Raw genomic sequence first — 72,089 nt, 5'->3', positions numbered from 1 at the left:
GTTGTTGGATGAGTTTAACGTTTAAATCAATAATCTGAATAAAGCAGATTGCCCTCCCTAATGTGGGTGGGCCTCATTCAATCAATAGAAGGCTTGAATTGAGCAAAAAGGCTGACGTTCTCTCGAAAAAGAGGGGTCTCCAGCTTGCCCACTCACCCTGCAGATCTTAGGACTTGTTAGCCTCCAAAATTGTGCACACACACACACACACATACACACACCCTATTGGTTGTGTTTCTCTGAAGAATTCTGACTAGGGCAGCTTAGGAACCACATAGATATTTCTAATTTTGTTTTTCTTTTTTTGTTTTTTTTTTTTTTGTTTGTTTTTTTTGCTTTTTTTTGATATTTCTAATTTTGAATCCTCACTCTGCTACTTATTAGCTTGTATGATCTTGGACAAGGTACTTCATCTCTCCAGGCCGCAGAGTCCTTACCTGTAAAGTGAGGATATTTCACTTAGAGTTGTTAGGTAGGTCAAAACTGAAATGTAAAAAGGGCCAATTGCTAGATATGTAGATATCTAGGGGCTTCTTCCTGCTATGGTTTTGTTCCTCTAGCCCCCAATCCACACAAGAGATAAGATTCTTGGCAGGGCAGGGATAGCCGTGATACCATGCAGTCTCTGCTTTCCCAGTGCTTCTCAGGTGAGGCAGGTGAAGCAGGGAAAGTGGCATTCACTAGCAACTTGAATTCATCTCCGAGCAGGCTCCTCAGGAAATTGTACCCAAGAATACTCTATTAGAGTTCTCCAAAACCAATAGGCTAAATATAGATATACAGAAGGAGATTTATTATGAGAGATTGGCTCACACAATTATGGAGGCTGAGAAGTCCCATGATCTGCCGTCTTCATTGTTACATAGGCTAGAACCACAGCCCAGCAATCTTGTGTTTCTCCCACAGCTATTTCTCCCAGCTATTTCAAGCCTTCAGACTCTTCCAATCCCTTACCCCACCCCCACCTCTGCTGAGCCCCACATCTGCCTCTCCACCTTGTGTTGTCACTTGGCTGTCCCCAGGCACCTCAGACGTGACAATCCCCCAAACCTACTCCACTTCCTATGTTTCCTGTCTCCAGAAATGACATCATCATCTACCCAGTTGCCCTAAAATTCAGGTTTACCTTTGTTTTCTCCTACTCCTTTACCATACTTCCCATATCCATAGTTACTATAATGATATATTTATTGAGCACTTAGGATATTGTAGGCACTGCTCTAAGAGCCCTGTATCCTATTATTTTATTATCTTGTTTAATTCTCGCAACCCTGAATGCTACAGATTCTCACTGTCCCAATTTTACTGATGAGGAAACTGAAGCCAGTAGAGTGTAAATGAGCCACAGATAACCCGCTAGTACATGGTAGAGCCAGGATCGAACCAAGCAGCCTATCTCTGGAATCTGTTCTCTTAGTCATTATACCAAAGCAGTTCCCAGTCTAGAGGGAAAGACAGGCAGTAAACCAAGAATTCTACAAATAATTATTTCATTACCATGGTGATAAATGTTATAGTGAAGTGCAAGGGGCTTTTTTTAAGATGGCTGGGGGACTCAGTTGGGGGAGGGAAGGAAAATATTTCCCTGAAAAACTATCCTTTACACTGAGCCCTATGGGGACCTATTCATGACATCAGCAAGTGGGGGACATGGTGGTGGGGTGACAAATGTCCCTCATAAACCCCAGAGATATCAGGCTGTTGCCATTCCCTCCACACCCCACAAATATTTGTGCCAGCCACCTGTTTCCCTTAATGTGCAGTGTGATCTGGTCTCCTTTAGCTGGATACTTTTCCATAGGTTGGCTGTCAGGAAATTGCTTTGATTGCTCTCCTATGGCTTTGGCTAAGCATTGCCAGATAGTCAATGTTTTAGGTTGTGAGGGCCAGTAGGTCTGCTGCAACTATTTAACTATATGGCAGTGGCACAAAAGCAGCCTTAGATGATAAGTATATGAATGAGTGTGGCTGTAAACTAATTCCAATAAAACTTTATTTATGGACACTGAAATGTGAACTTCATATACTTTTTTTTATTAGTTATCTATTTTATACATATTAGTATATACATGTCAACCCCAGTCTCCCAATTCATCCTACCCCCACCTCCCCACTTCCCCCCCTTGGTGTTCATACATTTGTTCTCTACATCTGTGTCTCTATTTCTGCCTTGCAAACCGGTTCATCTGTACCGTTTTTCTAGATTCCACTTATATGCGTTAATATGCTCTTTGCATGTCACGATATATTAGTCTCCTTTTGATTTTTTCAATCACTTAAAAATGTAAAAACCTTTCTTAGGTCATGGGCTGGCCATATTAAAAACAAGTGAGGAGGGACTTCCCTGGTGGCACAGTGGCTAAGAGTCTGCCTGCCAATGCAGGGAACACAGGTTTAATCTCTGGGCTGGGAAGATCCTACATGCCTCAGAGCAGCTAAGCCTGCACGCCCAAACTACTGAAGCCTGCGCACCTAGAGCACGTGCTCCACAACGAGAGAAGCCACTGCAACGAGAAGCCCACGCACTGCAACAAGGAGTAGCCCCTGCTTGCCGCTAGAGAAAGCCCGCGCACAGTAATGAAGACCCAACACAGCCAAAAATAAATACAATTAAAACAAAACAAAACAAAACACACAAACAAGTGAGGGACTGGATTTGGTGGCTGCAATTTGGCAGTGCTACCCCAGACCATATTTCCAGCTACCCCACAGACATTGCTCTTTGCTGCCTGCTCCATAATCCTCCCAGAATTAACATCTCCAAAACTCAAGCTCATCACCCCAATGAAATCAGTTCTTTCTCCTGATACTCTGATTTCTGTTGATAACCCAGGTGTCTGTTTCTCTTGGGATGTTGGGCCAGAAAAAAAGGCACAGGGACCACTGTTCTAGCCATGCTAGAGTGTTGTAACTTCTCAAACCCACTGGGCACATTCCTGTGTTTTCTCAGCTTCCGCCCCGCCTCTCTCCTTCTCTTCACTGCCAGACTTCTAAGACTTGTGTCTACTCCCTGTCACTGTTTCATCACCTCCCACTCATCACCCCCTCCAATCTGGCTTCCACCCCATCACTCCACAAATACAGCTCCCACAAAGGTCACCAGTGACCTCAGTGGTGCTAAATCCAAAGGACATTCTTTAGTTCTCATCTTACTTGCAATTGACACCACTGACCACTCTTTCCTTCTGGAAATATTCTCTTTGACTCTGACTCCCTTTCTCTCTCTCCTTTGTACACCTTCCCTCTGCTACCTGGCTGTGACCTGTTGGAATTCCTGAAGGCTGAATCCAGGGCCTGTTCATCTTCTCCCTTGAGCTACCTTCTTTGGGTGATCATATGTCTATAGCTCCCGTTCCAAACTCTCTCCTGAGCTGCAGCCCATCCATCCAGCTTTCTACCCATCATCTCCTCTCAGATGTCTTACAGCTCTTCAAAAAATCATCCACTCATCCAACTATCCACTCTTAATAAGTGCCTACTGAGCACTTGCTCTCTGTCAGATACCATACTGATTGCCAAGGATAAAATGTTGGGTAAAAAGAGACAGAGTCCTGCCCTTGAGAGGCTTGCAGTCTACTGGGGGAGGTACATATTGACCACACCTTCACATCTCAGATTCCCCACAGCTAGTCTCTGTACCATGCTGGCCCTTTCCCATTGCCCTTACCTAGGATCAGCACTGCCTTCTGTCCAGTTCTGAAAGCCAGAGGTAACCTGAACCTCTCTCTACTTACCAAAGCCCCACAGCCTACCTTCCAGTCCCGTTGACTTACCACTACATGTCTCCTTACATCATTGCTCCCCATCCCCACTGCTGCTCTCCCAGCTCTGGCCACCCACCATATCTCTTACTGAACCACTGGTTCATCCACTGTGGCCCTAATCCAGTCTCTACATTTCAGCCAAATGATCTGTCCAAAATAAAACTCTTACCATGCCACCTCTTACTTCCCCTCCATATAATGGCGCCAATTAAAATACTTCTAAGACTGCCTAGTTAAAGTACTGTAAGAATATTTCTTAAAGTAAAGGTTGGGAGCTTCTCACCAAGACCCCACATGCCCCTGCTGACCCCCTGGCCTTGTTTCTGCACACTGTTCCTCCCACGCCACACTCCAGCCTTCCTGGACTGTTTCAGCCCCTTCTTCTCATCATGCTTCTTTTCCACCTTGAAATGTGCTGCTCCCTCAGTTGGGAATGCTGCCATCCCCTCTCTCTGCCTGGGTTTCTCCAGCTCCCCCACTCCCTTCAGATCTCAGTTCCTCTGATCACTTTACAGCAAAGCCTTCCCTAATTTCTCTGCCTTGGTCAAATGTTCCTGTTAGAGCCTCAGACAGAACCTTGGACCACCCCTTATGGCATTGTCACACTGCAATTTACATCTGCAGGTTTCATACTTCCATTAATATTTGCCTCCCCAGGAGCTCCCATGGGTAGGGATTCTCTTTTTACTCAAAATTCTATTGTCAACAACTAGCACAGTGCCTGACAGAAAGTAAGTGCCCAATAACTATTTGTTAAGTGGATGGATAGTTGGATGGATGGATGGATGGATGGATGGATGGATGGGTGGATGGAAGGAAGGAAGGAAGGAAGGAAGGAAGGAAGGAAGGAAGGATAGGTGGATGGATGGTTGAATGAATGCCATTACCCTGCCTGAAGCATTTTTCCTATCTACTCTTCAAGGTGAGATCAAAGCCAGCTCCTGCAGAAAGCCTTCCGTGGTATTCTTGGTGGAAATTCACCTCCCTCCTGTTTATATGTATGCACTGTGTGTAACTCTGCTCCACTATCGATTTCCTTTTATCTTGTGTTTCTGTGTTCACAGCTATTGTCCCTGTGGTCTGGGTGTTTCCAGCGATCCAGGACCGGGCTTGCTCATCTTTGCATCTCTCACTTGGCATGGTGCCTCAAACATGAGAGGCGCTCAATAAATACTCGGGGAATTGATTTCTTTATACAATCCAGGTTATTGTAACTCTTACAGTGATCCATCCTTGAAACATGATGTCGTAACCACAGAGGGAGGCCGAGCTAGGGAAACTCTCTGCCACTTCCACCCTTGTCATTTCACAGCTCCTCTTTTTCTGGAAGTTACTAACCACCTGAAAGGCTTCTCTTTCCCAAGCTCACTTCAAGACTTAATGCAAAATTTCTGTCCTCACTCACTATTACTTTTCTGAGTTGTCAGTGGTTCAGCAAGTTTATTAACAAGTTTCTTCACTGCCTAGGGATCCATCTTATTCTGCATGCTGATTTATTACATTTAATTTTTCTAAGAATTCCCTTACCTATGTTTTTTATCAACAGCTGTGTTTCCATGGTCTTAATTACTTCCAAACTATATGTATCCATCCCTCTCCCTTAATTTTTCTTGCTAAAGTCTGATGACAAAAATAGAAAGATAGTAACTCAGCTTCCTTTCTTCCCCACATGATGAAAAAGAGTTTTTAAAAGTTGGAATAGCTCATATGGTATACCTGTCCCTGAAGTTATAACTTCATTTTAAAAATTTAAAACATGATATTTAGCACCTTTGGCGTTTTGTGAACCCAGTTAAATTCATTTATAACCTATCCCTACTTGGTTTCTATTCCCTTCAGCACTTTCATGTGTACCAGGAGCTCCAATCTGTCTGGCATTTTGGGAGAGTAGGGTGTTCTGTTTAATTGAATATTCTGGTGAGTTGAGATACCATAATTGGTATATATGGACCCCCAATTTTTATGAAATTAAAAGCATGGTAAAATTTCCTTCACTGTATCGCTAGGCTAATTATTTAAAACATAAGTGATGCTCTCTACATGCCAGATACTGTCTCAAGGGCTTAACACTTGTTTCCTCTTTTAATCCTCTAAACTGGTTTGGTTGGGGAAACAACGGCCCAGAGATGCTGAATAACCTGCCTAAGGCCACAAGGCTAAGACTGATAGAATCAGGATTCCTGACACCAAAGCTCTCAACCATCATGATGGAGTTCTTGGTTTACTTTTCTCTGATGCTCCGGAGAACTCCTCTCTTACCTCCTCCAGGCTATCATGAGGACACCAGTTATCACTGTGCCATGGCCCAGATGGTGTAAGGGCTTTTACTGGACTGTCCTGCTTTCCTACTTGCCCTCTGGTTCACACAGGGGCTTTGAAACTCATGCATCATAAATAGGTTCTAAGATCCTGGGCCCAAAGGACTGTGGGAATGGAGAGGTTGGTACATTAAGACTTGGTTTTAAATCTTAGTTCAAATCCCTTTAAAAAAATCTTAGAAACTCAGGCTACACCTTATATGGGAGACCCAGATCAATCACTCCATCAACAAATCTTTATTAAATGCCACTAAATGCAAGGCCCCATGCTCAATGCTGTGGGCAGCTATCCGAGCAGCTCTGGTTTTTACAGTAGAATTTTGATTTGCAGCTTCTGATGAAAAGAACTGTTTATGGCATGCCAGAGCTTATGGGGCTTATGGCTGTTAAGTCTGTTTAAGCCTGCAACTGAGATTGAGGCTTTTTCTTGAGGAAAGAAGAAAACAAAACTGAGGACCCATCCCTCTGTTTGGAAGTGTGTAAGTTGAGCTCTTGTGTTATGAAACAGTGGGAACTGAACCGAAATTGGCTTCCCTGGGAGAAACAATGAACAGGAGGCCACTTGAGCTCACTGACTCTGCAGGGAGAGTAAGGACGAGATTTTTTTTTTTTTAAAGCCCAACATTTTCATGATATGTCTCGAGTATGCCTATTTTTCCTTTAAATGACTCTGAACTTATCTTGCCATTTGGAAATGTTAACTTTGGAAAGGGCAATTAGCATAGGGAACATGTGGACTGATTGGACATGTAAGGATTGTGGGATGGGGAGGAGAAAGAGGTAATGGATTGTCAGAACTCGCAAGGCTGCCTGGAAGCACAGTGTCGGATATACAGACCACGTTTCAGAGATGAGTGGATAGGAGTGAGGGTCTGGGGTGGGGCATTGCATATGCAGAGGGAACTGGGGCAGGCCAGAGGGACATTTCACTAGAGAGCCACTTGAAGGTTTGCAGAGGTGCTCGCCTGGCTAGCAGCAGAGTGGCACCATGGGGGGTGGACCCAGTGAGGTACAGGACTTTTTTTCTTTAAAACCCCGTATCTCTAAGAGGGATCTGTGGATAAATGTGAGGAGCTGTGCATTGCTTTGCCTCCAGCTTAGCTGAGCAATGGCTTTTCTTACAGGTTCCTGGTGAGGTTGGAACTCAACCTGAGTGCTCTGGAGCTAGACAGCTTAGGTCTGAATCTTTCCCAGCTGTGTGACCTGGGCCATATGACTTAATCTCTTGTGGTTCAGTTTCTTCTTCTGTAAAGTGGTGATATTGATGATATGATGACATGTACTGCAGAGGGATTTCAGGCAGATTAAATGAGATAGGAGGTGCAATCTATTTAGAACAGTGCTTGGCACATAGCAAGTGCTTAACCAAGTGAGCTGTAGTTGTTATTATTATTATCACTACTACTACAAAGTACCCCACAGTGTGGCTGTGAGGGACAGATTTAGGGGACAAAAGCTAGGCAGGTGTCAGGACTTCTGCTTATCTGAGAGAAGTTATTAGACACCAGATACGACTGGCCAAAATGATGCAGAGGCTCCCTGGGATCATGGTAGATGCTGCTGCTGCTGCTGCTGCTGATTTTCATTTTCACTTGTCTTTTGGGGAAGTATCATCATGATCTTTGATCGTGAAAGGCAATTGTATCTAACACTGTATTTATACACAGAGAAATCAAGAAGGAAAACAAAGAGATTTCAACTTCCAACAGAGTGGTATAAATGTAGGTAATTTCAGCTACTCATTTCAAACTGCTTTTATCTTCATAAAAACAAAGATGGGAGAAAGAAAATGGAATACCACAGGTAGCATTGCTAGAGAGTGATTATGAGTAAGAAGAATAGAAGTTGGAATCTGCAAGACTTTTATTAGAACCTTCAAACTCATGTGTCTTGGTGCCCAAGGCTTTGATAAATAAAAGTGATGTGCTGTCAATGTAAATATATATTTTAATGGCCACCATATCACATCTGCATGAAATATGGCGGGTTTTTGAGTGCTCAGTATCCATAAAACCCTTCAGTGCTTAAGGGAGGGGTTTGAGGAGCAGCTAAAGTGGTCTGTTATTGCATGGAGAATGGGGTGTACTTCTCTGAGGACAAATTTCCTATGACTTTGCTGACAGATTAGGATGAATACCAGGCAGGACAAAGTTAGTCCATGTATTTAATTCATGGAGCCAGAAGTGCTGGCTGACTTCAGCTGATGGGTAGAGAGGAGCTCTGAGGAGACTTCCAGGCTCTTCTTCTAGGGTCCCTAGAGCCCAGGTGTGGTTGACTGTACCCTCGCAGAGATGGTATTAGGGAGGCAGCCAGCTCTGAGAAGCCAGAGAGCTGTGTTGCACTTGGAGCTTAGAACATATCCTAGTCAGATTAGAAAGGAAGCATCCAGATTCTGGCCAGGCTGTCCCCATAGAGGCTAGGGGGAGCTACAGCCTCAGGAAGAAGTGGAGGCTAATATGGAAACAGGCCTGCCAGGAGATGACCCTGCAACATCCACAGCACCCATGTATCTACTTCTGGCCATAGAACCTAGTATACAATGATGGTTATTCGGAGACCCTGAGAGTGGAGCCTCAGATTGTAGTTACTCCTGACAGTAATGGTATGGTCTGGTTGTTCATTGTGTAACTTTTATATGGTGCTTTGTGACCACAGCATCTGGAATGGGAAACATCTTTGATCATGGTTCATTTATAGCCACTACCTGTGATGTTAGGATATCCTGGAGTTGTTCAGTGCACATCCTGCACATCCTTACATGGTGATGGCGCAGGTCCTGTATTTTAGGTGGAAGTTTAATAAATTAAACCTAAATATAGAAAAGAGAAATGTAACACCCATTATTTTCTCTCCTTCACAAAGATTCTGCAATTTACCAAAAGCAACCAGTTCTGCTTTCTATTTACAACGAGTGAAAACTCAGTATTTGTGTAGTTTATGTTTAGAGAGAATCTCTTGGGTGGGGGAATTTTATATTCATCTAGCCTGTAATTGATATCTGAAGGGAGATACTTTACCCTTGTGGAAATTTCCATTTCTGGCCCCTGCTCTGTCCATGGTGCTCACTGACTCTTCCCACAGATTGGCAGCATTCTGGGAGCCTCTCCATTTGGACCAGTCTACTGTGGGGGTCCAGCAGTGTCAGAATGGCCCTGATGTGGCAGCTTATGGTCAAGTAATTCACTGTGGCCTTTCTCTAGGGCAGTGTTGCCAATTCTACTTACTTCTACTTCACTAAAATACGTAGTAGGCCTATGGCTCAGGTGAAATTTTGCCAGCACTGGACTTTCTCATCAGTACAGTAGGAAGCTGTGGCCAGAACATTTTCTTTTTTTAATCTTAGACTTTAAGCTATTAGGCTATTATTTATAAAAATGTCCTCAAACCAAAAACTCACCTCTGATTTTTCATCAGATCCCAGAAAATAGCCCCCATTACTGTGATGCCTATTATAGAAAATCCATCCAGTTAGAGTTCTGGCAAATTCAACATACTCTGTTTTCTTCTAAAATAATGGGAACCACATCTGGGCTCAGTCCCTCTCACCTTTTTTCACTTGTTTCATCTTTCATCTCTTAAACCCCAGCATCAGGTAGAGGCAGAGGAGGAATATGGCAGCACCTGTGGGGCCAGCGTTTCCAAGCTGCTCAGTGATCCATGGTGGAGCCATAACGCTTTGGAAGAAGTCCTTGGTCCCCTCCTAGCCCCAGCTTTTGAAATGAACTCAGCTCCAGTCTGTCCAGGGATCTGCATTTTCATGTCTTTAAATAATAACATGAGTTTGTTGCACAGACACCAAAACATTGATATCTGGTACCTTTGCTTTCTTTTGTATAATTTTACAGAAAGGAGCTTTGATGCTCTCTGAAGAAAAGTGCCATAGAAATATGTCTTTCCTCTTACTTTCAGGAAATGCTTATAATATTCTAGACACATTATTTCTGATGCTTGCTTTCTTTTTTTTTTTAAACAGGGAAGTCTGTCAGATTTCTTTCCTGTCCTTCTCAACTTAATTTGCTCTCCTCATCAAAAAAATCAATATTTTAAATCTGGTGCTGCAGGAGTTTGTGCTTGAATTGAGAAGACTTGGGTAGCCATCAGTAAACACACAAACTGCCCCAAGAGGATACATTGTCAACAGAATAGCAGCCGCAGAACCAATATATAAACAGAAAAGCGAAACCCTTGTTGTCATATTGAAGTACAGGGCAGTACTTTTGGGAAGCAATCACGAGGAGAATATTGTATGGGATGTCAGGTGTGTATAGTGTTTGGGGCAGAGAGGGGGATTTCTACCACTGTTCCCACAGCCTGGGCAGTCTACCTGGAAGAGGTGGACATTCTCAGCACCATCTGAAGATTGCCATTTTGGACATTGGGTTTCTCCCCTTCCTTTATAATCTTGTAGTTCGGTTCCTGTAGTTTCAGGTTAATCATTGTTGGGTTGGGAGCAGACATTCTGGTTCCTGGGTGCCAACCAGCGCTCAAGACAGCTGTTTCTTCACTGTCAGGTCCTGTTGTACCCACACCAAGTTGGCTATAACAGTCCCAACAAGTACCAATACAAGATTGATGGTGTCTTTTTTTTAATATATTCTTTGGGCTAAGTGAGAAACAGGCAGGCAGAAGATGTGGATAAATGTGGCAGATTATGCCCTATAAACTCTGCTCCCTCCCCAAGCCCCACTAAAATGAAGGCAAAGAAAAGGTATAAACTACAAAGGCAAAGAAAAAAAGCAGAGAAAGTGACACCAGACAAGAAAGATCAACAATACGTGAAGAAGGACTTCCATGGTAGTCCAGTGGTTAAGACTCCACACTCCCAATGCAGGGGATTATCCCACATGCCATGTGGTATGGCCAAAAACAAACAAATAAATAAAATAACTTGCAATAATTATTTAAAAAAAAAAGCACATGAAGAGTAGGGGGTTGAGTGCTATCTTGGCAGAGTGGATTATGATGCCCACACAGGGGAAAGAAGAAGCAGGCTAGCTTGTGTCCAAAAAATAATTGGAAGGCTCAGGAGTTGGAGGCACCAATCAACTCTCAAAGCTGGGAGAGGGTGGGAAGGAACATAGGAGGAAAGGCTGAAGATTTATCTCAGGAGATCTCTTTTCCCATTCCAAACAGCCAGACAGCTGTTCCTCTTCTGCTCCAGCAGGAAACAGGAGATTTAATACCTGAGTAATTGAACCAGAGAGAATTCAGATTGAGGGAATAGCAGGAAAGAACAGAGAATAATCCTGAGCTAGATGGAAAATGCGGGATTAGGTCTAAGTGTCCTTACTGGGTGGCTACTAGAATACTGACCTATATATGCCCACTCCCTCCAAGCATGTGATTAGAGCATTCCTCTAGATACACAGATTTCCCCAAGAGGAATGTCACAGATCCTGACACGTGGGGAATCCCATGATGAGATGTTTGGTCCCTACTTGCAAACCCCACAGTGAAGCCATCATCCAATAAGCCCTTCACTTGGGTACAGAAATCCCAGTCACTTTGCAATGCCTTTTCAGTATGTGAACAGACAGCTGAAGATCAGCAGGAATAAATTACACCCTAGAACTGACAGCCTAAGAGATGAGAAAATAGAACATCTATGGAATAAGACCAGGATGTTATCAAGGGGAACGCAGCAGAAATAAAGTAGAGAGTGGGATCAGAAGATCAAATTGGGAAAATTGTGCAGAAACTAGAACAAAAATACAGAAAATAGAGAAAATGCTGCGAAAATTAGAGGATTAAACCAGACAGTCCAGCATCTGACAATCAACTAAAACAGAGGTTCATAGCCTTTTTTGTGCCATAGACCCCTCTGGCAGTGTGGTGAAGCCTACAGACCCCTTTCAGAATAATGCTTTGAAGTGCATAGAATATATAGGAGTACAAAGGAATCCAATGACACTGAAATAGAGTTGTTAAATTGTTAGAAAGCAGAATAGTGACATAGTAATATATGCTTTTTATGGGCACATTAAAAACAAGACCTAGAGGTGGATATATTGTAATTTTGAAGTACTGATGAGCATAAAAGATATTTCACAATACCTGTGTCAACGTGATTTGAGTTACTGGGCTGAGATCCTTTTAGACAGGGCATCCCTAGAAGACAAAAGCCCAGGAAGTTTTGGAGGGCCTCTCTTTTGCTGCCTGGTTATCCCTAGTCTTGATATCACCCCTGCCTGAAGTTGTTTCCACGTCCTCTCCTTCATCTCTGCCAAGAGCTCTTTCCCAGGCCCTTGCTTTTGCTAGCAAAGCAAGCTGCTAATGTTCTTGTTTCTCCCCTCCATGTGGTCCTGGTGCAGCCCTCCATCATGCTGCCTGGACTCTCTCATCACATCATTGGGCCAAGAATGGTGTCACATCCCTGGATGCAGCCACTCATCCAAGGGGTGGACACATTGAATTCAGGCTTATTGGGGACCTCCCATGGAATCTTCTGATTGGAGATCAGAAGGCTAGTTTTCCTTAATTTTAAATCATTAAGGAGTTGCTAAGAACTGTTTTCTCTGATATGTGGAGAGAAATTCTCTAATGTAAAAGAGAAAGGGATTATATAATAGAGACACAATGAGATTGAGAGATGGAGAAAGAGAAAGAGAAGGAGGAGAGGAAGTAAAAAGAGTATCAAATGAGATGAACATATCTGAGATTCAGATATAGGGGAGAGAGAGAAGGGAAAAGAGAAGAAAGGGAAAAAAAGGCATTTTTTAGGTTTTTAGTGGGTTTGCACTTTCTGTCCTAGGCTTTTGGTTCCTGGAACTCTTCGTTCCATTCTGTGAATCACTGCAGTATCCATCGCACCCATGGAAGCCAATAATTCCTTTCTTGCTTAAGTCTATTTGAGTTGCCTTTCTGTGACTTGCAAACCAAAGGGTCGTGAATACCCATCAGGTGCCTGAAGGTGTTGTCAGGTGTAGAATTTGCTTTCAGAACCCCTTTTTCTCCCTGTTGAGGCCTCTGCTGCCCTAGAGCACACAGCATCCTCAGGCACCCTCCAAGCTTCCCAGCATCCTTTCTGGGGCCCTTCTCAGCACACTCTCCACAGAGCTATGCCTAGACCATCTATTCTGATTCCAAATTGTCATTTCTTCATTTATTTAGCAAGTGTTTATTGAACATAAGCATGGTGGAAACACAGCAACCAATAGAGTGGAAATAAAGACCTATCTAATAATCAATGTAAAAAGTAATTCATTTCTTAAAATAAATTAAAAGCTATGAGATGTCAGAGGAAGGAGTGACCATTGGAAAGGCTCTGTGGGTGTTGTGGATGGGCCAAGAGGTGGGATTGGGACAGTGGAACTAAAGGAAAAGGTGTGAGCTCACTGGAGAGTGTGAAGTTCCCAGAGGAAGAGGCCCAAGCAATCACAGCAGAAGCTAGACTTGCACACACTGTGGGGAGGCTCAAACAGGGTGCTGAAGATACCCATCCTCTTGTGGCCCTGCTGTCCAGTTAGGTCATCAGATAGTCCACTTTCAGCCTGAGTGTTAATGTCTGGAAGAGAGCTTCGCATATCAATATCTTAATAGTATAAGGAGTCTTCAACCCTCTACCCTGGGGACTGGCTAAGGGAGTAGTTTCTGACCTGGGAAGATGGGAGAGCTTGTTGCTCTGGGAACCTGGGAGCCTTGCCGCCACCCTGCACAGTGCTTCTTCCACACCAGGGCTGGCATCGCCTCTGCACTGGTACTTGGCCAGGTCTGGGTGAGGGCAAAGAGGTTGCTGAAGGAGATGGTTGGCAGTGTGCCTTCCTTCCTGGGCAAAACCTGCCTTTTGTCCCTCCCCTTCCTCCAACTGGAATTTTCCATGGGAAGATGGAAGCATGGCTTTCTCCGCTTTGATACCACTTCTTGGCACCAATAAAATGGGCTGAGATGGATTGGCTTCCCATGAGATAAGGAAGATAACTGTGTTTTTATATGGTTCTGTGGAGGAAATATTCAACCTGTTTCTGTGTGTGTGTATGTCTCCCCAGAAAGCTTTTCTCTATAGGATAACTTGATACAGGTAGATCAGATCACTTTACCAACTTCCCTTGAAACTAAATCATCCTGGAAAAACAGAGTATTGAGGTTCTTTGTTGTTGTTGTTGTTACTCCTTTTTTTAAACCTCTGTTACTCTTAGCATTTCAGCAAAATAATTAAAGCAGTTTTAAAATAACTTGAATAATCAAACTCTCTTCCTTTGGTCCAGACCGAAACTGTAGCAAGCATGAATCTGTCGATATCCTCTGACCGTATCTGTATTTTCAAGTCCTGAAAATTAGTTATTATATGTCTTTGGACATATAATAACCAATGAAAAGACTAGAAAAGACTAGACATTTGTAGGTGTTAAAAGTTAAAGGAGTGCCTTTAACACCCAGCAGAAGGCCCTTCTCCTCTGGAAAGCTTCCTGACCATGCCTGTCTTTCTTCACACCTTCTTGAAAATGAAGTACAGTGGTGATGATGATGGTGGTGATGGTGATATGATGATATGACTATAATAAATACAATCATTTGAGAGCCTGTTATGGTTCAGGATCTCTGTGTGTGTTATCTCATTGAAATCCCCACAAAGGCCCTATGATGCTTTCCAAACACAGAGGTTCCTGCACACAGAGCATAAATTTAAAGGAAAACAGTAGAATGATTTATCAAAAAATCTTCTCCTCCATTACCAGTCACTGAAAATCCTTATATTAGAAGGTTTCTTGGTTTTTAAAGTAAACTCTCTTAAAACATGAATGCCTTTGAGAGGGGTCTACCTTTGTTATTAAATGAAAGAGTTTTCTCCAAGGTTTTCCAAGGTGTCTTTCAGCTAAATGGTCTTCTTCCCCCTAGTTCAGAGACAAAGTGAAGTTGACAGAAACATTAGCTTTTCCCTGATAAATTTTTCTTACAAGTTTAGCAGTTGCAAATGCACAAACATTAAGGGAGAAAGTAGGAACTGGGAATTTCTACCTGTTTTCCCCCATTGCCTCATTGTGACCCCCTACCCAATTGGAATCACAGTCTGATTCTCTAGAAAATATGAGAAAGGTGAGATTTCTCTCCAGTCCCATCTTCCCCTAATTCCTAGATCTGTGTCACCAGTGAGTAAATGACCCTTTTCATATTTTTATGACCAAAGGTATGAATGACTATTTGTGGTCAGGCTGAAACATCTGGAATAAGCACACATGAAATAAATATCCAGAACCCCCCAAATGAGCAAATTTCAGATAGACAGACCCTCACAACTTAAAGTTTTCATAATCGACTGGGTCTACTGAGGTGAAGGGCATGTGAAACAGGAATGCCATGTGCATGAAGAAGCCCTTTTCCTCTCTACAGAGAGAAAATCATAAAGAGGTATCATAAAGTGGTTGAGAGCATGTGCTGACCAGATAATTAGTCATTTAACTGACTAGTGTTTGTCTTAAGAAAATTGCCTTTCTGTGACTCAGTTTTCTTATCCATGAAATGGGTATAGTAATACTGTACTAGCCAACTGCTAGTTTGTTCTCAGATGCATCGCTGCACTTCCTCTGCTCTCTTCTGTATCGTAGTGGAATTTGTTTCCCAGATCTTTTACCCTCTGGCTTCTGTGCAGGTTCAGTCAATAGGAGGCCTTGACAGAAGATTGCTTGGAAATGAGGGCAAGAAGAACAAAGAAGCCAGGGTGTTTTCCGCCTTTCTCTCTCTGCTTTCTGTGGAGTGCTGGTAGTAGGTAGTGTGTCTCCTCTGTGGCTCCAGTGCCCACCAGACAGCCCATCCCTCCATAGTCTCAACTGCTACATGCAGTCCTCATGATATTTCTCATTCCTGACAGTTGGTCCCAACTTTCGGGCACTATAAACACTACTTCCTCCTGTTGTCTCTTTAGCATCAGAATTGATGCAGCTTCCTTTTTTTTGCTACTCTCTGAGCTGCTTCACAGCTCCCAGTTTGGCCTCTCAGCACTTCTGTCACATACATAACTAACTCCTTATATTCAATTCCTTCCATTTGAAATACCTAGAATGGTTTGCATTTTCCTGGCTGGACTGACAGTTATAGATACCAAACCCACAGGGCTATTGGGAGGATTAGTAAGTTAAGGTCTGTACTTGTTTGGTGTATGCCCTGGAACATGGCAAGTGCTAAGTAATGGTAGCTATCAATATTGACTTTCTCAGCAATGATTCTGAGAGTATGGTGTATGGATTATTTATTATTATTACTATTTTAATCTTAGTAGTTACAATAGGATATCACTTAAAGCAGAGAAATCTGAAATGGACACGCCTGCCAGGAAAGACTGTTGAGTATCTCTGGCTCATGTGCAGTTTCCAGTTTCCATAGAAACCAAGCAAAGAAAATTTGCTAAAGGAAACCTAGAAAATAAGTAGATTCAGGTCTGTATGATTATGTCTCAAACCCTTTAACACACAAACTGACTCTTATTACTGTTATCTATTGTCTCTTGATAGCTCTTTTTTTCTTGTAAGATGCAATAGACAGATTCTTTCTCTATGTAGAGGATGACACAAAGTATAGGATTTCTTTGTCACAGCATATTCCCTATCACATCCCCAATAGCAGTGCTTCCAAGGCCACTGTTATTGTGTTTATCTGCCAAATTGCTGGCTAAACCCAGCTCTTGCCATTCTGTGAATATTTAGAGGTTGTTTGTTGTCTGCTGTCAAGATACAGGAGAGAAGAACCAAAAATACTAGTTTAAACAAAATTCCAGAATGGAGTGAGACAAACTGAAATTCCAGTTAACATCCTGGCAATGAGACCTCAGGTAGAATGGAAATATTAAATTCCCCTGCACAGGGAGGAGATGGGGATTCTTGAGTCATTTGATTACAGCCCAAATCCTTGAAATAGCTCTTTAGCCATCAGAATTTGTGGCAGAAATAAGAGAGACAGCGCTGAGTCAGACCTACCAAAATTTGAATCAATAACCAGGCAACCTTGCTTCAATTTCTAAGCAATTTAAAATCTTTTCTTTAAAATGCCTTTGAGAAGGGATGAATAGAAGGGCTGGGAGGGGGATGCAAGCAACTAGAATACCAAAGTGAACTTCACCACTTTTCTGTGCAAAAAGAGGCTCGCAGGTATCCACCAGAGGACTCTTTGGTGTACTAGGGAGGCTGAGCTCAGTTATGGCTGCTCCTAGCATGCTGGCCTCCCTGGAGTGGTTCACCACTGCTAAGTGCATACTTAGCTGGTTAGAGCACAGGGTAAATTTTAAAAAGCACAGGGAACAAGTCCCTGTGAAATAATAAGAAATATATACATATTGGTCTCTCTGTCCCCAGTTCCTGACACATACCCCCTAAATAGAGGTGCTAGGAGAATCTTTTGTTCTGACTTTTAGTCTCTGACCCCAGTTCCTGACATAGAGCTCCTAAAACCCTTGTAATTTCCTGAGTGATAGGAGCTTCTGAAACTGAGCTGCTAAATTCCTTGGAATTTCTGGGTGATAAGAATGCCTTTTGTTTTAAAAAGGTGACTCCTGGTGGGCTCCTACATGAGGCTGGTCACCAGAAATACCAAGCTATGATTAGAAGCTTGGAGCTTTTAGCCCAGCTTCTCCCACCTCGCCATTCTCTTGAGAGGGGAAAAGGAGAGGGGCTAGAAATGGAGTTAGTAATTGATCATGCTTATGTGATGAAGCCTGCATAAAAATTCCAGCGGTATGGGGTTCAGAGAGCTTCTGGATTGGTGCACATGCCTGTTCTGGGAGGGTGCACATCCCAGCTCCAGAAAGAGAGAAGCTCTTGCGCTCAGGACCCTTAGACTTTTCCCTGTGTATCTCTTCATCTGGCTATTCACCTGTGTCCTTTATCGTATCCTTTATTATATAACAAACTGGTACACATTAGTAACTATTTCCCTGAGTTCTGTGAGCTATTCTAGTAAATAATCAAAACCTAGGAGGGCGATCATGGGAACCTCTGATTTGTAGCCAAGTCAGACAGAAGTTGTGGGTAACCTAGGGACCTACCTCTTGTAACTATAATTGGTGTCTGAAGGAGGGGCAGTCTTGTGGGTCTGCACTAACTCCAGTTAGTGTCAGAATTGAATTGCAGGCTACCCCAGTTAGTGTCACAGACAATTGCTTGGTGTGGGGAAAAAAAACCCCACACATCTGGTGTCAGGAGTGTTGTGACCATGGTAGTAGTGTGAGAGTGAAGGAGAAAACTGGGAGTGTGTTTTTTCCATTACAGTCCTCTTGAAGGTGTATGATTGGATTTCAGCCTGGCTATGGCTGACAGGGCAGCAGAGTGGAAGGAGCCTTAGGCTTGGTGTTGGAATCTTGGTTCAGCCACTTTTGAGCTTAAGTGACTCTGAGCTAATCACTTCATTCATTCATGTATTTTTCATAAGGGGCTTGGGAAAGAGAGTATGTGGCTCAGTGCAAAACATCTGCCAAAATTAGAAAAGCTTGCTTGTGAGGAAGCACATGATATACGTAAAAACACCAGAACATCCATCAATCAGCATTCATTGAACACCTACTCTGAAACCAGTAGTACTGTAATAATGACTGTGAAAACAACCCACAGTAGCTTTTCCACATGGGCTGGCTGCAAAAGTGGGTGAGAGAGAGCTAATGTTTCTCCACTGGCAGTAAATTGGAACTCCACATCAGAATCACAAACTCAAAGCCTCCTATCAGCTTCTTTAGAGCCTCCACTTGGCAGAGCCATCCCAGCCACCTCTTATTGCTCTTCTAAGAATCATTCTTCTACCCATGGCTTCTGTGACCACAGACAAGAGTGTTGTCTCTAGTTAGAGTTCTTAAAAGCATCCAGCATTTCCCCCATGTCTCTGTGTCTCACCAGGAGCCTGAAAGTCAAATGCTTTCTTGCTGCACTTCATTTTTAAAGAAGGGCAAGTCCTCTCCTTATGGTTGAGGTAAGGAATATGGAATTGCAGGGGGAATATGGGGATGAAAGTTTCCATCATGCAGGCCTTGGTTGCCATGGCATCCCATGACCGCTTAAATCACTCGAGGGAGAGTCATCCCAAAGGGGACAAGGGGACTCTCACACATGCTATCATTTATGTTTCTTCATTGCAAAGTTCTCCCAATTGCCAGTGAGCTAATCCTCCCAACAGGCCTGATGAGGCAGATCAATACTATTATCCCTTCTAGAGCTCAATATTATTATCTACTTTAGGGCTCATTATCTTATCAGCCCAATTACTCTGTCTTTAAAGTCTCATCAGTGTCTTCTTAAAGCAATACCCCATTTTGTGATTGTGAGTCTGTGTTACCTGTGAAACACTGGATCTGCTCTCCCAAGAGAGGCCAGAGCCAGGGTAGGTGGTACAAAAGATACCATGGGGCTGCATATCATCAGCATTTAGTGTTATTCAAAAGCGAGGACTCTGAGTTGCTGGGCAGCAACTCAGAGGCCAGGATCACCTGCCCACTCCCTGGATGACCTCAGGAAAGTCACTTCTTTCTGGGATTCTGTTTGTTAAATGGGGATCAGGATAATTCCCATCTCTCTTTGACCTATCTTTTCTCTTTCACAGAGCTGATAAAATGAGACCATAGCTGTGAATATCCTTAGGAAGGAAATGCAGTAGAGAAATACAAGAAGTGATAATGATGGCATCCATCAAAGCAATGATATAATCAACTTTGTTTCTTGTAAATATTTGGACTCCAGAGTACAAAGAAACAGGCCCAATAGCATATCTAGCTGGCTGGTTTCAACAGGATGAAAGTCTGCCCATGTGGTACATGAAGAAATTAGGACTTGCTTGAAGTCACCCAGTAGGGCAAATGACAATATCTAGAAGGCAGAATCTCATGAGGTGACCAACTTGTCCCAGTTGGGTTCACCCAAAAGTGGGACAGAGACTCTTGGTCAATGTCTGGTAGGTGATGCCTGAACATCAGAATTTCTGGTGGTTACTGAGCCCATCTTCCCATCACCAAGACCATTCTGGGAGCTTTTCCTTTTCATAAAGACCCTGAGGAAGATAGCCTCTGTGAGGTGTCCCGAGGAATGAAGGGGTCATGGAGTTCACCTTTATTAATGACCTGCTTTCCTTAGTTTGTCAGTCTCTGCCTTCAAATACCTGCTTCAGGGCCCTGGCCCCACCCAGCAGTCTTGTCACATCTACACTAGCTCTGAAAATCTACCTGGACCACATACACATAATTATATGATCATGTTCTCTCACTAGGAAAGTTCAGGTGCCTTATCAGAAGAAAAATAAGTATTTAGGATCTTAACCACTTTGCCAATTTGAGCACAGTATGCAATAACTGATGTCCTCCATGTTTCTTCTAGTGGTTTCCATATGTATACGGTTTAGTCCAAAGTCATGTGACCTTTGAGGGTAGTATCTTGACTTCTTTAGTCTCAAGTGGGAATTTGAAGTTCAATGCCTGCATCATAGATGGAGGGACCTTAGGGGCAATAAAAATAGCCCCTCATAGGAAGTCTCTGTGGCACTTCCTATGTAAAGTAAAATGAGCTCCCCATCTTTCTCAAGTATGCAGGAGAAATGGATTTCATCTTGTAGGAAGGGGCTTTGGGAAAGAGCCAAGGGGTCCTTTTGGTTTATCAGTCCCTCAGCCTTGGCATTGTCATCCATCTCTGATCGCCATCCTGTCCTGGGAGAGAGCTTGTAGAGTTCCTAGTACAGAGTCCTTGGGCCCCAGTGTCAAAGCCCTCTGGAAGCTGGCTGGAAAGTTCAAGATGTAGGGTCCTAAAAGGCATGACAAAGGCAGCTGGTACTGAGAATGGAATGCCACATACAATATAAAGTTTTGCTCTTAAAAGAAGCATAACCTGAAATCATTTTTTCCTTGCTTTAAAAAGAAAAAGAAATACAAGTAAGCTGAAGTGAGACTAGATTGGATTAGATATATTGAGAAGACCTCTTTGATAAGAATTATTATTGGGATTTATGGGGCAAGGAATTGAGATGTGGGAAAAACTAAGTTTTCCTGGAAAACCTTTTTTTTTAAATAAATAAATAAATTTATTTATTTATTTATTTTATTGGCTGTGTTGGGTCTTCGTTGCTGCACATGGGCTTTCTCTAGTTGCTGCGAGCGGGGGCTACTCTTCATTGTGGATACACAGGCTCCTCATTGTGGTGGCTTCTCTTGTTGTGGAGCACGGGCCCTAGGCGTGTGGGCTTCAATAGTTGTGGCACATGGGCTTAATAGTTGTGGCGCACGGGCTTTGTTACTCCGTGACATGTGGAATCTTCCCAGAGCAGGGCTCGAACCCATGTCCCCTGCATTGGCAGGCGGATTCTTAACCACTGCACCACCTAGGAAGTCCTGGAAAACCTTTTTTAATGTGCTCGTGCATGATACAGTCTTGTTTATACAATGTTTTCATCTCCTTGATCTTATTTGATCCTAACAACACCTGTGTAATGCAAATGTTACCAGCATCTCCATTTTACACACAAGACAATTGGCTCAATGATATTAAATGACTTTAATATCTCATCGCTAGTAAGTGATGTGGTGAGGATTTGAACCTATCTCCAAGAGTTCTGCTTTTTCTATAATGCCAAATTTATCTAGTACATTTAGAAAAGTATAGCAACAGTTACAGGGACTGGATCTATTAATTTCAGGTCTCTCCCCAGTCACCCAACTGAAGAGTAGTTAATGAATTAAACACCTGGGCTCAGAAGCACCAAGGCAGCCTGTCATGATGTTCCCAAGAGAATGACATCATCCTATTGTTGTTTCCCCAAGACACTGCACTCCGGCTACTGAATCTAATTCCCAACAGGTGCCCCATAGGTAGGAGAAATTAGTAAATAACATTTGACCTCATGATAGTGGCAGGTTAACTGAAACAAAAGACTATCAAGGCAAAATATCTTCCTTGTACTTTACTATATATCCAACAAAGAGACTTAGGTTCACCCACAGTGAACGGTGAAAAAACAATACAAAAGAATATAATCAGTGTCATAAAGTATGGTTGAGACTATAGTTGCTACAGGGGCTGTGATACCTGTGTGCCCTCACTATCAAGGAAGGAATAAAAGAATTGAGTTGGGTCTTTTGACCTCAGTAGTAATACTACGGTGGTTCTTGCTGTGTGGCCACCTGCAGGCCATCATTTATCTCAGACTTTTCTTTTCTAGTAAAGAATCATCCTACCTAGGATCGAAGACTGAAGTTAAATAGCTATGTCTCATAACCCAAGGAAGAAATGTTAGGAATTGATGGCCCAACATGGCTCAATCAATACCACCAGGCAACGTCCATTGATGGATTTTCATCTACTTATTTCTCAGAGTCAAAGCTCTCCCAGTGGAGAAGTAGTTGACATCCTCAGTCTGTTCTCTCCTCCGTTGCAACTGCTGCTGCTTTAGTTCATGGTCTTGTCATTTCATGAATGAATTATAATCATAATCTAAAACTAGTTTCGCTACCTTCTCTTTCTTCCTTCTATCCATTCTTTACATTGTTGACAGAGTTGTCTTTTTAAGATGCATCTTAGTGTGGAAGATTGCATTCATCTCCTCAACTTCTCACTCCTCCCTGCACCTACACTCTTTACCTCAGACTTTGTAGTTCCTCCCACAAAGTGGGAGGAGAATATTTCTCACCCCTTGATTTGGGGTTTGACCATGTGACTTGTTTCAGCCAGTGGAATGGGGTGAAAGGGATGATGTGCTAATTCCCAGCCCAGGCTTGAAGAAGCATGGGGCATTTCCTCTTGCTTACTTGTGCTTCTGCCATTACTATGAGAGGGACTTTCCCACCAAGCCCAGGAAAAAGATGAGAGACATGGAGCAGAACTTCCCTAAATTACCTTAACTAAGCCTGGCCTAGAACAGATTTCCAGCTAAACTGTAGATATATGAATGAACCCAGCCAAGATCAGATCAGCAAATGTAGCCTAGGGCAGAGTCCTAGCTGATTTTCAGACTCAAGTATGTTACATTTGTGCTTTAAGCTACTGAGATTTTGGGATGGTTGATTATTCAACAACAGGTAAGTGATACATTTATCATCTCATCACCTTACTTAAAAAACATTCTAGGCCTCCCTATTGTATACAGGATAAAGGTAAAACCCCTCAGCATGGCACCCTTCAAATTCCTCTCCATCATGTGGCATATATATACAATGGAATATTACTCAGCTATAAAAAGGGATGAGATGGAGCTATATGTAATGAGGTGGATAGAACTACAATCTGTCATACATAGTGAAGTAAGTCAGAAAGAGAAGGACAAATATTGTATGCTAACTCATATACGGAATCTAAAAATGGGACTGATGAACTCAGTGACAAGAACAAGGATGCAGATACAGAGAATGAACTGGAGAACTCGAGGTATGGGAGGGGGCGGGGGGTGAAGGGGAAGCTGAGACGAAGCGAGAGAGTAGCACAGACATATATATACTACCAACTGTAAAATAGTCAGTGGGAAGTTGTTGTATAACAAAGGGAGTCCAACTCGAGGATGAAAGATGCCTTAGAGGACTGGGGCAGGGAGGGTGGCGGGGACTCGAGGGGGGGGAGTCAAGGAAGGGAGGGAATACGGGGATATGTGTATAAAAACAGATGATTGAACCTGATGTACCCCCCAAAAAAAAATAAAATAAAAAAAATAAATAAAAAATAAAAAAAATGAAAAACAAATTCCTCTCCATCCTTATCTACTACAGCCTCTATTCCCTCTTTTTTTTTTAAACATTTTTTAACATGGAATTTTTAAAAAACATTTTATTTATTTTTGGCTGCATTGGGTCTTTGCTACATGTGAGCTTTCTCTAGTTGCAGTGAGTGGGGGCTATTCTTTGTTGCAGTGCGCGGGCTTATTGCAGTGGCTTCTCTTGTGGAGCATGGGCTCTAGGTGCATGGGCTTCAGTAGTTGTGGCATGTGGGCTCATTAGTTGTGGCCCATGGGCTTAGTTGCTCTGCGGCATGTGGGATCTTCCCGGACCAGGGATCGAACCCGTGTCCCCTGCCTCGGCAGGCAGATTCTTAACCACTGCACCACCAGGGAAGTCCCTATCCCCTCTTATCATCCTATATTTGCCATTCACCAAATCTGCCAAGCATTTCCTCACCTTCAGTGCTCATCCTGGTTCCAAATCCCTGGATCATTCTCTTCTCTACCTGATGAAAGCCTGGTCATTTTTAAAGCCCAGATCTATTGTCATTTCTGCTGTTAAAAAAAAAATTCTCTGTCAACTATAATAAGTGCCCATTTCCTCCCCCCTACTGTAATTAATCCCTCCTTTCTTTATGCTTCTACATCACTTGATTTCTATTTTTGATATAGCCTCCAAATACTGTATTAGAGCAGGGTTGGTGGTTGTGTCAGACTATCTAGTTGCCCATCCATATCTGTATACCCCCAGTCTTTAATGCTACAAATCCTGATTTTGTTCAGGGTGGCCATGTTCCCAGCTAGCTCTGAGTGTCTCTCCCTATTTTTCAGGGCTCAGTTGCTTGTAGACGAATGCCGTTATGATGGATGCAGTTATTTTCGTTTCTGCCTCATCCAAAAGGCATGGCCTCCATAAAGGGCAGGAACTAAATCCTAACCATTTCTATTTCTTTAATACCAAGCAGAGTGGTGGGCACAGTATATCCTGATAAATGCTTGTTGAATTGAGTTGAAATATTCACAACCTGAGAGCTAAAAGTGTGAGGGTTCTAGGTCTGAGTTTCATCATATTAGTGGATGGTAGCAACCCCTACCCACCGACTGCCCCCAAGCCGACTTCCTTTTTTCTTCCTTTTCTCTGCCTCTGAGACCAGACCCTCACTGCACCCTAGAGAGAACTGAAGACATTGAACATTGCTAACATGTGAGCAAGAACCATTAAGAACGGTATTTTACGATCTATAAATACTGGAGTTGTGTTCTCAGCCACTTTTCTGGTCTGGAGGACAGGGTTCCAAACCAAAGACATTTTTACAACTTGCAGTTCATGAGCATCATCTCTTGTCCAAATTTTCTAATGCTGCCCTTTCCTCTGATGTTTTTCCCCTGTTTCATTCATGATCAGGTTTCTCTTCTCTTAAAACAACCCCCTCCTTTTTCTGACCTGTCACTCTTCCTAATGGTGATCCCTTTTTATTTTTCTTCCCTTCTCTTTTTCTCTGCCTGTAATTCTTACCCATCCATTAACCTTCTCAACTTGCTGAAACCTGGCTTCCATCCCATTACTCTGTAACTGTTCTGGGTAAGGTTTCCAGTCATCTCCATCTTATCAAGCCTGCTGTCTCTTTCTTACTCTCCATCCTTAGCCCCACCCACACCTGGCTGTTTAAAATAGTGAATGATGACCACTCATAGCCCACTTCTAGTATGACTGCCCTGACCATAGCTCTTGCTGAGCTCTCCTTTCCCTGTGGAAAGTATTGGGCAGTATATTCACTATCTATGAACTTGTGTTTCTTCTTCTAATTCATCATAGGCTTCTTGAGATAGAGACCAAGTGTTGGGGTCTCCCTACAGATGGAAAAACGTAACACAAATATGAGCTCATAAGCAATGCTTAATATAAGACTGCTTAATTATTTTCACTCATTATTAAAATCAATTTAGTGCTCTTCTTTCTTGATCAAATTCCATCCAAGTTTAAATTTACCTTAAGTCTGTTTTCCTCAAGTCATTACTCCCAGACGAAGTTAATTTATCCACCTCCAGACCACTGATGCTATTGAGGACTGTGGTAACTTAAATAATGGTCCCCCAAAATATCCATGTCCTTACCCCTAAACCTGTGAGTGTTATTTTATATGGCAAAAGGGACTTTGTAAATGTGATTAAAATAAGGATCTTGAGATGGTGAGATTATTCTGGGTAATTCAGGTGGGCTCTAAAAGTTATCACAAATGCCCTTCTAAGAGGGAGGTGGAGGGAGATTTGACTACAAAAGAGAAGACAGTGTGACCAGGAAGCAGAGATCGGAGTCACGTGGCCACAAGCCGAGGAATGCTGGCAGCCACTAGAAGCTGAAAGAGGCAAGAATTAAATTTTCTCATAAAGCCTACAGAAGAAACCAGCCCTGCCAACAACTTGACTTTAGTCTAGTGAAACGTATTTTAGACTTTTGGCATCTAAAACTGTAAGATAATAAGTTTGTGTCATTTTAAGTCACCAAGCTTGTGGCAATGTGACAACAGCCCTAGAAAATGAATACAAGGACTCTACATACCTTCTGGTGTTTGGCTTAAATACTGCCTTATTTATTTATTTTTTGATTGACTCAAATATGAGAACTTTACTTCACCAACCCTACTGAAAACTCCAAGAGAGCAGGGCATTCACTCATAATTTCTAGCCCAAATCTGGGCACAAAAGACTTATTGGATTGAATTTAGTTGAATCTCTTAGATGGGTAAATCGACTCCTAACGATGAAAAATGGTGCTTCAGTTGATCAGAACACAAAGCTGATGGATCTGACTCAATTATTTGTCAGGATTGTTGTGGAGAAGATTCAGATACCGGTGAGGTCTTCCACTAACTAGCTGCTTTCTAAGTTCCTGTTGATTTCAAATTTCTTTGATTCCAAGAGGCTATGTTTTTCCGAACACCAGTGGGTCTTCCCCATGTTGCAGTGACATGGCGTCCATAATATCACAGATATTCTCAGGCCTGAAAGTTAATGCCCTCCAGCCAATGCTACCATTGCTTCAAGATGGAGATTAGTTGTAACAGACCTTCTCATGTGAAGGTATTTTGTAGCTTTGAAAGTAAATATTTCCCAGCCACCATCTCACTTGATTCTCAGAACAAGCCTCTGAGGAAATGTGGTGGGAACTATTTCCTGCTGAGAAGTTGAGCTCCACCTAAGTCAAGCCACCTGCCCAAGGTCTTGCAGGCACAGCTCTATAGCACTAACGGCACCAAATAGCAATGGTAATCTGAAAGCAATCCTGCCAAGGAATCAGGGAGCCACAGTGAAGACAGAACCTTTGCTCTGAGAGGCAAATTGAACATTTTGTCCCTGATTCAGGGAAGTGCAAAGAGAAAAATCCTTAAGTTCTAGGACATGCACTCTGCCTTCTGGCAGACAAATATCTAAACAATCCAGGATAGAAGATTGTCTCCTGTCTTTTCTGTTCTTTCGGGTGAAACTTCTATAGCCGATTTAAATATGTTTTCTCACATCACATTAAAAATAAAGAAATCCTTCAGTATATCCAGTTTCCATCATTCTTGGTTTTTGGCTAAAGCAGTATCCTTTTCTTGGAGCCTCTGTCATAGAAATATCTGATTTACATTTGTTTGGGATTGAAATCTGAGGTGAAAGGCGTTAGGCAATTATTTCCCACTTGTATGAGAATATTTCTCTGCAGTGGGAAGAGGAAGAAAGAGATAATAGAAAATTTCACTTCCATTTTCTCTAAGGCTGCGTAACAATGTAATCCAGTCAAGTGTCCTGTAAGCTTTATTATATTGCATTACAAGGTATATTTAAGTAGTATATTCATTTTAAGACAGATTATTGAGCTATGATTCACATACCATATAATTCACATGTTTAAAGTGTATGGCTCCTTTTTTCAGTATTTCACAGGGTTGTGCAGCAACCACCACAATCTAACTTTAACACAGTTTTGTCTCCTTTAAAAGAAACCCCATACTCATTAGCAGTCACCCCAACTGTAAGCAACCACTAATCTACTTCTGCTTCTATAGATTTCCCTCTTCTGGAGACTTCATATAAAAGGAATTGTACAATTTGTCATCTTTTGTAACTGGCTACTTTCATTTAGTATGTTTTTTGAGGTTTATCCACATTGTAGCATACAAGTATTTCATTCCTTTTTACGGTCAAATAATACTCCATTGTATGGATTTACCACATTTTGTTTATTCATTCATCCATTGGTGAACATTTGGGTTGTTTCCACTTTTTGGCTATTGTGAATAATACTGTTATGGACATTCATGTACAGATATTTGTGTGGCCACTTGTTTTCAATTCTGTTAGGTAGATACCTAGGAGAAGAATTGCTGCTAGGTCATAGGATAACACTATATTTACCTTTTTGAGGAACTTCCAAACTGTTTTCACTATATTCATTTTGAAGGAGATCATGATAGCTTTATGAAAGAGAGAGAGAGAGAGAGAGAGACAGGTAGATAGAGAAAGAGAAGAGAAGAGAAAAGGCGAGGCAAGGAGGAGAGGAAGACGGGGATACTGGATATTCATGGTGGTGGTGCCTCTGGGAGCTATAGATTATGCTCAGCCAAGAGCATCAGGTCCCAGGCTGATTGCTGTCATGGGAACTGATCCAAGTTAATCTACAGAAGTACAGCACATCTCAAAGGGTGTTGGTCATGCTTTGCCAAACCAAAATAGTGACCTAGAATTAGATCTTTTGATTGGAATAAAGATGGAACAGAAGGTTCATTTTTGACCTTGGAGCAAGATAGAGAGACCAGCATATTTTGTTTGTTAGCCGAGGAGACTGCTGTAAACAAGGGACTCATTGCCAAGGCTCTTCTCATACCGGCCTGCCCCACTTGAAGGCAGGCCTGGCTGGGGTGATGTTTGCTGGCCACTTTTGTCCTTTCATCTGCTTAAACTAGTTACCCTGTCACTTTGAGCTCTGGCTCTGCTTTCTCTGGCTCTGATTCCTCTGGAAAGGCTGCTGTCCAGATGTTTAGGTATTTAGCAAATACACTTTTCTGATGCCTTGGCAGGGTTACTTTCTGACGAGGATGAATATTTGATGCTGTTGACTGTTGGGAATATGTACACTGAAATGACCAGCAAAGTCCTTGCCTTAAACTCCCTGCGTCTCTAATTCTTTTTATAGTGACAGTTGATACATCATTTAAAGGAAACTCACCAGGGAGCAGAGGGAAAGCCACTCTTGTTTTTTTCCCTTTTCCCTCTCTCATGGGTGCTGCATGAACCTCCCAGATTTTAAAGAGAGGGTATTAGATGTGGGTTCCCTCAGGTTGTAGGGAAGGACAGAGTGGCTATTTCCATCTTTTGGGAGGTTGCATCCCCTCTTTATACTACTGCCTCTCCATACATATAAAAAGTCCTGTGTTCTCCTGCCTGCCCACTACTTTATGGTTTTTATCTTTTTTGAGCTAAGAAGATCTTAGAGAATATTTAGACCATCCTCACATTTTACAGGTAAATAAACTGAGGCTAGAGAGAGGAAGAAACTTTCTCAAGTCCAAAGGTGTATCAAGGAGTGTTCTACCTCCCATAACCCTTCCCACTGCCTCTCTGGCCTCAAATTTAACCCTTCACCATCCTGGGACTCTGTGGTGTTGTTCACCATTCTATTCCCAACTGTCTAGCTCAGTATCTGGCACATGTTTCAAGAGCCAGGCTCCCTGGGTTTGAATCCTGGCTCCAACATGTGTGTTCTTTTTTTTTTTTTTTAAATATAAATGTATTTATTTATCTTATTGGCTGTGTTGGGTCTTTTTTGCTGTGCAGGGGCTTTCTCTAGTTGTGGTGAGTGGGGGCTACTCTTTGTTGTGGTGCGCGGGCTCCTCATTGCCGTGGCTTCTCTTGTTGTGGAGCACGGGCTCTAGGCACATGGGCTTCAGTAGTTGCAGCGCATGGGCTCAATAGTTGTGGCTCATGGGCCCTAAAGCACAGGCTCAATAGTTGTGGCGCACAGGCTTAGTTGCTCCACTGCATGTGGGATCTTCCTGGAGCAGGGATCGAACCTGTGTCCCCTACATTGGCAGGCAGATTCTTAATCACTGCGCCACCTAGGAAGCTCCCAGCATGTGTGTTCTTGAAGAACTGATTTAGCCATCTGTGTTTCAGGTTCCTTCTCTCTGAAATGTAGCTAATGATGATACGTATCTTAAGGGTACTTGTGAAAGGTAAATTAATACATTTAAAGTAATTAGTTTTTACAGAGTAGGGGCTCAATAAATGTTGGCTCTTACCATTATTGTTGAATGAATGAATGAATGATTCTATGCTCATCCCCTCAGGGGCCAGTTCAATATCCTCCAGTATGTCATTCCCTTTTTTACACAACCATGTTCTAACCCTGGGCTGGGAGGCTGGGCTAAGAAGGACAGATTTGTGGGGCTGCTGTTTTTGGTTGGAGATCGTTTGAGCATAGCAACTCTCTCATGGATGTTAGTTCAACTCTGAGTACTCTCATGAGAATTTCATGGGGGCTCAGAGGCAGAGGCACAGTCTTTGAGCTCTGGATACAATTCCTTGCTTTCATTTATCACTGGTCTGTTTTATAGTAGATCTTGTCTCAACCATTTCATTCATGCAAAAGCCTTTAGACCCTTAATGTAATTTTGTGAAGGTTTCCAACTCCTTTGGGCTTTGCTTAGGAACATAGCAAACAAAGTTCTCAGCATCTCAAAGGGAGGCTTAAGCTGATAAAAATATGAATTGTAGACAACCAGAGCTTTGCTGAACCTTTCACTTCTGGTTATGCAGAGCAAGTAGTCTAATATGCTGTCATTGGGAAGTTACCGTGACCCATCATGGCCAGTGGCCTGGCTGTGTTATATGTGGGAGTTAGGGGTCTGTTAGGAGTATGTGGATGGTCTGCATCATAGCCACAACTCCTGAAAAGCAGTTCACATATATGATACACCCAGGGCCAGGCAGGGCAAAGGAGTGGGCAGAGAAATCTATGTTTCTGGCACTTTCTCATCTCTTTCTGCATCACCTGCCCATTTGTCCTCCAATTCCACAAATTCAGAGATGTCTAGAGTGAAAGGGATTGGATGAAGTCATTGACCTCCTGGACAGAGACATTCCTGAGGCAGATGCTATGGAGCAATGAATGGATCCTAAATGTTGACATTTCAAATGTTACCTTTATGTCAGAAAGATGCATGAAGGAGCAGTGAGCCTTCCTGAGACTCCTCAAGCTTTTAACATGTGACAGGTACCTGTAATTAATATCAGTCCAGGGCCTGGCTGCAATGGTCTTACTTGGAAAGCTTTTGAAGACAAAGATTCCTTGAGCTCCAGAATTTCTTCTGATTTAGTAAATCCAGAATAGAGGCTAGGAATCTGAACTTTTATGAACATTCCTCCCAAGATTCTATTACACAGTCAGGTCTGCAAATGCCTCTGTCCATGGTTCTCAATCCTGGCTTCACATCAGCGGTACTGCCTGGGGAGCTTTTAACAAAGTCCCCTTGCCTGGGCCTTATTCCCAGGGACTCTGATTCAATTGATTTGAGGGGAGAGGGAACCCTAGGGATTCAATATTTTTTTAAATGCTGCCTTATGAATCTAGCTGCAGCCACAGTTGAGGACCATAAAAAAAAAGACAAACAATTACTCCTTTTCTTAGTAAGGGCAGTGCTGAGCTTACCACCAGCAGGTGTGGCAATCAGCCACAAGTGAGCTTAGATATCATCCAATCTAGTGGTCTCTGTCCTCTCAATTTGGTGGGCCAGTACAGTTCAGAAGATATTTCGAGGACTGACAAAGAGTTGCAGGTTTGTTTTTTTTTCATTTTACTGACTTAAGACAGTAAAAACAAAGCAAAACAAAACTCAACTGTTGTTCATTTGTACCATAACCTAATTTTTTTAAATGAAGTTTTAACATTATATGTAGGAAAGGCCTAGGGTCAAGACTGAGGACAGTCTTTTACACTGAATACATTTTGCTTTCAGAGGAATTCACTGCATAGTCCTCATCTTTCCTCACTTCAGCGAAAACTTTGCTATGGATCAGGACTGGTTCAAGAGAAACCCATTTCCAAGACAAAGCCATAGTTTTACAAATGAGGAAACTGAGACCTGGAGAAATGAAGGTACCTGACTCAGTCCTGGCTAAGATAGCGACAGGACTGGGGGCAGAATCCACTCTCCTCATGCCTCACTGCGTCCCCTCTGTGGGGTTCTGATGAAAAGCCTGGCATTCATTTATCAAGCACTTTCCACTTGCTATACATAGGGCTGGGTCGCTGGGCATGACTGCCCAGTCCTCACAGCCACACCGAGCATACTAAAAGCAGTACCATGCTAATGCGCAAAGACATGAGCTCTGTTGGGGGAGCTTCATCCTCAAACCTCCAGAAATGATGGGGAATGATTATCCTGGTCTTCTGATTGACAGAGTGGAAACTTCAGTTGCCTCAGTTGCAAAAATGGGGGAACATATTATTGCTCCATTATACTAGGATACTGTGCCGTGAAAGTGAAAAATCTGTGAATTAATTTTCTGATGGTCTCCTGCAGAGTCCAAGCCGTCTCTTCGTTTATTATGCTGTTATTTTTAATACATCAACAAATTGGCTTATGCTCTTGGAAATGCTTTGATTTGAGGAAATGGACATTTTACACAATTCCCTTGGAGAAGGAAGAAAACAGATTTCCAAATGCATTATCAATAAGAAGGGCATTTGGACCCTGTGATCGGAAACAAAGAAGACACAGTGAGCTCTTGGGTTCAGGTGTTCAATTCAATATGTGAAGGAGATGATGAACGGGCCCTGGCAGAACGTTTACTCCCTCTTTTTGCCTGTAGGACTGTGGAAGGACAGGCTTAAAGCCAACTTGGATCTCAAGTCCACCTAAAGTGGTCAAGTTCACTGCCTACGATTGTCAGGGAACAGAGGTAGAAAGAAACATTCTCAAGTGTCACCCTTGGAGCTGCCCCTTGTGGAAAGGGCCATGTCCTATTTTTGTCTCCTGGCACAGGTCTGGCCCCTTGTAGATAGGAACACCTATTTGTTTAAATGAAGTGGCTTTTAGGGACCCAAAGGCATTTCCCTATATTGAAATCAGGTAACATCTAGAGAACTAGACTTAACCAGGACAGTTTTGTGGGGATGGGAAAGAGTGTGCCTGGGAGCAGTCAGGAGGGAGTTGTGTCTGTCACGAAGCCATTGGATGGCTGTTCCGAAAATGGGTCATGAAGGTGCCCTCGATGGAGGGAGGAACATGGAACAGGAATGTCAACAACCTCATAATTTTGTTGAACTCTGGCCCCTCAGCCCATCCTTCTAATGCCTGTTTCCTAGAGCAAAAAGTGCAGGTTTAATACCCCAACTCCAAATCCCTCCATTAACTCAGGCTCCTATGGGATCCCACCTATCAGAGGTAAAATACAGAATGAATTCAGTTTTCTTTAAAATTATCACCTGGCTTTCTTTTGACCTCTTTCCTGATTTCTAATTTAGTCAAATAAACCCACATACCTTAAAACCATGCCCTGCATCCCACAGGTGCCTAAACTCATTTTAAGTAACTTTGGAAGTAGGGAAAAGAGCTCCTCCGTCCTGGCTGGCTTACTGCACATGATAACCTCGGTTTCTTGGGGACTGGAGAGGGGGCACTGTCTGCCATTAGAAAGATTAAGGAAGCAGGGGGAATGTAGAGCCAAGGAAGTTCGACCGAGAGCCTCATTTCAGGTAGAGGCACCTGGAGCACAGGGAGAGAAGGGCCTCAGGTCATGGCAGACAGTGGCAGTGTTGGGGTTAGAACAGGATTCTTTGACCCCTGGACAGCAGCATACTGGTCACATCAACTCCTGGCTGCCTGGTAGAATGGGCTCATATCTTTCCTTGGTTAAAGAAAAACTCCAGACTTCCCAACCTTAAGCAATAATCCTATTTTTTTTTTCGTTCAATATAGATATTAAATGGTTCAAGTTACCGTAGTTTGTAAGGATTAATGTGGAAAATCCCCACTGTGTGTGTGTTTGTGTGTATATGTATGTATGTCTGTCTGCCTCTATGCCTACGTGTGTGTGTGTGTGTGTGTTTGTGTGTATATGTATGTATGTCTGTCTGCCTCTATGCCTACGTGTGTGTGTGTGTGTGTGTGTGTGTGTGTCTATTTTGGCCAGGGTTAGGGGTCTCTGGGGTTGGGGAGGAAGGAGGATTGGCAGGGCTAATCCCGAGTGTCAGAGGGCCAGGCCCATCCTCCTGAGCTGCTGCCCTGCGTGAACACCCAGGAGGACCCGCCCTGCACCTCCAGACTGGCTTGGGTGTGGACCTCAATGAGAGCACCACTGCCCTCTGCTGTACTGAGAGGTGAATGCTGCTGACATACCCGCCTCACCTTGTCCCAGAGTGGGATAGGGACATGGAGATAAAGTAAAAGCCCTAGCCCACCCCTTGTGAGGCTCAGCTGATCCATCCCTCTTAGGGTCATTCCACCCTACCTTTGAATTCTTAGCTGCAAGGTGAAGCAGAAGTACCCGTTGCTTGGTTATTGGTGCCTGCTTGTGAGTCCGAGGTAGTTATTGTCCCAAGGCTTCCCCAGGCAGGGTCTGCAGATGTGGGGATACTTCTAGCAAAACTTGCATTGCATTTGTTATCTTCCTGCTCCATTGGGGTCAACATTCAGAATTCTTCCAGTGCTACTCAGATTGGATACTCTTGGGTCAATCCTTTCACCTCTGCAAACACAGTGCCCTGGGGAGGAAGCTCAAGCACTGCTTCCATATAAGAACACCCCATAGTTGCACAGCGCATTATAGTTTGTCAACTATGTTCCCATTAGCTGTCTCAGTTGGTCTCCACAAACCTGCAAGTTAAATAGAGCAGCAGTTATTATTCTTATTTAACAGATGGGGAAACTGAGGTCCAGAAAGTTTGTCACTCTTTGACTGACTTGGAGGTGATTAGCTAAGATATAAAATATATCTCCAGATGGAACGAAATCTATCATGCTTTAGATTAAAACAAATTAAGCTACAAGATAGTTAATGCCAAGCAAAACATGCAGTAATCAATCAGCTATTACAAGGGGAAAGTTCATAGCAGTGCTATCTAGCCACTTCCTAACAACTCTGGAGCCTCAGTTTACAACTTAGCCCCTGATTTCTAGAGCATATCCATTTTTAACAGGGTCACCAGAGTCTTGTGGTTGGTAACTAACAGCTAACAGCTTTGCTTTCAATAATTACATTGTTTATAGCTTTTTGCTCTTAAATTTAAAAATAACCTCTCTACCTTGTTTTTTCCTCCCAATATGTTTGTAATGCAGGGGCAGTAGTTGCTGTTGCTTCCATTTTGCTGATGCAGAAACTAAGGTCTGAAGAACTTCCATACCTTTGTTCAATCAGTGTTTGCTCAGGTGTTTACTCTGTGCCTGTCACTCTACATCAGTCACTGCTAGTTCAGAGATTACAGTAAACATGATGGCTATGGTCCTGAGTCTCATGGAACTCACAGCCAAGTTGAGGGGGAGACAAACGGATAAATACTTCCTCTAGTAGATGATGATGTACACGTGATGAGGGCCATGAAGTCGAACCCGGCACTATGAGGACAAACGGCAGGGAACCTCATCTACTTGAGATTTAGGGGAAGCTTCCCTGAGGTTGGCTGGTTAAGTGGAGTTGGCCCAGCATGTGGGGGTGAAACTTGGGGTGCAGAGTGGTCCAGACAGTGTGAAGGTCCTGAAGAAGGAAGTTGCTTGGGACATCCATGGACCTGAGAGAAAGCCAACCTAGCTAGACCACAGAGAGCAAAGGGTATAATGGTCCAGGGTAAGGTTTGGTGAGGCCTGTAGAGCAGAGGTGAATCTCTGAGCCCAGTCCCACAGCTAGTTAGAAGCAAAGTGGGGACTATAACTGTCTCCTTTTTGCCAAAGCTTTAATATCTACCTTGCTTTTCTTCCCTGATTCTCCTCCTACTGTCTATCCAAACCTAATTGCCTTGATTTTCCAAGACCACAGCTCCTCCTCCTCTGTGTCATTGCTCCTGCTGTGCTCTCCATCTGGTTTGCCTGTATCGGTATCTCCACAAGTCAAAAATTCTACTGATCCTCTAAGCCAAGGATTATAAACACAAATTTGTCAGCATGTAAGGTCTAGTGGCCTAATATTTTATCAAGTGGTAAGGAGTTGGCAAACTGGAGCAGGCATGCCCACATGTGTAAGCCTAGTGCTGTACAATATAACTTTTTGTAATTATTGAAATATTCTATATCTGCACTATCCAATATGGTAGCCACTAGTCATATGTGAATAGTATGACTGAGGAATTGAATTTTTAATTTATTAAATTTAAGTTAATTTACATTTAAACTTAAATAATAGCCACATGTGCCTAGTGGGCTATCATATTGGACAATGCAGCTCTAGGCACACGTTTCCATTTTGAAGCGAGGGCCCAATATTGCCAGATTATTCCAATTTTTTAAGAGAAGCCAGATCTCTGGATTGTTATATGAAATCTTCTGGTTTTTAAATGTTGGCAATAAGCTCAAATTTTAAAGATGCGCTGTGGGTGACTCTTAACTCTGGGAAGATGGAATAGATAGAGTTTTCGCTATTACTCCTGCAAAATACAACTAAAAACCTTGATACTATATATAACACAAACATAAGAAGGTTCTGAAAAGTGGAAGAAGACAGACTGGCTAAGGATCTTGGGACCCAAGGAGAGACACAGTGGTAAGTTTTTTGGTTTTCTTTATATGTCATAGGTTTGAAACTGAAGAATTCAGCAACCCAGAAATACCAATGAACACAAACAAAGCCCCAACAAAAGCTTGCTATCTCTGGCTAACATACAGGGAAAAAGACAGCCTAACAAGAAGAAATATTTTTAGACAGTAACCAACTACACTTCAGCCAAACACCATGGAAAAAAAACTATGGCCCAACCCCAACACATGCCAACACAGGCCAAATGAGAAGCCTTGACTATCACCCTCCTGAGGTGATAATGAGGCACCCAACATCCTTGCTGTGATGGTGTCAGATAGAGCTGAGTAGAGGACTGAAACATTCATCCCTGTGATCTGGTGACCAACTCTTACCCCTCTTCCTTTCTGCAGTCATGGTGTCAGTGGAGACCACTTGGGAAACATGGGAGCTTGACTTCCAGTTATACCTGGCAGTAATGAGACTTCCCTTCCCTCCCCGCTGGAGTGGTGCCAGAGGAGTTTTAGTGGCAATTCAGGACTTTCACCATCATATAGCAGTAATGAGGCCATGCCACCATGGTGTTAGTGGAGACCATCTGGGGAGCCAGAGCTCCTGCTACTGCACAGCAGTCACAAGAGCTCCCTCATCACCAGCATCACTTTAGCTGTCAACAAAGGCTGAGTGGGAAACCTGGCTTTTTACCTCTGTCTGATGGTAACAAATAGGCACCATCCCTTTTCCTACTGGGGTGATGTCAGAGAAAGTCAGTTAAAGCAGAAGGTTTAAATAAGATCCAGAATCTCATAACTTACTACAGAAATGTCTAGGTTTCAATGCAAAATCATTTGTTACAGCAAGAGCCAGGAAGATCTCAAACTGAGTGAAAATTTTGAAAGGAGATAGAGAATGATACTTTATTTCTAGAGGAAAACAAGTGAGTGACAGCAGATTTCTCATCTTAAACCATGGAGGCTGAAAGAAAATGGCACAGTATTTTCCCCAAATACTGAAAGAAAAGAACTATCAATGTAGAATCCTATACCCTTCAAGACTGAAGGGGAAAATCAAGACATTCTCAAATGAAGGAAATTTAAGAGAATCTGTTCCCAGTGAATTGAGGAGGAAATCACAGTGGCATAAGTGCCCTGAGAGGATGTTCAGAGCAGAGTACCCAGTAATACTTTAATCAGCCAAGACTGCTTCCCTTAGAAATGATACTTAAAAAGAAGCTAACAAGATATAAATTCATCTTGGTGAGGAGCTAGGAAAATTCTAGAAAGCTGAAAACACAGCTTATGAGGAAAAACTGTAAAAAGTAAGGTTAGACCGTGTTAAATGACTGGGTGAGAGTAAGTATTTAATGGTCATCTTCAAGGATATCTTGAGAAATTTTTTATTTTATGATATATGATGTAATCATTAAAAATTTTTCCATTGTGTAAGTGTGATTTTTTTTCTAGACCACTTAAAAAGCAATAATTTTCTTCTGGTGAAATACCTAAAGGCTAAGAGAAGCATAGAATGGTGAAATGATTTGCCTCAGGTACCACTGACAGCAGCAGAGTGAAGACAAGAATACATCTTCTCATCCTTAATCCACTGTGCTTTTCATTACCAGAGTAGTCACCATGTTTCAGCTGCTTGGACAAGCTTAACATGCAGCAAGATGGGCTTAAATTAGATGAGAAGATTTTTCCTATAAGTGACAATTGTGAGAGAATGAGTCTGACTGGACAACTTCTCTAAATATAAAAGATTGGGCCTGGTGTACCCCCAAAAAAATAAAAAAAATAAAAATAAAAATACAAAAAGATAATAAATATTTAGCAATAAAAAAAAAAAGATTGGGGTTCTGGGCTCTCAGGATTGTATATAATATTTTACTTGGAGACAGGAAGAGGAGCTGGTCTTTAGAAGAATCTTTATCTTTGGATATTACTGCCAGACAGTTTTTAGAGATAGAGTGTTGGGTAAGTTGTGCTGAAACTTTTTCCTTTACCTCTCCAGGTGTATTGACCATCATTCTCTGACTCAGGAGAGTAATCTGCTTGGACTAAATCTAAGAGCTTCCTTGTCCTCTGGCTAATGGGGAGCCTTGGGAAATATTGAAGGAGGGAGAAAAGCAAAGTCAGGGTATCTATTCCTGCATTTCTCTCCCTCTGGTTTCACCATAGATTAGCTGCTGCCTTCCACTGAAAACCACATCTCCTGTCAGTTGGTCCTCTCTGCATAGTGGTTCTCTGCTTCTGGGACCCATAACTGGACCCCCTTCACACCCCAGAGGGCCTGGGCATGGTAATTGCCCTGCTACTACTGGCTCTGGAATACTGCACTGTTTCTTATGTTTCTTTACATCTTGGTCACAACTGTGTAAATAATTCCTTTATGAAACTATTTCCAGCTTATCATGACATGCGTGGGTGTGCCATCTATTTCCGTCCAGTACTCTGACTGATATACTTGTCCAAATAGGTGAAAGTGCCCAGTGACTGTACTGGAAAGGCTAGAACTTTTAGCAAAGGTATCACCAACTGCAAAGTAAGTTTAATGCTCTTCCCATTGAGAAGCTGAGAACTTCTGGAGAAGACACTTCAAGAAGGCAGAGTATAATGTTCTAAAACAAAAATTGGCCAACTTTTGGGCAGAAAATTTCCCTGTTAAAAAAGCTCTCAAAACAAATCTCTGTCATCTGAACTCCATTGTCAAAGTTATAGCAATCAGACCATAAATCAATAACCAATAACTGTCTTTATCACTCCTAAACACTTAGCAATAGTCATCAGTAAGGAGAATAAGAATCTCCTCTGTATTTGGGGGAAATTTGAAAGACTGGAAGTAGAACTACTCTCGAATCAGGATCCTGAACTCTGCCTGGACATATGTGGTCCCAGCAATAGGCTTCTTAATCTCTCTGAACCTTCATTCACACAATGTAAAATATGGGGATTGGGCAAGTGATTCTTAAACTCTCTTTTAGCTCTTATAGTCCATGTGATTATAAGGAGGTGTAAGGGAGGATGTAGTGTGGTGCGTGGATGGGGAAAAAGGAGGAGTATAGTGTGTGGACAGGGAGGACTGGAGTGTGTGAACTTTGTCTTTAGGTCTAGACATTGAGATAAAGAATGGTGCTGAAAAGTCAGCTTTTAAAAGCATACTTTTGAAATGCCACTTGGGATAGTCCTTGATGATGCAGAGCCAAGAAGCGATGGCATCTCAAAGGGGAAAATGGCGCCACTTTTCATTTCAACTAATGCTGGGACTAATAAGTAATAGTTATTTAATAACCCATGTGGAAGATACAAGGGAGAGTTTAGTGACCCAAGAATCAGGGACCTGACTCCTGCCAATATAGTTATTTAAACTTGGCAAGTCTTTTTCCTTTTTAAGTTTTTGGATCAGACTAAATAATACTAAATAACCTGTAAGGCCACTTTCAAATATAAAATCCTAAAACCCTGTAATACAAAGTGTATGTTCCCAAGTGGTCTGTGATCTAACAGAGTGGTAAGACTCAGATTCATAGACAGCAAGAGGTGGCAAGAGAGATTGGAACCAAGGGAAGAATATGGGTGGTAGTGGTACGATGGTCTCCATCATTCTATCCCTCAGCCTTATTTTTAGGGGCAAGTGCTATCCTCCTCCAGTTCTATATCACTTTGGGAGAATAGAGTTGCATACTTGAAAAACTCATTTTACTTAGGTCATCCTAGTTATTCACTGCAGCTATTCACAAATATTCCAATGTGCTTTCCTGTCCAGGGCATATTCAGGTTTTGTGGGGCCTAAAGCTTATACAAGATACAAAAATATATCTTTACAAATTATACAAAGTACACAACCAGATAAACACATTACGTTGGCTTCTCCTGGGGACTTGAGAGGGGCCTGTGCAAATGAGGAGACTGAAACTAAGCCTCACTATTTTCACGAACAAAGGCACATCTACCTTTGTTCCAGGCTCATGGTAGAACTGTACTTCTTCTCTCTTCTGAAGTTAGGTATGGCATATAACTTGATGAGTGAATGAAATGTGAGCAGAAGTGAGGTGTGTCACTTCCTGATGGAAGATTAAGAGCCTGTGCATACTTCACCACATCCCTTTCGCACTGGCATTGGGGCTGTGGAAGCAGCTGTCAGCACAGAGCCCCCATCACCTGGGTCTCTGGGGCTATGAGAAGTGGAGCCCCACTGCCGTGGAGAATGCACTATAAATGAAGTAGATTTTTGGCATTAAACTGACATTTGGGGGATTGTTTGTTACTACAGCATACCCTAGTGAAGCCTGAGAGAAACAATGCTTTATGAAGTGCTTTCACAGACATAGCCTCAATTCTTTCTGGGAGATACATGGGCACTTCTCATCCCCATTTTTCATACGAAAGTCTGAGGCTCAGAAAGGTTAGGTATTTTCAGGGAGGGTCAGTAAGTAAGTAGGTGGCAGACCTGAACTAGAGCCCAGACGTTTTGACCTCTCAGGCTTTATTCTGTCCACAGTGGGACATTGTCTCCACAGTGGCTGATGCAGTTCATTTCTGTGGCATTTACATTCTTCATTTTCTGCTGTCATCCTCTTGTGAGCCCTGCAGAAGCCAAGGTTTCCACTTGAGGCAAATGCCTCAGATCCTTCTAGTCCTGGTCTCTATAGGGCTCCGTTGTCATCAAGGGCAGATGAAAACTCCTAGAGAAGGGTCACAAGAGAAGAGAATTCTTTCTAGAGTCCAAATAGATTAGAAATGTGTGCATTTTGAATACAGAAAAATCTAGATAGTCACGAAGACATTTCTCTTTATTTACAGAGTGTAACTTATACTTACATATAGTACCATGTCAACCCTTTCCTAAAACACACACACACACACACACACACACACACACACACACGCACACAGACACATGGGAAATTGGATTTAGGTAAACTCTAATAATTTAACAGGCTTTAAGGGAGCAAGCCTTGGTTTGAACTCTTAGTAGTCACTAAAACATCTGTTAAGTGAGTGAATGGGATGTTTTCGACCTGGGGAGAAGATGTATGTCTTAGCCCATTCAGGCTGGTATAACAAGATACTACAGACTGGGAGGGTTATAAACAGCAAAATTATTTCTCACAGTTCTGGAAGCTGGATGTCCAAGATCAGGGTACCAGGGTGGTTGTGCTCCAGTGAAGGCCCTTTCCCGGGTTGCAGATTGCCTACCTCTGGCTATGTCCTCACATGGCGGAAGGGACAAGGCAGACTTCTTGGGCAACTTTCATAAGGGCACGAATCCCTTTCATGGACTCTGCTGTTACGACCTAATCTCCTCCCAGAGGCCCTATCTCATAATACTATCACCTTGGAAACTGGCTTTCAACATATTGTGGGGGGACACAAACATTCAAACCATAGCAAGGTAATTTAGGACAAGGGTCACTTCCCTGGAAGTGTACTGCAAGCCTCCAGGTGTACATCCTGTTCTAATGACAAGATAAGGGGGAACCAGAGAGGTGAGAAGGAACAGGACCCCCATTTGGCCGAAGGGTAGTTAATACAGGGCACCAATCGAAACACCTCAGTAAACAGCACACATAGCTGCCCGAATCATCTGGCAGGAGATCAACAGACTCGAGCTGAAATGAGAACCATGTGAAAAGCCAAGAAATATTGCCTGGAGAATTACATTAGACAGCATTACACTCCATAAAGTTTGGTCTTGTCAGCTACTCGCCCTGCCTTTGCTTCAGGAAGACTCTTGCTTAGATTGGAATTGGCATGGCTGGGGAAGGCTATTAGCTGTAAGTAGACTTTTGCTTTGTGAGCATTGGATGGAGCCCTGTAAACTCTCTGGGGGGCTTAGAAATCCCTCCACTCACAGGTAGGAACTTGATGGTCCAGGACTTACTGGAAGAGGTATTACTGTTGGCTCAGTTTCCCTCTCTCTTTTCCTTTCTCTCTCTCCCCATTCTCTCTGTCCCTGTAATTGTCTGTCACACACCCGTGCACACACACACACACTTTTTCTCCCGTTTTCCTGTTTTTCTCTTTTATCCCTGGAACCCTACCATTAGTTGAGACTTGCTACACCCAGTCTTGGTAAAGCTTTGTCCGTGGCAGTCTATGTGATATGAAACACAAAACTAGACCAAAAGTTAAAACTCAGGGAAAATTGGATTTTTCTCCCCACTACACTACCCCCTTCAAAAAACTCCATGACAAATCCAAATAGTTCTTCAGTAATAGAATAACATCCCCATCATCCAGAATAATTAGAAAAAAATGTAATATTATGTTAAAAGAGGGCTGTCATATATACTGCACACAGATTGCCAATGTCCAAATAATTATACTACAGTGAAATCTTCTGTATAAAAATCCTAGGACTGCTTCTCATGATTCAGAAGGCCCGTCACATAGGGCCTTGTTACATTATTATGAGTAATTCTCATTATTTAGGATTCCAACTGGGCAAATATAGGGGGCTGAGCTGAACCTTTGCTAACACATGGACTTCCAGGGAAAATTTATATATGATCTGTCTGATGTAAGCTTGATTTCTTTGACATTTATCTCTTTCATGAAAGTAAAAGGCTGAGAAGAAAATGTCTGTTTATTTTAGCTTTACTTTTGTTTGGGTTCTGAGAAGCAGGAGGCTTATAATCCTCTGAGCTTCTTACCATCTTCCCAGTAATTTTCTCATCCATGATTTCACTCTGTTGTTCTAGCCTGTCTGTGTAGCTGGAAAGAGACAATTAGCATCATCCCTACACTACAGATTGGAAAGCAAAGCTCCTGTCATAAGGGAAATGTGTTTCCCAGGTCCCCCCTCCCCGCTTCACTTCCCCTTTCCTTCCATGCTCCCCTTGGTCCTCTAAGCTGGGACTCTTCTCTATCCTCACCCATTGCTTTGCCATCAAGAGCACAGGGGTACAGAGACATCCTTTCTTCTTCCAAGTTCCATATTATGTGTCCCAACCCTCTGCCACTTGGGCAAATGGTTTGCAACTTTGGGAGCTCTTTCTAAAGAGGCAACAAGTATAAGTGTAAGAAGTACTAAGCCAGGAGTTGGGAAATAAAGACTCAAATCCTGGTGTCACCTGGAACTTCTCAGGCTTTACCAAGGACAATTTATCTAAATGCCCTGGGCTTTAGTTTCCTCATCTGTAAATATAGTCATACTAGCCACATCTCAAGTATTTGGTAGCTACACGCTACCCATTTGGGCTTAGTAATCTTGCTCTGTCATTCTCACCAAGTTCTTATGTAGAATGAATGAGCTAACTGGCAGGGAAGCCTGTGCAGGGCCATCTGGATGATAGAGCTTGGTCTTCATCTGTCCCTGGGACCTCACTTTATGGAGTTTCAGTGAGTGTCAGGCCCTGGTGAAGAGATGTTGAGAGGTTAGTCTAAAGTGTTGGCATTTTGCAGGCAGTCAGCTGCCTGAGTGATGAAGGGTTTGTGAAGAACTCCCTCTCAGTTGAGGTTCAGGTTCATCTCTAGATGGGGGCTGGTGAGGCATGGAGGTCAGTCAGTATTCCTGAGAAACTGACCTGAACCTCTTGCCACTTGCTCCTGTCACTCATGCTGGCTCTACAAGAGGCCAAGGCTCACTTATAGATGCAGCATGTGGAAACACAAGGGGTGTGATTTGAGAGTCTTCAAAGAGTGCATCTGTTTATGTTTATCTTTGTGTCTTATCTGAATTCTATCATCAACTTTACCACTGTTCTAAAGAACTTTCTGAGATGGTGGAAATATTCTCCAATTGAGCTGTCGATACAGCAACCACTAGCTGCATGTAGCTACCAAATACTTGAAATGTGGCTAGTCTGACTGAAGAACTGAATTTTTAACTTTATGTAATTTTAATTAATTTAAATAGCCACATGTGGATATGCAGATTAAAGTATTTCTCCTTTTCATTAGGGCACTGTGTCCAGAAGACCTCTGATAAATTGCTTATGTATTGTTATTATTTTTAAGTGAGGCCATATGGCTAAAGATGAGGTTCTGGCATGTGCATGGGAACATAGGAAGGGAAGGAGCAGAAACTTGCCAGGAAGGCCAGCTTGCTGGGCTCCCAAGAGGCCTCCAGGGGAACATCTGGCTCTCAGTCTTACAGGCTCAGAAACTAGATTTTTCAGGACATGGAGAATCAAATTGATCTTCAGAGGTGTGAGCCCTTTAATCAATCTCCCAAAACTGATGCAGTCAGTCAGAAAGTGAGCATGTGGAAGTGCAGGGAAACTAGTACCCACCCATCCCTGGGGGCATGAAGAGGGACTAGTAATTTTCTACATGGAAACAGGAGTCTGAAGAGGAGGTGGTTTGGTGAGCATGGACCCAGAGCAGGTAGCATAAGATGATTCAAATGGTTGATGGGCTATATACCCTTACTGCACGGTGGATCTTACCTGTCCTGGGAATGGTCTAGCTATGCTTCTGACTATAGTTCTCCCTTTCTGAATGGTGCTTGGTGGTTATCAGCATTTTTTGCTTCTGACTCTATTTTCTAAGCTTTTATGATTGACCAGCCCCACACCTATTGACACCTTCTTTCTTCAGTTGTGTCACACAATCAGGTTCCTGTCCTGTATGGCACACCTGAGGGACATCTATCTCTCTCAGACAACTTAGCCTAACTCTGCTCTGCACAAGTATGGGCTGACTTCCCAGTTTAACTCTCAGAGGACAGTCTTATTTCCCTTATTTCTAAAGTCTCAACTGACTGTATGTATTTCCTGTGAGGTGCAGCATATTGATTGATTAGTTATTGATATCCATGTGTGTTCCTTTTGAAAAATAGCTTGGTGTGATCAGGGGCTAATAATAGAAGTTGCTTATTGGGGCCAAACAGAAACTAAATGACTGAAGCAGGCATGATGGTGGGCTGGTTGGTCTGGAGGCCTTAGAAGTAGAGTGATGTAGCTTAGTTCAGGCTCTTATAGACATGCTAGGAAGTGGGCCCAGAGTTGCTGGATCTTCTGATATTTAAAGAGACGTTGAATATCTGGATACTAATGTGAAATCCCCTGATTTTTCAAAGTTGGAAACTAATTCAGTTAAAACCCAACACTGGATATAAGCGTACCAAAATACATAACTAAGTTGGATTTGACTCATGATCCCCATTCTGGAATTTCTGGGTGTTATGGGAAGTCCTGGCCTAGGAGTCCACCAGGCTGTGTTCTAGTCCAAACTCTGCCTCTAAGTGGCCAGGAGGTTTTAGGGAAGGTGCATCTCCTTTTGCTGCTCAGACTCCTCCTCTGTGATCTAAGAGTGTCAGGTGGGATGATATGTAAGGTTCCCTCTTGCTCCATCTTAGTCGGCTAGGATTGCCATAACAAAATACCACAGATTAGGTGGCTTAAACAACATTTATTTTCTTGCAGTTCTGGAGGCTAGAAGTCCAAGATCAAGGTGTTGGCAGGTTGGTTTCTCCTGAGGCCTTTCTTCTTGTCTCACAGATGGCAGCCTTTACATGGCCTTTCCTCTGTGTGTGTTCATCACTAACATCTCTTCTTCTTATGAGGTCACCAGTCCTATTGGATTAGCGCTCCACCCTTATCACATCATTTGGCCTTAATTACCTCTCAATTTCTAAATATAGTCACTCTGAGGGTTAAGGCTTCAACACACGAATTTAGGGATGGGGAGGCACAAGTCAGTTCATAACATGCGCTGAGAGTCTGTACTTTGTTGACAAGGTCACTGAGACTAAGCCATGACTCTGACTCACCTGTCTTTCTTTTGCCCCTCCAGATCCATGCTCTAGCCCTGTGCCTGGGGAGGCTGACCTCTATGGATGACATCAGTGGGCTTCCTTGCTCCCTAAGTATGGTTAGGCTCCACCTATGGGGAACTTAAGAAGTAGATTAGAAGGAGAAAGAAGAATGAAGTTGGGGTATTTCGACACCGCCCCCGCCCCCACAGCCCAGCAACGTTACACCAAGGTTTCCATGGGCTGGCTGTGTCCCTTGACTGAAGGTCACTGCCCTTATCAGATGGCTTCTGTGTCTCCAGGTTCCCCATTCCTTCCCTGGCCCTCAGACCTAGGGGTGGTAATACTACAGTTACACACCGTAGGACATAGCACTACCCCTATGGCTTCCCTACAGCTTACCACACTCTTAAGAATAGTCCCTTTACCACACTTTTCTCAAATCACCCACTTTGTGGGTGCTGGGGCTCTGATGCAACCAGAGTATGAAGGAACCTCATCAGTGAATCATCTGTCCATCCACTTCCTTTTGCATCCTTACTCTCCTTGCTCCAGTTTCTAGACAGCTCAGCCTCAGCCAGAGGCTTGGCTGGCTTCCCAGGCCACACATTTGTTTTCTGAGGCAAACCACATCATGGCTCTTGCTCTCTGAGTGGGTTTGCTATTATCCCATCACAGTCCCTTTAGACCAGGAAAGAAAGGAAGGAATGAGAATGAAGCCCCCTGCAGCTGGGCTCTGGACTCTGCCTGGCTGAAATGACATTAGCTCCTTGACCGCTTGTCCCAAGCAGGGAGGCATTTCTTCAAAGGTTGTGGAATGTGTTTAGAATGAAATTTACCCTGTTTCCTCTCATGATCACAGACCTCTGGGAATAGATTAGGTTCCCTCTATCATCTAAAATACCCACATTGACAACCTCCTACTCGCTTTCAAAGTTCTTTCTACTAAAGTTTCAGGCATTATGCTGGTTGTAGATATAAATGAATAAGACCAAGTTGGTAATGCATCCACTATACAGAGTGAAGGAAAGGAAGACAAATACACAGATGAGAATTATAATACAAGATAGAGGTGGAGTAAAGTAAGCACTATCAGTGTCAGTCAAGTGCTAGAGGTTGGGTGTAGCAGGACAGGGGAGTGATTTAAAGCTGAGGGCCCCAGACTCGGGCTACCTGGGTTCAAAGCCTGCTTTACTACTCATTAGTTCTAACACACTAGGCAAGAAAAGCCTAACTTCGTAAACTTTGGTTTCCTAATATGCAAAATATGGGCTGTAATAGCTTCATTTTGCTGAGAATAAATGATGCATAATACCTATAACGTGCTTAGCCCAGTGCCTGGTGTGTCCTAAGTGCTTACTAAGCGTTAGCTTTTCCTGTTATTTAGCAAAGATTGTACAAAGGAATGGGATATGTGGTGACCTTGAAGAATGGGAGAATTTTATAAGAAGGGGGAGATTATTCCAGAAGGACAAGGAACATGAATAAAGTTACAAGGGTACCCTTGTTTAGGAATTATTAATGAATCCAGATGGCATATGGCAGGGGTAATTATTAGGAAAAAGAGCAGGAAAAGCTTGCTGAAGCCATATCGAGAAGAATACCAGGGTGAGGAGAGTGTATGTAATTTTGTAGCCAGTGAAGAGCCATTAAAAACAAGTATTTTAAGCAGGGCTATGTATGTTTAGGTAAACTTTAAGAAAATTAATCTGGGAGCTTTGTATAATCTGAGTTGAAAGTGGAGAAAACAGGTGGAAAAACAGGCAAGAGGCTATTACTATTGTCCAGGGAAATCATATCATATAGTAATGATACACATCTTAGGGAAAATTGGTAAATGATGGTCAAACTCCTAATAACTAACAGAACTAGTTTGGCAGGAGACAAAGTGGCTGGAATCTGAAGTGCCTAAAGACACTCACAGGGGACAATTGGAAATTAAAAGGAGGCAGTGAACAATCTTAATGTCATTCAATAATAAAGTGACACTCACTTTACAAATTCTGATTTTAACATGTATTTTTTTTTAGGAGCAAAACTACAGAACCCACCTGTATTGCCAACAAGTAGTGCTGGCACTGAGGAGTCAAGAACTCTGTCTTAGAGAATGGGTGGGGAAATGGAGTGTAGATGCACATGCTTTTGCGTGGGCAACCACAGCACGTGTCAGGAATCCAGGCAGCTGATGACTGTCAGCAAAGAGCACGTCCACATGTCTCTTCATTCCCCCCTCACAGCTCCTGCCCTGTTCTGATGAAGAAGTCTGCTAACATTTAGTCAGCGTTTTATTTAGAAAGATAGTGCCTTGGCTGGTATTTTCACTTGTAGGAGCTGACTGTCCTAAATGTAGTAGGAGATTGCCCTTGAAACCCACACACCAGACCAAGGAAGGTATAGAGTAGGGCCAGATTATTTTCCCTGAGAAATGAATGGTTAGTCAAGAAATAGTCTTTAGGGTGGAATCAGAACAAAGAACCCTAAGCCTTCTGGACTCACCTGGAGGGAAGAAGGATCTATGAAGAATAATCAGCTGGGGACTTAACCATGGGACGCCAAAAGGAAACCCAAGTCTCTAATCCAGCAAAACCTCTGAAAACTTAGATCCCTTTGATGAGCCTCCCGTCTTGGTGGGGTGCACCTTCACGTAGAGATGGGGAAGAGGATGATTCGCTTGTCATAGAAAGCCAGAGGTTGTCTAAGTGGTCAAGTTCCTTTTAAGAACCATAGAGTCTTTCTCCATACAGCAGGGCCACGTGGTGAGACAGCTGTCAAGTAGTCTAGGATGACTTCCGAAATTGCGAACCATGGGAGCTGTCCATGGTGCTGTAGTTTCCCCTGTTAGAGCCCATTGGACAGTTTCTATTAGCTGCTATATAACAGGGGTTGTGCCAGGTACTTTACAAACATTGTATCCTTTAACCCTCCTGGCAACTCTACAGGGTTAGTATTATCACCAACCTTGTTTCTACAGATGAGGAAACTAATGCTCTGAGTTTCACTTTCTGCATTGTCTAATTTGAATGGCCTGAATAATCATTTCAGACATCAGATTTGAGGACTTCTAGCCTAACAAAGAGAGCATATCTGTTTAACAACCTGTCTCTGGTCTGTGTAAAGATGGTCTGTCTTTGCTCTGCAACAAAGGCAACAGAGTTTATGTCAGAGGGGAATCTTTAACGAGAAAGATTAAAAATCATAACCATATTTTAGACTGTTGATTTAGAAAAGAGTACAGGAATTTGAAATGCATTTGTCAAAAGAGAGGAAAAATTAACCCCTACTAATTACAGGAAAGCAAAACATGGTTTTTGTGAAGATTAGCAAGTCCTTGTTACTCTTCAACAATTTTCTCTTTTCTTTTCTTGGCTATAAGCTGAAAAAAATAAATAGGTTCCAAGACAGACAAGTTAGAGGGGAAATAAAGACACATCCTTTATTATTTAAAGAAATCTTTTCTAGGACAATTGAAACCATAATAAGGAAAATGCACATGACCTTTTGATATCAAACATCTCTAAATCTCAGGACCTGAAACAATATTTGGGTTAGAGAAGAGGTTTTCTCAAACTTTTAGTGCTATAAAAACTCAAGGAGAGAGAAGCACAGTATTTGAGGTAGGGCTAGGACTGAAAACAAAGTCAGAAGTTCTTGACCTGAGGGTGGGGCGAAGAGGAAGGTTTATAAAAGGGCTTCAGGGAATCTGTGCATATCTTCAAAATGTAGGCAAAATGTTATAATGAATGCATTTTACAGGGAGGGGTTGATAACTTCCAAGAGATTCTCAAAATGTCCAGGAATATCCATAAGGTAAAGAACTGCTAGTTTAAATAGTCACTCCAGAAAGTTAAGCCTACGTGAGCAAAGCATCTAATTATACCTACGTATTTATGTATCTGGGTTTGAAATAAGCAGCACATTTAAGTATGGCATTTATGCTAATTCAAATTAATGCCTATGCTTGTATATTTCAGTAAAGTTTTTTAGTTTTATAGGAAACATGCCTAATTAAGTAGAAATATTGTCTTCTTTTCAATTGGATTTATTCCTCAAGGGAGCCTATAAAGTGAGAGAAAACACCTATCAGTCAGGATACATTTGACGAGAGCTTATGATGTGGGAAGACTATCACTCACCTGCCTAAAATTCAATGAAGCTCCCTATACAAGACATTCACATTGTAGTACAAATGCTGGAGGTCATTCTTTGTCTCCATTTGTCACCAAGTGGCCCATTAACATTGCCGAGACAAGACAGCAGAGGAAGCACCAGGTGTGGCTCCCTGTCCTTTTTGCCCACTCAGCAAAGTTGCTTCCTAAACTCTAGTTGCCAAATATTTTACTTAGCTTGATTCAGGTAAGAATCAGGACTCGGATTTTTAAAGCCCACAGATTCATCTTGGAGGAAGAATGCTTGAGTGCAGATAAAATTCTCCTCTTCCTGTACTCTAACCCTCCATCTTTTCTTTTTTTAAAAAAATTTATTTATTTGTTTATTTGTTTATTGGCTACATTGGGTCTTCATTGCTGCACATGAGCTTTCTCTAGCTGTGACGAGTGGGGGCTACTCTTTGTTGCAGTGCTTGGGCTTCTCATTGCAGTGGCTTCTCTTGTTGTGAAGCATGGGCTGTAGGAACTTGGGCTTCAGTAGTTGTGGCTCACAGGCTCTAGAGCACAGGTTCAGTGGTTGTGGCACACAGACTTAGTTGCTCTGTGGCATGTGGGATCCTCCCAGACCAGGGGTCGAACCCGTGTCCCCTGCATTGGCAGGCGGGTTCTTAACCACTGCACCACCAGAGAAGCCCCTCCATCTTTTCTTGACTCTTACTGTATGGGGATTTAAAAAGCACAGTGTATGTGTGTTATGTGTGAGGTGTGTGGCAACACCATCCATGAAGAATATTTGATTTCTTTCAAGTGTCTTTGACAGCTCAGTGAGCTGACATAACCCAGAAAACATATGCAGTTATTTTGGGCAGGGCTGAAAAGCAAGTGTAGTTTAGTTATCTCAGAGTTTCCCCTGAAAAGAGCTAACCTTAATGAAGGCAAAAAGGATGTGATTAATGGCTTGTGGTCCATGGGGTCCCAGACGATTTGGGTACCTAGAAATGTGGCGACGTAAAGGACCTAAAACCTCCAGAAACATCATTTCATCTTAGGACAGAGGGAAGTGTGAATTGAAGGCAGCTAGGACCTGAAATGAGCTCAATCCTGTGGAATGAAGCAGGCACAAGGGCTGCAGATCAGGATTTTCAAAAGACACGGGAGCCATGGTGGCCAGCATCTCACTGGGCCCCAGGGTGTCAGAGTCTTAGAATTGGGAGGGACGATGGAGGCCATCCAGGTCAACCACCACAGGGATCATGTGTATAATCCAAGCCTGAATTGGCACTGGAACCAAGTATCTTGACTGTCTAGTCATTGCTTTTTTCAGTGCCTTGCATGTATCAGGTCCTACTCCCAACTCTCCCACCTTTTACTCCCCTTCCTCAACCCAGAGGGATGAGGCCAGGAGCTGTTCATGACTTGTGTAGTTCTGCAGTGGGAAGGACCTGGAAAGGTTATTCTTTTTGACTGACCACAGTCTACTAGGAGCTCAGCAGGTTTGGAACCAGCTGAATTTTATGATTATCTTGATAGCTACAGTAACCCCCACAGCAATAAAATAGCAAACATGGAGCATATGCCAGGAACTGCTCTGGTGCTTCATATGTGTGATGTCATTTAATCATCCCAGTATCCCCTTATGGTGAGCACTGTTACTCTGCCTGTTTTTTACAGATGAGGAAGTCTGTGAACAAAGAGGTTAAGTAATGTGTCTAACATCACACTTATAGCAAGAGGCAGAGGTGGGATCTGAACCCAGACAAGCAGGCTTCAGTGTCTTAGCCATTATTTCTTGGCTCTTAGCCACTGTTTCTTGATTCTTGGAACTGTCTCTTGATTTTTGGAACAAAACATTAGGCTGTCCTTCTTCTACATAGTTGTCTTTCCTCCAAACAAAGCCCTACTCTTGCTTGCCCAAACTCTCACCCACTCAAAGGAGAAAGGAGACAGCTTTGATGCCTACATCGGGGAATGCATCAAAGTAAGGAGTCCAAAGTAAACTTTGCTTGGATGACCCATTTCACCACTGCTTCCTGCAAATCAGAATTGGTGAGGAGTGGGGGTCCTAGTGACATGCTTCATTTTTTCCTCTGAATCCTACCTGGTTACTTGGAAAGAGAAAAAGATGGTACATGGTGCGAAATCAGCTGACACAGGTGAGGATGGGGACCCACAGAGATGGTGAAAGGAGCATCACTTCTGAAGCAACATAGGTAGACCATATCCTACTGCTAGCAAATGGTGCCCCTCTATCTGCATCTCAGTCACTGAGGAGCCCTTGTTGCTGTATAGGAAAGTGCATCTCCGTATTCAAACCTGGGAATGTTGGGGCCTGTGTTGTTGTGAAGTTTCATGTGATCTTAAGTAAAACTGCTACTGTCTCCTCAAATTAAAGAACTGAGATCACTCATCTTTTAAGTCAGTGAGCTAGTAATTCATTTTATCATGAATTTCATGACTTCTTGCTTATACAGACCTTACTGAATTTAATATGAGGTTACATGCTGATAAATATGTTGAAAATGCTTTTAATACACCTCAGCTACCTTAAACATGTTTAGAACACTTACATTAGCCTACAGTTGGGCAAAATCATCTAACATAAGCCTGTTTAAAAATAAAGTGTTGACAATCTCATGCAATTTATTGAAGAATGTACTGAAAGTGGAAAGCAGAATGGTAGTCTGGGTACGGAATGGTTACAAGCATATGGGTTGTTTACCCTCATGATTGAGTGGCTGACTGGCAGCTGTGGCTCGCTGCCTCTGCCCAGCATCAGGAGAGAGCATCCTACAGCATATGGCTAGCCTGGGAAAAGATCAAAATTCAAAATTCCATATATGATTTCTACTGAATGTGAAACCATTGTAAAGTCAAAAAATCACAAGTCAAACCATCAGAAGTTTGGAATTGTCTGTAGTAAAGTACAGACCCTTAGTGAGCCACTTAAATATTGACAAGAAGCTTCTTTCTCAACTCATTGAAGTAAATTTATGGTGCAGTGAAAAGAAGTTACATTACATTCTTGAGAAGGCAGAGAAGAAAATCTGACAAGAATGTCCCCTCTCCTAGTGAATTATGACAGTGTTTTATGCATAACACTAAATCTAAATGCATTACATTTAAGCATGCAATAATGGAGCTTGACCTTCAGAATGGGATATACAGGGAGAAACTTGGAATCATGGTCTCCAGATGCCCTGGGGAAAAGTCAACTATCTGGGAACCTGGGTTTTAATCTTACTCTCAGCCAAGCACTAAGTCATGCACTGCACCAGCCAAACACTGATGCCATTAGGACATGGTCACAATTCCATGAATGTGTTTAGAGCTGATGGCAGATGTGTGAGAGTCAGGCCCTACTTCACCCCTTTCCTCCCTTTCATGTAACATGTCTCTCTCCTTTAGAATCTTGAAATATCAGAGCTTGAAGTGACCTCAGAGATACTCTGCATTGTGCAGGTGGAGAAACTGAGGCTCAGTGAGGGAGAGTGACTCACCCAAGTTCTCGCTGCAAGTTACCAGCAGAGTTAGAAAACCAGGTCAGCTAATTCTTTGGGGGCAATGCCTGTAATATTTGTCCAGCTCCAACTTCAGCCCTTTCTTAGAGGTTGAAATGGGATTGCTTCTTTCACCCATTAACTCTGAACTATGATCAGTTCTCCCACCTAATAGCATGTTCATGGGCCTATCATCAATATTAATGGGTGGTGAATGTGTGAAGTTTGCCACAGCTTATAAATGCAATGGGGACCACACTTTATACACAGAAATATGGGCAGTTTGAATTCCTTGGGGATTTATTTAGACTTGATTCTTGCATTCTTTAGTCTCTACTCTCTCAGCAAAGCAATCAGTGACTGATCTGTGGCAGGGAACATAGATCACATTGACTTTGGCCTTCAGGAACATACTGATAGTGTGACTCAGAGGGCAACCACCCTGGGAGACCTGCTCAAGGGCCAAGTCCCAACCTTCCCAACCAGCCCTATTGACCACCATCCTCCTTAGGCTCCTTATCTTCTGATCAAACTGGAGAGCTTTCTCTTGCATCCTTTGCTTACTCCCTGCTGTGTTGACTCGGTGGTTTTGACCATATTATTCTCATTTTCTTCAATGCCCTTGTGCCCAAATATGCATATATTCAAATCTTATCCACCTGGCCCATCCAAATTCAAGTAAGTATACCTCTTTTACATAACATGTCAATACCTTTGATGAAATACAGTTTTTGCATGGGCTGTTTCTGATCCCTTTGCTATGCCCTTTGGCATTTGGCACAGTGCCTTATATGATGGGTTCTTCATTATGCGTAAGTTGGGCGAATGAATAAATGAATGATTAAAGAAATGATTGAACAGAAAAGCAATCCTTCTCAGAATCTTTTACCAAATCAAGGACCACAGAAACTGAAGTTTTGCTATCCCACTTTAAAAAAAGTATTTTAAAATATTTTCCTCATCTACTGCTACATTACAAAACTTACTTAAAACATCTGTCTGAAACTTACCATCTTAAAACATCAAATTATTATCTCTGTTGGTTATGTGGACTGAATGAGCTCAGCTGGGTGTTTTTACTTGAGGTCCCTCATATAGTTTTGGTCCTGTGCAGGCTGAGGCTGCAGTCATCTGGAGGCTTGACTGGGCTGGATGTCCAAAATGGTGCACTCATGGCTGGCAGTAGATGCCAGCTGTTGGACCATCTATACTTGTTGACTAGATTGGACCATCTACACTTAGCCTCTCCATGTGGCTTGGACTTCTCACATGGCAGCTGATTGCCAGAAGAGAGCATCCTAAGAATTAGTATTCAAGAGAGCCAGGAGGAAGCTGCAAGATTTCTTATGACCTGGTCTCAGAAACCCAGAATGTTATTTCTACTTCACTTTATTGGACGAGGAGTTCATTTAGGCCAGCCCAGTTATAAGGGGAGGGAGTAGCGTATGTGTACAGATAGGGGAGGCATTGACAATGTCTGTCTTTGGAGATTATCCAGCTATTAAACAAATATACTATCCCGGAGAGCAAGCTACTTCTATGAGCACCTTCCTTCATCAGGTTAACTACTGCACTGCTGAATACTGGGGACAGCTTTAATACTAGGAAATATTTTGGAAAGGTAGGTGGGAGGAAGAATGAGAGGGAAAAGTAAGGAATTTGTGGTAATGGTTAAGGAATTAGGTCTGGGAGAGATAATATATGGTATAAAATGAGGATATTAGGGAGAGGGTATTGGGAGAGGGGGAATGAGTGCTGAAGAAAAACATTGCCTACTTACTGGCTCCATGTATACTGGGGGTGAGTTGGAGAGAAAAGCAAGCACAGTGGAAAAAAGTATTGCAAAATGTATTTATTATTTAAATCCCATGTAATTATAATGAAGATTATTTTAAAAGATTTATAAAATCATCCATAATCCCAGCAACTGGACAAAATTGTGTTCATTTTTCTTTCCAGTCTTAATTCCTACTTGTGTATATTTTACATTGCTGTTGTCATCCTGCTTTGGGCATGGGTTCTATACTTTTCATCCAGACTTGTATAAATGCTTCTCCATGTTAGCTGCTGTCTTTGCTTGCAATTAAAAAAAAAAAAATTTCATTGGAGTATAGTGGATTTACAACGTTGTGTTAGTTTCAGGTGTACAGCAAAGTGAATCAGTTATACATATACATATATCCACTCTTCTTTAGATTCTTTTCCCATCTAGGCCGTTACAGAGTATTGAGTAGAGTTCCCTGTGCTATTGTTTTAGAGGCTGCATCCCATTCCAGCTGAGGGAGATTTGTTATGAGGCAATGAACTGAACATGATTAGCGAGGGTGACTCAGGTCTCTTGCAGCCCTGTCACCCACTGGTGAATAGGTAAGGCTCTGGGGAAGCTGAACCTGACCCCTCCAGGCTTTGGGGGGTTGTTTCTGCCTTGGCTGCCCTGTTTGGGATGAAGTGTTTGGGGTGCTTCATAAATGTTTGTAGCTGCCAGCAGGAAAAATCTTCCTTTAAGTGGGGAGACAAGCCAAATATTTTTCTCCTTCTCTCTTCAACCTTGCAAGGAGCTGTTGGTTTCTTAAATCAGTTAAGCTAGGGTACAAAGGTTTAGATTTCTCATCTCTTACAGAGTTTTCCATTTCTTCCAGAAAGGGGATTTAATTTTACTACTGTAGCAATTTTTCACCATAAGAATCTGCTTCTTTTCCTGAAACTGAGATGCTAGGCTTGGCACATTCTGGGCAGGTGGAGGGCATCCGCCTCTAGCTACAATGCCCTCTGCTCTCCACCCATTTAAATCCCATTTCACATCATTCCATGTCCTCCTTGAAGCCATCCTTGGCCTTTCGCACCAATATCCAGGTTTCTGACATCTTAAAACATTTACTGTTTGCTTGTAGTCACATTCTCCTAGAGGGCAGCATGATGTCATAAACAGACCCTGGACTGGAAAGCAGAATAGTTCTAATCTTGTCCCATTGCTAACCCTCTGTGTGACCTCTGCGAAGTCTTTGCACCCCCTGGGCTTTAACTGCTCCAGTTTAAAGTTTAAAATGAGGGGCAGTGTTGAAATGGGTATTGTTATTGAAAATATGTATTGAGTCTCTTTCACAGTTTGCCTCTTGCCTTATGCCCTGCTTATCTCCTTCTTTTCATCCAATAAGTAGACTTCAGACCCTGTTCTTTCTTTTGTTTGAAGCTCTGAGTCTCTGATCATGATAAAGTACAACAAATGGAAGCCTACTTTTTGAAGGCTGTACTTGAAACACTAATGAAACACGCCACAGACCAATGCCAACAGAATGCCCACAAACCAGTTCCATTCTCCTTTGATGGGGCAGAGATGCAAGGCAATAACTACTTCTCTCAAAGGGAGAAGTGATTAGCTGGAGGGCAGCTGCTATCTCTGTCACCAGAGCGTGAAGGCCCATTGCAAGGACAAATGATCTGTCCTGGAAGTCCATGTTTGCTTCGTCCAAAATTGCTGAAGATTTAGTTTCAATAAAAACAAGATTATAGGGACAGTGCTGAAGAAGATGGACATGATTTGGCTTAAAATCAGAAAAAGTCACAGCTTTCTGAGGCTCTTTTTATATCCTAAAATATGATCTGCTCTGGAGAAGCCACCATTCTGGTTAGCCAGTAGCCACCAAATGATAGAACCTCCATAATATCCAGTCAAAACCCCAGCCTGCCTTTATGATTTACATCCACCAAATTCCCTCATCCTTCCACCCGAGGCACGTACCCCACAGTCCTCTGCCCCTGGACTCCCCCTCATGCTCTTCCCTCTGTTTGGGATGTACTGGCCCATATCATCCTTATTAACATTCTATGAGGACTCACTGTTTGGGGCAAAAAGGAGCTTAAACAATGCCTCTACTATGGGCTTTGGAGTCCGAATGACTTGGGTTTAAATCCCAGCTCTTCTACTTCTACAGCAGTCTACTTAACTTCTCTTGGCCACAATTTTCTCAATTGTAAAATGGGGCTAATAATATACCAGCCTTGCAGTGCTATTGTAAAGATTTTGGGGGATGCCAGAAGGCTTGCAGCACTGAACATAGTTCCTGACATATAGCAGGGGCCCAATGAGTGTCATTAACTATTATTTCCCTATGTATACCTTTTGGGGCAGTAACTTGGTACTATATTTATGTAGATCTAAAACTAACTCATCCCACTGCTCGATAGAAACTTCTTGAAGGTAGGGATTATTTGGCACTCCTGTCTATCATCTTCTGTGCCAAGCATAAAGCTTTGGACAGAGTAGGTTCTTAATATGTTTTGTTCAGATGAATTAAATGTCACTTTACCTGCCTTTTCCTCTTGGCAATACCCAACAGAGACAGGAGAAAGTCAAAATTGAAAAAAACAGGGCAAGAAATAAATTTTTCTACATTTTTAGGTCACATCCTACAAGGTTCAGCCTTGGGGTCTTGCCTCTTAAACTGTAAATTCCTAGGAGTGGGAAGGGGATAGAGACTGTGACCTTTTATGTGTTTGACCTTTTATGTGCTTTTGGTATTTAGTGCTCTGCAGGGCACTTGCTGAATATTTAAGTGTTGCTATTCATGATAAAAGCTTGAAGAGTGACAGATCAGGGAGCAGAAAGACAACTTGGTAATGGATTTTATCTCAGATAAATGCAGGAGAAAGTCTGCTTAAGGGTTATAATTGCCCTAACAATTCTAGCCACATTCTGAAATCTTGTTCTCTCATAAATGAAGTTCTAGGGTTTCTGGGTTTCATTTTTGTCCCACTCCTGTCTGGGTCCCACTCCTGACAGTGGAGGGAGAGGCCTGGTGTTTGGACAGCCCTTTTACTGGAGTGCTAGTGTAAGATCCTTTGGGCAAGAATTATCTACATTTTTCTTAGGAATCATCCAGACTATAAGGAAGCTGTCACCCAGACTGACTTTGGGTTCCATGTTGGTGACCCTGGCAAGATAAATAAAGCTTTGGGCTCAACAGAGGCAGTGTAGCACAGTGGTTAAAAACGTGGACTCTGGAGCCAGACTTCCTGGGTTTGCATCCCGGCTCCTCCCCTTGCTTGCTTGTGGCCTTACTCAGGTTATTCAGTTTCATCAAACCTCAGTGTCCCCATCTGTCAAATGGATATGTGATAGTAAGAGTGTCTACTTCAACTGGTAGTCATGTGGATCAAAGGTGTCGAAGTATATAAATTACCTAGAATGGCACCTAAAATGTAGTAAGTGCGCTATAAGTCTTGGCTATTATTATTTTTGAATCATAAGGGTTGTTCTTCCAAGTTATATGAAAAGCTGTGTAGCATGTGCTTCTTCTGTGCCTCAGCTTGGCTGATCCTCATCCCTGTGTTGTGAGGAGAGCCCAGGGCTGGAAAGCGGAAACTTCTGCACTGGTCTAGGCAGGAGACAAAGGAGCTGTGGCAGTGAGAATAGCATAATATATAGGAGGAGTCACGGTGGTTACACGTATAGCTGAGGGACAGGGAAGATCCAGGGGTGCCTTCCAGGTGACCGAGACACAGGATCTGTTGGTGGTGACACCATAGGAAGAGAGGTGCATATGGGGAGGCTGGGCTTGAGAAGCCAGTAGAATATTGGGATAGCAGGTGGTGATGTCTAAAAGTGTGCAAATATGACTCTGGAGCTTGGGAGAAAGGTCCAAATAGAGCTATAGGTTTAGGAGTCACCAATGTTTGCAGTGAATGCCACAAGAACCAGTAAGACCCTTCAGACAGCTTGCAGCCAGCTGTCCAGTATCTAGACCAGGCCTGGATAATAAATATTTTAGGCTTTGCAGGCCATGTGATCTTTATTGCAAGTGATCAACTCTGGCATTTTGGCTTGAAAGCCACTATGGACAATACATAAGTGAATGGATGTGGCTGTGTTCCAACAAAACTTTATTTACAAAAGCCCATGGGCCATAATTTGCCCCCTGCCCCCGCCCTGCTCCAGATCATCATCTTACACATGTTAAATATACAGTAAATGTCTGTTGGCTTAATCTACTAGCTCCAGAAATTGTCTGAAGTCAAGATTTTTAAAAATAATTAAATTTCTAAGAATTTAAACTCTTGTTAAGTAATACGTCAAGACACTCACAAAATCAAATAGGAGAGAGGATATTCGGATTTCTGCTGCCACACATAAAATAAGAAGCCCTGAATTAGAGACATGCCATTAAATTTCAAAGTATACAGCTGGAAACCTGTTCTGAACCTAGGTTCTAGGCCCTCAGCCAAATATGATAAGTCAGACTGGTGAATTATAGGGCCAGGTGATGAGAGAACCATTGGATGTTAAACCCCTGAGGACCAGGGCTGGTGGGGAAGGTGAGAAGTCTGGCTTCTTGGAGAGCTCTCAGGGATCCTGGGTGGCATGCTCATCAGATCTGGGAAATTGATTGTCTGGGAAATTGATTGCAAATAATTAAGAAACTGCCCACAAGTATTTGTAGCTAAATTACAAAGAAGCAGTGATATGAGGAAATGGGAAGAAATCAAAAAGAAGATGAGGAATTGATGCTATGTAAGGGAATAGGGATTTTGCACTCAGGGAAGTAGTCATAGAAAACTTGGGAGAGGGGGAGATTGAGAGCCCAATCCTTCCTTCCAAACAATAGGGAGATATAGCACATTATAAGTAGTAGTTAAAATAGGCAACACAAGGACTGAGGGATTCAGCTACTAAACATGGCTGAACCATACAGAAGATGTTCCCCCTCCTTTGTGTCTTATACTTTTGGCTGGTGGATCAAACCCCCAAAGTCCATCTCTTGCTTTTGTAGACTGAAGCTGCACAACTCAATTCCCTGGCCACCTTCCTGGGGATGATTCTGGGGTCTTGGATATCAAGTAAAGGGAGAAAGCTTAGAGAAGAGGCTTGTATTTGACCACAGGTTGTGAAGGCGTCTTCTTCTTTTTTAAAAAAATATTTATTTATTTATTTATTGGCTGCATTGGGTCTTTGTTGCTGCATGTGGGCTTTTCTCTAGTTGTGGCGAGCGGGGGCTACTCTTTGTTTTGATGCACGGGCTACTCATTGCGGTGGCTTCTTTTTTGTGGAGCATGGGCTCTAGGCGCCTGGGCTTCTGTAGTTGCAGCATGTGGGCTCAGTAGTTGTGGCTCATGGGCTCTAGGGGGCAGATTCAGTAGCTGTGATGCATGGGCTTAGTTGCTCCATGGCATGTGGGATCTTCCTGGACCAGGGATGGAACCCATGTCCCCTGCATTGACAGGCGGATTCTTAACCACTGTGCTACCAGGGAAGTCCCCAGCTTCTTTATCTATTTCCAAAAAGAAGGTGTGAGAGTGTAAAAAAGCCCACATCTCCTAGGCAGTTGGTGCGGCTCTGAGCATGGTCTGTGGCTGCAGTGATGGCAGCAGCTGTGTGCCAATTTTGATGCATATGTGCATATATACACCATGCATGTATAGACATACATTCACATACATATGTACATGTATATACACAGGTATATATGTATATTGTATGTGTATGTGTACATTGACAAGTATTTTTTTTTTAGTATTTATTTGGTTGCACTGGGCCTTAGTTATGGCAGGTGGGCTCCTTAGTTGTGGCATGTGAGCTGTTAGATGCGGCATGTGGGAAATGTTCCCTGACCAGGGATCAAACCTGGGCCCTCTGCATTGGAAGCACGGAGTCTTATCCACTGTGCCACCAGGGAAGTTCCTGACAAGTATTTTTTAAATGCGTGAATTGGTTGCTAACAAAAATGTCCTGCACTGTCTGAATCTGTCCCATCTCTGATTTCAGGCAATAAGAGTTCAAGTAGAGTGAGTGTTAGAAAGCCAGAGATTCTGCATTTGTTTCCTGAATGTGAATAGTTAGTGCTTGAATAGCAAGGGATCAAAAGGAATACCAGATTTTAAAAATCAAGATTTTTTTTAAAAAATTAGAGATTAAAAATATTTTGTATTTCTGGACCCACTCTCCCACATGGCAGCACCTGCTATAGCTGAACAGGGGTAGTTGTCTCCTCTTTGGCCTCAGCCCGCACTCTCCAGTCTGCATGGGCCCATCTGGCCTGCTTCTTGGGTTGGCTGTACCTGCTTGCCCTGAAGGGTTTGTGATTAGTTCCTTGGCTTACATGTTCAAGCCTATCTTCTCCACTTTGCCTTCAAACTGTTCTTTCCTTCTTTCCAGAACTCAGTTTCAATCAGATCACATCTTGCCCAAGGCTTCCAGTCCCTAAGGCAAAGCCAGAGCTCCTGCCTGGTATACAGAGCTCTCCTCTCCGTCACCTGCCACAGCCTCCTCCTTCCCTTTCATTTCTCACACTTCCTACACCATCTCTACACTCCAACAACACTCAACCCTCAACTCTCTTAGAAAGTGCCCTGCTCTCTCATCTGACTATTGCACATGCTTTTTCCACCAACCCAAACTGCTGGTGGATTTCTGCTTATGCTTCAAGACCCAGCTCGTTTGCTAACTTCTGTGTGAAAGTTCACCTGATCTCTACCCCCTCACCCTTTCTCACACGGTTCTCTGCTGATGCTTCTTTAGTATGCTGCTTATTACAGCATTATCATTGTCTGGGCATGGATTTGGGGGTTATATCTAGATTTGGATCCTAGCTCTTCAGCTTTCTACTGTGTGGCTTTTAACAAATTACATTAACTTCTTTGGGCCTCAGTCTTATGATCTGCAAAATATGGCTATTAAAACCTGTCACAGGATTGTTGGGAGGTCTGTGTGCAATTTAAGTGTGTCAAAGGGCTTACTTAGCACATTGCCTAGGACACAGTAAGTATTCAATAAATTTTAACTTTTCTTGTTTTTCTTCTCCACTTGACCTTGAGCTCTCAGGGATCAGGGAGTGACTTGAATATCTTGGTAAGCCAGGTGCCTAACTCTGTGTCTATAGTGTATGGCTGGTTCCAATATTTTTATGTGGCTGGTGAAAACACAGCCCAGTGGATAGGTAGGAAATCAGTGCCTGTTTGGTTGAATGGTGTGGTGTTTTTAATTATTATTATTATTTTTTAATTAATTAATTTTATTTTTGGCTGCGTTGGGTCTTTGTTGTGGTGTGTGGGCTTCTCATTGCAGTGTCTTCTCTTGTTGTGGATCATGGGCTCTGGGTGTGCAGGCTTCAGTAGTTGTGGCACATGGGCTCAGTAGTTGTGGCTCGAGGGCTCTAGAGCACAAGCTCAGTAGTTGTGGCGCACGGGCTTAGTTGCTCCACGGCATGTGGGATCTTCCTGGACCAGGGATCGAACCCATGTCCCCTACATTGGCGGGCAAATTCTTAACCACCGCACCACCAAGGAAGTCCCAGTTTGAATTATTGGTCCCAAATTTTTACTCCACTGTAGCAGACATCCATACCTTTGCCATGGCCTCAAGATGGACAGAGTAAAATTCTCCATTTCTTGACTCTGGGATTGTCCACATAACTTTTTGGACATTGGGAAATTACAAGATATGATTCAAGAAGTGACTTGAAGTATCTTGGGTGACTGGTTTTACCCTCCTTGCCATAAGGAAGACATGCCCTGGAGGCTGGTCCTAGAAGAGTGAGAAGTGTGTGAAACAGACCTGAATCTAATTCATGGCCTGGAGTCAAGCCTAGCTGAGATCAACCGAACTCTAATCTACTATGTGGTGTTCTTTTACATAGGAAAAGCTGAGTTACACATGCTCAGAAAGAGGAAAAGAACTGATTACTACCGTTCGGTTTTTATGGTCTGGTTTTAAGGACTAGTCATACAAACATGAAACAGTACAGCACGGGGAAAATTTAGGGAGTGGCATTGCTGAAACATGAGAGTGAGGTTGATGATGAAAGAAAATATGTTTGAAACTCAAGTCACGTGAAGGGTGTTGGCTGAGCTCTTCTGCTTGAATTTTATATCCAGATCTGAATGAAGAAAAGTCCTCCAACAGCTGGAGTGAGGAGGGACCCTCTTCTGATTGCCCCTTCCATGGGCATGAACTTTTAGAATCCCCTCAGTGGGAGAGATTTCCTGAGTTCATGTGGCCCAGCTTCTTGTCCCCTGCACAAACATATTCTGTGGTATCCTTGATGGAAGCTGATCCAAATTTAGTCACTTGCCTGCTGTGTGATCTTAGATAACTACAAAAAAATGTTGAAGTCAGGCAGACTTGGTTTTGAATCCCAGCATTGTGACCTTAAGAATTTACCCATCTTTGGATCTTTCATCTCCACTAGAAAATAGAGATAATGAGAACGCCTCCCTCACAGAGCTATTGGTAAAGTTAACTAGACAACAAAATGGCACATTCATCACAGCACCTGGCACCAAATGCAATGGCTCCCTTCCTACTTTGGACCAGCACAGAATACACCAGCCCTCTGCCACATGAAAGCCTTCTGATGTCTCTGTAAAGAGGGGGAGTCGGAGAACCAAGCTGAGCTCCAACTGGGCCCCTACAGTGCCCAGTCCAGATTCTGAGCCTGCAGGCCTGAATCAGGTGTCTCCTTCCCAACTCATTTAATGGGACATTTCAATTTTCAATTGTCAGCAGATTTGAATGTCCTGGGACTAGCAAAACATTAGAGGCAACTGTTGCCTGTTTTACTGATTTAATCAGATAGTTTTGCACAAATTATAATCCATAAAATTCTGGGCTTCTTGTAGTCATCTATAAGCAGAGTTTCATTGTAACTTAAAATGGAAATTACCCACCATCCCTGTAAGGTAGGATCTAGAAAAGCAGAGATGATCAGTGTGAGCTCTGATGCATGTAGAAAGTGGGGGAGGGGATGATTCAGAGACCAGAGAGCAAGTTCTAAGTGAGCTTTACTGTGCATGTGAATGAGGAAAAGAGAAGACAGAAAAGGAGGTTGGGGGCAGGTCAGGAACACCTTGAATAGCATTAGGAGTTTGAACTTTGTAGGCATTGGGAAACCATTGAAAGTTTCTGAGCAAAAAAATGGCATGGTCAGAGCTTTGCTTCAGGGAGATAACTTGCAAGAAGGAGGGAATGGATTGGTTTTGTAGGCAGCGGAAGAACTAGAGTCGGAAGAATACTTAGGAGTCTATTGCAAGAGTCATCTGGACAAGAGGTGATAAAGGTTGTGCTTGGGTCCTGGAAAATAGAGAACTAATATGAGACATACTGCAGTGAAAAATCTACAGGGCTTATTGACTGACCAGGAAAGGAAAAGAGAGAGGGAAAGATGACTCAGGTTTTAAGCCCGGAGAAAGTGACTGAGTTATCTAATTTAACATGCAGGATGTAGGGCATACCTAGTGTCACCAGGTTTTTCTCATTTATGCTTAATGCGTATATATGTGTATATATAGCTCCATGTACATACAGAACAGTATAAAATAAATCAATAGCCCGATACACACACACACACACACACACACACACACATTCTATTCCAATTCAATATTCATTCACTTTAAGTGTATGTAATTATGAATATTGTGAAATGAGGGTATGAGGCTTTCTAATTTCATCTGAGAAATTACAGTTTTAATGCTGACAGTGTAGGGATTATATTTTAGGATTTTCAAACTATTGTTATTCCTACTGATAATAGTAGCTGCAATTGTCTGAGTATTTATGTGCCAGTGCTTTTCACACATCACTTCACTTGTCCTCAAAAAAAGCTGTGATATAGACACTGTTAAGGGTCTCCCCAAGCCACTCCCAATTCCATCTTCCCTTGCTTCCCACAGTAATGGCTGGCCTCCTTTGCAATAGGGGTAGTCACATAACCCAGGTCTGCACAAGGAGAACATAAATAACATCTGCTTGGAATGTTCTAGGTAAGGCAGTAGCATCCTGATAGCAGTATAAGAGGAGACTGAACTGGCACTTCCTCTTTCCCCATATTACCAGCTTGAACGTGGCATATATGCTTAAAACGAACAGCCATTTGTGACCATAGGTGACACACATGTAGATGAAAAGCCAGTGGCTCAGGATGTAGAAGACAAACTGTGTCACATCAGTGATATTGTTGAGCTACCAAACCAGCCTTGTAACCACTATGTCTAGGCTTCTTGATAAGTGAGACAATAAATATCTGCAGTGTTTAAGCCACCATTGGTTGTTTTTCTATTATTTACAGACAAATGCATCCTGATGTTCAGTTACTTGCCTGGGACCAAGCCAGGGAATAGTGGAGCTGGAAGTCAAACCCAGGTCTTTCTGACTCCAAAGCATTACTATTAGCTATCACACGTCATCCCTTCCAATAAACATGGGGAACAATGTGAAAGGCTTATTTTGTTGTGTGTGATGGATACACCTGCTCTCTTTTCCATGGTCTCCATCACTCACTTCTTCCTCCACAGTTCTGGATGTCTCGTAAGTGTCAGACACTGAGTGAAATCTTAGGAGAAAGTAAGATGATTATGATTGAATCCCTGTCCTCGAGTTGTTCATGATATAGAGGAGGGGTTGGCAAGCTGTGGCCCATGGGCCCAATTTGGCCCACTCCCTGTTTTTGTACAACCTGCATGCTAAGAATGGTTTTTATATTGTCAAATGGTTGAAAGAAAATCGAAAGAAGACTATTTCATGACCTGTAAAAATTATATGAAACTCAGATTCAAGTTCAGTGTTCATAGGGATGTATGTAGCAGTCCAGTGGTTAAGACTTCACCTTCCAATGCAGGGAGTGTAGGCTCAATCCCTGGTTGGGGAGCAAAAATCCCACGTCTCGTGGCCAAAAAACCAAAACATAAAACAGAAGCAATATTGTAACAAATTCAATATCGACTTTAAAAATGGTCCATATAAAAAAAAAAGTTTAGTGTTCATAAATACAATTATATTAAAACACAGCCATGCCCATTTGTTTAGATATTATCTGTGGCTTCAACTGTAGAGTTGAGTAATTGCGACAGAGATCACATGGCCTGCAAAACCTAAAATTTTTGCTATCTGGCCCTTTACGGACAAAGTTTGCTGACCCTTGGTCTGGAGGGGTGGGGGCATCTAGAGAGGGATTAGGCAAGTGAACAACTCATTCTAGGTAAGGGAAAGGGAAGGGATGTATACTTGAGATACTTAGAAAAATTTCCCAAAGTAACAGGAGAATCCAAAGCTCTGAGTCTTATCACTAGACTTTTCCCCTTTAAAGACAGATTCTAAAAGAGGGTGGAGGTGGGGGTGCAGCAGGATGTCTGTCAGGTTGACTTACCTTTGTCTGTTGAATATCTTTTGTTACTTGTTGTTCCTTAGACACAGGACCCTGTGCTCCAGTAGGTTTGAACTCCACCCAAACGGAGAGAACAGATCACGAATTCTTTTCATGCACACTATAAAATTACCTTGGAAAAATTGATTGACCTTTTAATTAAGGCCCTTGGAGCCTCCCACATATTGGCTTTTGCCTGAAACTCTTATTCTGGAGATTTTTGTGAGAACATAAGCCATTCCTCTTGAATCCTAGTTCCTGTCAAGCAGGTTCTGCTATCTCTCTGCTATCCTCAGAGACACCATATACGTTGTACATATCCCTGCGTTGGTGGAAAAAGACCTTTCCATGAACCTAACTCTAAAAATCAATAGAACTGTTTAATTTTCTTCTTCCTTTTTTTCTCAAGGAAAGTGCCAGGAACTCTCCTGCAATAATAATGATGCTTGTTGTTTGCACATAGTCACACAACTGATTACTTTTCCAACCATCTTGATTCTGACTCTTAAAATAGCCGTGACCCAAATAATTGAAATGAAAAGTGATGAAACTATGTAAAACTACACTTCTGATGTACTAACAAAAGAGACTTTTGAGCTCAATGAACTCATAACCTTTTTTGTCTTTATTTTAGAGATGAGGACACTGAACTTTAGTGAGAAAGGCAGCTAATCAATGGCAGATCATGTATACTATCCAGTTATGATGAAAATGAAGACCAAGCCTGCGTGGCACCTTTGACAATCACACGTGTGGTTTAGAGGTGGGGTGAGTCTATAATTTGTTATCCAAACTGAACTACTTTCGCTCAACAGGCATAAAGCAAAACTGTTCACCAAGACTGATAGTCACCTTATATGTAGTTAAGGCAGGTGCAATAGGTCATGTTGATCTTTGGACTCATTCTTTTTTCTAAATTTTATTTTATATTGGAGTACAGTTGATTTACAATATTGTGTTAGTTTCAAGTGTACAACCAAGTTATTCGGTTATACATATACATATACATATGTCCATTCTTTTTCAGATTCTTTTCCCTTTTAGGTTATTACAGAATATGGAATAGAGTTCCCTGTGCTGTACTGTAGGTCCTGGTTGGTTATCTGTTTTATATATAGTAGTGTGTATATGTTAATCCCAAACTCCTAATTTATCCCTACCCCTCACCTTTGGTAAGTTTGTTTTCAAAGTCTGTGAGTCTGTTTCTGTTTAGAAATAAGTTCATTTGTATCATTCTTTTTAGATTCCACGTATAAGTGATATCATATGATACTAGTCTTTCTCTCTCTGACTTAGTTCACTTAGTATGATCATCTCTCAGTCCATCAGTGTTGCTGCAAATGGCATTATTTCATTCTTTTTTATGGCTGAGTAATATTCCATTATATATATGTACCACATCTTCTTTATCCATTCCTCTGTCAGTGGACATTCAGGTTGCTTCCATGTCTTGGCTATTGTAAATAATGCTGCAATGAATATTGCGGTGTATATATCTTTTCAAATTATGCTTTTCTCCGGATACCCAGGAGTGGGATTGCTGGATCATATGGCAACTCTACTTTTAGTTTTTTTAAGGAACCTCCATACTGTTCTCCATAGTGGCTGTACCAATTTACATTCCCACCAACAGTGTAGGAGGGTTCCCTTTTCTCCACACCCTCTCCAGCATTTATTGTTTGTGGACTCATTCTGATAATTGGGTATGTCTCTAAAATTTACCTCTATTTCCTGACTTGTATCTCTAGTTCTCTGGACTTTGTAACCTTTACACTTAATGAGGGCCAGGCCCCTGGAACAGCTTCTTAGTAGAGATCCAGTCCTGGTTTCTCCCAGTGATTACTGGTTTCATGAGTATCCAGAGCTTGGGCAATGGAGAAATGAGAGCTGGATCAAAGAGGAGAATGTGTGACAGGTGCTCCTACAATGACACAACAACTCTCTCTTTCCAAGGTTCGGATTCATGTCTTTAGGTCCAGGGAGAATGTTTTCAAATAACTCTGGTGGCTGGTTCAAGACAAATCAGCATAGGATATCCAGGCAAAGGAAGAAACAGAATGAAGATTTTTTTCTTGATACTGAGTGTGTGTTTCGTTGGGTTTCATTTTTAGAAGAGAGTAGCAGTTAATCAGTGCTTATTGATTATCAGTGGTGGCCTCATCTCTGAGCTGTGTGGGAAAACTAAGAAACATGACAGGGGAAGGAAGAGAAAATACAATTATTCCATTATTGCTTATGCTAAAGAACTAACTAAGGAAAGAGAGCTACGGGCATTAAAATAATACTGTACTTGTAAAAGCAGCTGTTAGAACATGTGCTGGTAAGGATGCAGAGCAACTGGAACTCTCACATGCTTCTGGTCTGAGTACAAATTAGAACAATCACTTTGGAAAATGGTTGCCAATATCTGATAAAATTGAACACTTACTGCTCTATGACCCAGCATTCCTCTCCCAGTTATATCTTCAACAAACATCTATATACCTGTGAACGATCATTTGTATTAGCCCCAAACTGAGAACAATGCACATGTCCATCAACAGTAGAACGGATAAAAATAAAGATATTTTCACATAATGTGATACTACACAACAGTGAAAATGAATAAGCTATCTCTATGTGGAATGGTGTGGATGAATTCCACCAAAGTAATGTTGAAAGAACTCAGACACCTGGGACTTCCCTTGTGGTGCAGTGGTCAAGAACCCATCTGCCACTGCAGGGGACATGGGTTTGATCCCTGGGCCAGGAAGATCCCACATGCCTCGGAGCAACTAAGCCCATGCGCCACAACTACTGAAGCCCATGTTTTCTAGGGCCCATGTGCCACAACTAAAGAAGCCTGTGCACTTAGAGCCCATGCTCTGCAACAAGAGAAGCCCACACACAGCAATGAAGAGCAACCTCCCACTCACCGCAACTAGAGAAAGCCTGTGTGCACCAGCAAAGACCCACCGTAGCCAAAAACCCCCCCAAAAAACAAAAACAATAAAAAAAACCATGCCTCTTCTCCAAAAAAATTAAATAAATAAATAAAAAGAAAGAAAGCCAGACCCCAAAGAGTACGTACTATATGATTCTATTTATCAAAGTTCAAACATAGTCAAGCAGTCCATAATATTAGAAGTCAGAGTAATGGTAATGTTGGGGGAAGAGGAGGCAATAGTGAGTAGGAGGGAGTATTAAAGGGGGCTTCTGAGGGGTTGATAATATTCTAATTGTTGATCTGGGTGCTGATGGTGAAAAATTGATCAAGTACTTTCTATATGATCTGTTATACTTTAGTGAAAATTTATTAAAATAAATATAAAAATTAAAAAAATTATTAAAACAAAACAAAAGAGGGCTTCCCTAGTGGTGCAGTGGTTAAGAAGCCACCTGCCAATGCAGGGGACACGGGTTCGATCCTTGGGCGGGGAAGATCCCATATGCCACAGAGCAACTAAGCCTTTCTGCCACATGTTCTGAGCCTGTGCTCTAGAGCCTGTGAGCCACAACTGTTGAGCCCACATGCCACAACTACTGAAGTCTGCACGCCTAGAGCCCGTGCTGCACAACAGGAGAAGCCACTGCACTGAGAAGCCTGCACACCACTCCCCGCAACTAGAGAAAGCCTGTGTGCAGCAACAAAGACCAAACATAGCCGATAAATAAATAAATAAATAAATAAATAAATAAATAAATTTATTTTTAAAAAATGAAGGTTTAAACAGTCCTTCCTTTCTTCTGTTGAATCTCACAGGATTAGTTACATCAGGGATGTGAAAAGGCAATATATTTTATTTTGTATTACACACTTATAACATGTATTCAAATTATTTAGTTGCATAGTTATTTTGAGTGTATACAATGTATAATGCATAATTAATAATGTTTGGCAAACAGTTGCAATTGCCTATTCATTTTCTTATTTAATTCTCACACAAAAATACATAATGTAGCAGGGAGCTCAGATATTATCTCAGTTTTACAGATGAGAAAATTAAGGCCCAGGGAGATTGAGGGACATACCCAAAGTTACCCGACTAGAATTTGTATGTAATTAAAAAAATATAAAGGCAATTGGCTGTAAGTGCGTAATTCACCATATGAGTTTTTATCTTGCGTCACAATTCAGAAATCCCAGGATTTTAAGAGCTGAGATCATTGGGTGCAGCTATTCCCTTTTCCTTACCCAGCCAGATTGTACAGTCTTTCCATGTTGCAGTTGATACCCACTAATAGACTCTGGCTGGAACACGACATTTATCTCCTTCTCATTTGTACCACACGAAGTTAAAATAATGGCATTTTGTTGGCACAAGGGAAAGCCAGTTTCGAAGTGTCCCACTTTTTCTCTTCTGTTGAGTGTTCAGAGTTGACGTGAAATAACAAATGTTCTGGCCCAGTGTGAGAACATAGCCTGGTTGTGTTGTAAAGATCAGGACTTACCCTTCCAGCAATTGCTTAGTCACAGAGCCTCCCATTTTGCATGGACCCGCCGAGTCCCAGATCCTGGGAGACAGTCCTGGAGTGACCATCTATGAGGGCAAAGCAAAAGGGGGAGATTGAGTTGGTGACTGGGTAAAAGTTCTTGCTGAGGACCTGAGGGAGACAGTGGGAGGGAGACTGGACCAGAAGTTGGAAGACCAGGTTGAAGTCTTCACTCCAGTACCCACTAACCGTGAGAATCTGAGCAAATGGACCAAATCATCACACAGTTGTTATGTAAAGAGCACTGGACTTGGAGCCAGACAAATTTAGGTTTGAATTCCAGCTGGGAATCTGACCAGCTGTGTAACCTTGGTTCAATGTGTCGCCATTTCTGTATCATATTTTCCTCATCTGTAAACTGGAGGGGCTGTTTGATGCTCTTTAAGGAGCCATTTCCTGCTGGTTCATATTATGATCTCCAAGGATCCACGTCCCCATCTGTGAAGTGGGAAGAGAGAGGCAGCGGGAGCAGGCATCAGTAGGTGCCTGGGAGGTTTTCTTAGTGTTAAATTGAGAGCTACTCCCTAGATTCTTAGCAGCATAACCAATAACCATTAACCCCACTTTCATTTATGGTCCCTTTGATAGTCTACATTTTCTTGAAACCATTATCCTACATTAGCTGCCTTTTTAGGTCTGTTCATCCCTTCAGTGAAAAGGCAATTCAGTCATCACGTGGAACCAGCAGAACAGCATTCCACTGGCTATCAGGAAGGGGGGAGAAGGTCATCTTGTGTTCCAGCTCTACCCACTCTCTCCTCTTCCACTGCTCTACCATTTCAGGCCGAAGCAGCAGGGG

Source organism: Hippopotamus amphibius, chromosome 16, assembly GCF_030028045.1.
Source record: "Hippopotamus amphibius kiboko isolate mHipAmp2 chromosome 16, mHipAmp2.hap2, whole genome shotgun sequence".
In the NCBI taxonomy this organism is placed as follows: Eukaryota; Metazoa; Chordata; class Mammalia; order Artiodactyla; family Hippopotamidae; genus Hippopotamus; species Hippopotamus amphibius.
This window is presented reverse-complemented; position numbering follows the sequence as displayed.